Source organism: Sphaerodactylus townsendi, linkage group LG01 (genome assembly GCF_021028975.2).
Source record: "Sphaerodactylus townsendi isolate TG3544 linkage group LG01, MPM_Stown_v2.3, whole genome shotgun sequence".
Classification (NCBI taxonomy): Eukaryota; Metazoa; Chordata; class Lepidosauria; order Squamata; family Sphaerodactylidae; genus Sphaerodactylus; species Sphaerodactylus townsendi.
The window spans coordinates 34,126,579-34,178,304 of NC_059425.1; the positions used below are offsets into that span (position 1 = coordinate 34,126,579).

The 51,726-nt window shown below is 45.7% G+C and overlaps 1 protein-coding gene across 1 annotated transcript; it reads left to right on the top strand.

Annotated features, from left to right (window-relative positions):
- Positions 1-8,120: 8,120 nt before the first annotated feature.
- Positions 8,121-37,562, top strand: BLK (BLK proto-oncogene, Src family tyrosine kinase). Its single transcript, XM_048504719.1, has 12 exons — positions 8,121-8,207; positions 10,393-10,429; positions 15,415-15,508; positions 21,192-21,290; positions 23,222-23,325; positions 24,165-24,314; positions 26,743-26,895; positions 28,253-28,432; positions 29,590-29,666; positions 33,701-33,851; positions 35,557-35,688; positions 37,354-37,562. Exons 1-12 carry the CDS (start codon positions 8,121-8,123, stop codon positions 37,560-37,562), a joined length of 1,473 nt encoding a protein of 490 aa, XP_048360676.1.
- The last annotated feature ends 14,164 nt before the right edge of the window (positions 37,563-51,726 follow it).

A 51,726-nucleotide genomic window follows, 5' to 3' on the forward strand; every position in this document is an offset into this window, starting at 1 on the left:
GCGACCAGAACTGAACACAGTACTCCAAGTGCGGTCGCACCACTGCTTTATATAAGGGCATGATAATCTTTGCAGTTTTATTGTCAATTCCTTTCCTAATTATCCCCAGCATAGAGTTTGCCTTTTTCACAGCTGCCATGCATTGAGTTGACATTCCCATGGAACTATCAACTAAGACGCCCAAATCCCTTTCCTGGTCTGTGACTGATAGCACTGATCCCTGTAGCGTGTATGTGAAGTTTGGATTTTTTTGCCCCTATGTGCATCACTCTTACATTTTGCTACATTGAACTGCATTTGCCATTTCTGGAGCCCACTCACCTAATTTATCAAGGTCCGCTTGGAGCTCTTCGCGAATCCTTTGTGGTTCTCACCACCCTACATAATTTGGTATCATCTGCAAACTTGGCCACCACGCTACCCACCCCTACTTCCAGGTCATTTATGAATAGGTTAAAGAGCACTGGTCCCAAAACGGATCCTTGGGGGACACCACTCCCGACATCTCTCCATTGTGAGAACTTCCCATTTACACCCACTCTTTGTTTCCTGTTTCTCAATCAGTTTTTAATCCATAGGAGGACTTCCCCTCTTATTCCTTCATTGCTGAGTTTTCTCAACAGTCTCTGGTGAGGAACTTTGTCAAAAGCCTTTTGGAAATCCAAGTAGACAATGTCCACCGGTTCACCCCTGTCCACATGCCTGTTTACACCCTCAAAGAACTCTAGTAAGTTTGTAAGACAGGATTTGCCTCTGCAAAAGCCATGCTGACTCTTTCTCAGCAGGTCTTGCTTTTCTACATGTTTTATAATTTTATCTTTAATGATAGATTCTACTAATTTACCAGGAACAATGTCAAACTGACTGGCCTGTAATTTCCTGAGTCCCCCCTAGATCCTTTCTTAAATATTGGTGTGACATTGGCCATCTTCCAGTCTTCAGGGATGGAGCCTGATTTCAGGGATAAGTTGCATATTAAAGTGAGAAGATCCGCAATTTCATGTTTGAGCTCTTTAAGAACTCTTGGGTGAATGCAATCTGGGCCAGGGGATTTGGTAACATTTAGTTTATCAATGGCTGCCAGAACTTCTTCCTCCTCTACCACTATCTTCGCTAGTTCCTCGGATTCGCCTCCTAAGAAGCTTGGTTCAAGTGCAGGAATGTTCCTCACCTCCTCTTGGGTGAAGACAGATGCAAAGAATTCATTCAGCTTCTCTGCAATCTCCCTGCCATCTTTTAGCACACCCTTTGTTCCTTTGTCATCTAACGGGCCTACCGCTTCCCTTGCTGGCTTCCTGCTTTTGATGTACTTGAAGAACTGTTTGTTGCTGGTCTTGATGTTCAAGGCCATGCGTTCCTCATAATCCTTTTTTGCCTCCCTTACAGCTAACTTGCTTCTCTTTTGCCACCATTTGTGTTCCCTCTCATATTCTTCATCAGCCAAACTGGACTTCCATTTTCTAAAAGACATTTTCTTTTTTCTGATAATTTCCTCAACCTCTCTTGTTAACCATGATGGCTTTCTTTTGGACTGGGTGCTGCCTTTTCTAACCTGTGGAACACATTCCAGCTGAGCTTTTATTACTGTGTTTTTAAATAACCTCCAAGCATCCTGGACAGTTTTGACTCTCTTGATTTTCCCTTTCAGCTTCCTGCGCACTATCCCTCTCATCTTTGAGAAATTTCCCTTTCTGAAAGCGAATGTAAGTACATTAGTAGTTGCCACTTGTTCGCATGCTGAGATACTGAATCTGACAGCATTGTGGTCGCTGTTCCCTATCGGCTCAACAACACTGACTTCCTGCACCAGGTCCTGGGTCCCACATAGAATTAGATCTAGGATCACCTCTCCCCTGGTGGTTCCACAACCATCTGCTCTAAGCCACAGTCATTTAGCATATCCAGGAATGCTCTCTCCTTACTATGACCTGAACATGCATTTTTCCAGTTTATATGAGGATAGTTAAAATCACCCATTAACACTACATTTTTGTTTTTGTTGGCCTCTCTAATTTCTTTTTCCATCTCAGAATCCTCTTGTGCACTTTGGTCAGGGGGACGATAATATATTCCTAATTTTAAACTGTCCTTCACACCTGGTATTGATATCCACAGTGATTCTGTAGGGGAACCAGCTCCCCTTGCATTGTCTATTTTATGTGATACTATGCTCTCTTTGATGTAAAGGGCAACTCCACCCCCAATGCGCCCTGTCCTATCCTTCCTATGGAGCCTGTAGCCTGGTATAACAGCATCCCACTGGTTCTCCTCATTCCACCATGTCTCTGTAATGCCCACTATATCAAAGTCCTCCTTCAAAACTCTGTACTCTAGCTCCCATTTTCGGGCTCGAATGCTTCTACTATTAGCATAGAGACACCTGTATACCCTGTCTCTGTCCTTAACCTGGGATTTATGTGCTTTACCCTCAAGTCTTTTGTAGACACTATCCCTTGTCACATGCACATTGCTATGTTCCTCGCTTGTATGTGGTTGATTTAGAAAAACCTCCCTCTCTGTCTGCATCCCCATAGATACTGTATTCCGAACCAAAGTCACCTCAGCTCCTGTCGGCTTTCCCCCAGGGATCAGTTTAAAAGCTGTTCTGCCACCTTTTTAATGTTGAGCGCCAGCAGCCTGGTTCCTCTTTGGTTAAGATGAAGCCCGTCCCGTTTGTACAGGCCTACCTTGTCCCAAAAGGTTCCCCAGTTCCTGACAAATCTGAAACCCTCTGCCTTACACCACCTTCTCATCCACGCATTGAGACCCTGCATCTCTGCTTGCCTAGCTCGCCCTGCGCATGGAATGGGTAGCATTTCTGAGAATGCCACCTTGGAGGTCCTGGACTTCAACCTGTTTCCTAGCAGCCTAAATTTAGCTTCCAGAACCTCCCGGCTACATTTCCCAATGTCGTTGGTGCCAGTGTGGACCACAACTGCTGACTCCACCCCAGCACTGTCTAAAAGCCTATCTAGACGAAGCGTGACATCCGCAACCTTCACACCAGGCAGGCAAGTCACCATGCGGTCATCACGCCTCTCACAAACCCAACTCTCTACATTTCTAATGATCGAATCACCCACTACAAGGAGCCCCCCCACCTCCCCGAGGGGTATCCTCAGTGCGAGAGGATAGCTGATCACCAGTTAAGGAAGGGATCCCATCTAAGGGAGCATCTTCCCCCACCTCAGACTGGCACCCTCCATCCCCAAGGCCTTCATTCTCCATGACATCTGAAGAGATGTCACCTTGGGAGTGGGACCCGGCTGTTGGTCCCTGAAAGCCTCGTCTGTCACCCTCTCTGCCTCTTTCAGCTTCTCCAGGTCTGCCACCTTGGCTTCAAGAGAACGCACACGTTCCTTGAGTGCCAGGAGCTCATTGCAGCGAGGGCACACCCACGACTTCTGTCCTAGTGGCAGATAGTCATACATGTGACACTCAGTGCAAACACTGGAAAGCCCCCATCGCCCTGCTGGCCTTCTGCCTGCATATCTGATTTGTTTAGATATTTAAATATTAAGCTTTTAGTCAGTGCCCCCCTGGAGCTATCTGCACGTACTATCTGTCAAATATGTCCTTATTAATTTAAAAAACAAAAAAATTAAATTAAAATTGCGCGCAACCCCTAGGCGCGCGCCGCTGCTTCCAGAGACTGAACTAAAGCCCCACCTCTCAGGACAAAAGCCCCACCTCTTAGGACAAAGAGGAACAAGAGATGAACTCTGTTAACCCCTGTTAAGCCCCACCTTCCAGATTCAGCAGCCTTAGCTCACAGGAGCCTTACAAGGAGAAAAAGAGATAACCCCTGTTAAAATACACTGTTTTAAAAGCTGTGGCTTTGAGAAAAGCCCTCCAAAATGAACACCAGCAGGTCACTCTGCTCTTCCTGGCCAAGTCTTCTTCCCACTGCTGCTACTCCTCTCTGCTGGTTCCAGAGACTGAACTAAAGCCCCACCTCTCAGGACAAAAGCCCCACCTCTTAGGACAAAGAGGAACAAGAGATGAACTCTGTTAAGCCCCACCTTCCAGATTCAGCAGCCTTAGCTCACAGGAGCCTTACAAGGAGAAAAAGAGATAACCCCTGTTAAAATACACTGTTTTAAAAGCTGTGGCTTTGAGAAAAGCCCTCCAAAATGAACACCAGCAGGTCACTCTGCTCTTCCTGGCCAAGTCTTCTTCCCACTGCTGCTACTCCTCTCTCAGCCACCTTTCTTGAGGAAGATCACAAGCTGAATGTCTCACTCCTCACATTTCTGATTTAATTAAATATTATTAGCAACTATTGTATTAGACTGTAATCTATTCCATCTCCCATTCTTGCACTTGTACCCAGAATATCCTGGGTTCAATCTCTAGTGTCTCCACTTCATGAATCTTCAGCTGGGCTGTGAAAGGCCTTTGTCTAAGCAAGGCTCTACTAGGGTTGCCAACTCTGGCTTTGGAAATTCCTGCAGATTTTGGGGATGGGACCTGAGGAGGGAAGGGACTTCCGTGTGGTACAATACCATAGAGGCAGTGGTGGGATTCAGCCTATTTGCACAGGTTCAATAGAACCGGTAGCTAATTTTTTGTCTAGTTCAGAGAACTGGTTGTGATCCCACCACTGAGTCCTTTTGGAACTGGTTGTTAAATTATTTGAATTCCACCAGTACATAGAGGCCACCTCTATAGAGGTGGGAGGGACCTCAGAGGGTATAATATCATAATCCACCTTTCAAGGGAGCCATTGATGTCATCGGGAGACCAGTTGTATTTTCAGGAGAACTCCAGTCAGCACCTAGAAATTGGCAATACTATTCTGGAAGGTAGAAGTGCTGCCAATCCTTGTAGTCAAAACTCAGTTAGACCAATGACCTGACTTGGCATAAGGCTTCTTCATATGTTTATAGATTGTCTCTTTCTTGTATCAGAGTTTACTGCTGAACAAGATAGCATGGGTTCTTGATACTAAAAATATTGGAGGGAGAAATTCAGGGGTTTCTGATCTGGGTTAGGTTCCCTCAAATTGTGTTATTTGATGTCAAGAAACATTCCCGTACAACATGAAACAAGTTTCAGTCACGTCCTTTTGAGGTGGTGAGCAAAGGACCTTTTATGTTAAAAGAGTGCTTGATTAGGGGAAGTAGTGCTAAAATACCGTCAGATGTTCTATTGTATATGAACACATGTCTACACAAACCAACATGTGTTTCAACCATGTAATTTTGAAAAAAAAGGACTTCCAGTGGCTTTTGTCCTTGTGAACGCCCTCAGGTTGGTGAATCATATTTCTTGTGTAGGTAGACAAATGTAATCTATACAGTATTTCAATGATTGAAAATCACAGTGCTTATGAGAAGGGCAAACCCATTGTAAACTTTTGCTCTATGTGAGAAACTTCCTTTGAAGTGTGAACAAGGCAAAGACACGTATATGCTCTGGATCTCCTTCTTCACACGGGTTCACCTGGCACCAAATTTACATTCTGTTGGGTGCCCTGGGGACACATTTTTATTCTCGTTTTTATTCTCTGAAGTCTTTAATAGGACCTACAATTTGTTTTAATTGGTTTAATGTTTGAAAATGGCTTGGCGCATGCTCTTATGCTGATTTTAGGAGGTGCTTTTTATACTGGTTTTGGCTGCCCTGCCTTGAGCCATGAGCTAAATATATTTATGACCTTATTTTAATTTGATGTATTTACTGCTATTTTTATTGACTTTTATTGTTATTATTTATGCTGTAAGCTGCCTTAGATACAGTTTTATGAAGAACCAGCCCAGAAATGTTTTAAATAAATATATTTAAATGAATATAAGACTGACATCAATTAAAACTGCCATGAAGATGACTAGGCGATCTTGAGCTAGTTGCTCTCTCTCAGCCTAACCTACTTCACAAAGTTGTTGCAAATGATAAAAGTGGGAACAATATAAGCCACGCTGATTTCCTCAGAGGAAGGAACTCAGAGATGTTATCATAAGCATTCAAGTCAACTTCACATGTGCTAATTGCACTTAAATAACTTCTTAGTATCAGGATGGTGCAAGGCTGTGATTTCCTACTTAAATGTATTACTAAGGATTCTGACTAGAACTCCCAAATGTTTATTACAGAAATTTTAGTAATCCCAGGCAGAATTTTTTGAGAGTATGCCAAAAATCTCTCTCTCTCTCTCTCTCTCTCTCTCTCTCTCTCTCTCATATTTCTTTCCACAGGGTTGAAACTTGTGATCATTTGAACAGAAATTTGTTCTATCATATAAGATATAAAATCTGTCAGTATTTTAGAAAGGCATCTCTTCATCAAATGCCCTTTTCAAATAAAAAGTTATTTGCTTGTCTTCAAAGGGACATGAGTGAAACTTAATTTTGAACGTACATATTTCTTGACACCAAAGGACAGGCATAATTTCAGGGGACTTTACCCAGTTCAGAAACACCCAGATTTCCCCCTTAGTGTCCTTGGCGTCTAGAACCAATGTTTATGGGAATTTTCTCTTGGGACAGAACACCCATTCAGTCTTCTGAAAGACCAAAGGAAGCAATGTATCTGGACATGTGCATTTTCTTTGTGAAGGAATCAGTTTCCTTAAAAAAAATCTAGCAACAGTTGTCTCAAAACACCTTCACATAGAGGATATATGGGAAGCAGAGAATAATACAAAGTGCTGACCAAAAATGTTCAGTGTTCCATGTGATGCAAATGGTAAAGGCATGAGTTTTCTGTCCTGAGAGAGTTGCATTGAAGTTAAAACTTCCACTGTGTACACCTTCTCTCATCTTCATCATTAGTAGTACCATAATGGGAATACAAAATTTTACATCCTCCTTTTCTGTGTTCCACGAAGGCCCTTCCGCACATGCAGAATAGTGCCACTTTCACAATTGTTTGCAAGTGGATTTTGCTATTTCCCACAGTAAAATCCAGCTGCAAAGTGCATTGAAAGTGGATTGGAAGTGCATTATTCTGCATGTGCGGAAGGGGCCTCGGTGAGGTACAAGCTGGATGGACCTGGGTTACAGTCAGGCATGCACAAATTCAGCCTGAGATATTCTTTAAAAGATACTTCCTAGCAAGCCCTGGCTCCCAATCACTCCTCAGCACTGTGGTTTAAGTTACCATGAGTCCTCGCCGGGGTCTTAGCTGCAACAGGGATGCATGAGTTTATTCTTCTAATAAACCTAATTTAGGTTGGCAAGACGTAAAACAAATCCACAGACAATGATTAGTGAAAATGTGGTACATCGCGGGCTGCGTTCTGCAACATATGATCTGCGGTGCTGTATATTGGTTGCCTCAATTCCACGGGACTAGCTTTGTTGCCAACTGGCTGGGACAGCTGCGCTTAAATGATTTGGTGTCTGCTAAGCCTGTTGCTGAGGGCTACTGACTGCACAAGCCCGTTGGGGTGCACTTGTGATTAAGGACTTATAAGTCAGCTCACTTCTTCGATCAGGTAGAACTTAAGACTGTGACATTGACAAATCAACAGGGATGTGATATCATAGAGTCCACCCTCTGAAACTTCCATTTTCTTCAGGGGAAATGTTTTCTTTAGTCTGGAGGTCAGTTTTAATTCTGGAAGATCTCTAGGCTACACCTGGAGTTTAGCAACCCTAAGTTGGTGACATATATATGCCAAACTTCCTCCTTTCCCCAAATTTCACCCTCCCCAGGCACTGCACCAAAATTTCCAGGAGTCTTCCAAGCCCAAATTGGCAACCCACCTAGGCAGACATTAGTAAGGTTTTTGTACTGGGGAAGGGGCAGATGTGTTCCAGCAGAGCACCTCGCTATTTTTTTTCCTGTGAAATATTGGAATGTATGTGTACATGGCCCCTGACCTGATGGCCCAGGCTAGCCTGATATCAACAGACCTTGGAAGCTAAACAGGGTCGGCCCTGATAGAAGGGAGACCACCAAGAAATAGCAGGGTTGCTATGCAGAGAAAGGCAAGGGCAAACCACCTGCTCTTGCCTTGAAAACCCTACGGGTTCTCCATAACTCAACTGCAATTTGATGGAACTTTACACACATACATGCATCCTTAGAGGTATCCCCGAATCATTTTAGTTACTGAAATGTCCCATCAATTGAATACTCAATTGCAACCTAATTTGTGCTTATTTCTGCACAGGATGGGATTAAATGGAAGCAAAAGCCAACCTATAAACAGGCCAAAGTCTCAAACAGCACCAAAAAAGAAACATCCACCTCCACCTCCAGTAAGTATTCATTGTCAGAACAGAAGACCAATCACAACCAATCACAAATCAGTAGAGTTGCCCACTCTGGGTTGGGAAATTCTTGGAGATTGGGGGATGGAATCTGAGAGGGAGGGAGCAGAGGGACCTCAGAGGATATGATACCATAGAGTCCACCCTCCAAAACAGCCATTTTTATCCCAAGGAAACTGATCTTTATAATTTGAAGATAAGCTGTAATTCTCAAGATCTCCAGTCCCCATCTGACTCCAGGCAGCCCTACAAGTTACTTCAAAAACCAGCATGGTGTAGTGGTTAAAGGGTCAGACTTGGAGTCAGGTTCAAATCCCTACTCTGCCATGGAAGCTTGCTGGGTGACCTGGGGCAAGTCAAGCATGCTTAGCTTAACCTACCTGACAGGGTTGATGTGAGGACAACATGAAGGTGATGAGAATGATGAGAGCTGTTTTGCGACTCCATTGGGGAGAAAGGTAGGATACAAATAAATAAATAAGAGTAAGGGGTTGTCTAAAATTTGTTTTCTTCTATGTTTATGGCATTTTTATGGGATTGCTTTCTCAAGAAACAGAATGGTTTGGGGACAGAAATAAACTTCTCCCCTTCTGTTTTCGTTTTCTGAAAGAAAAAAAAGCCTGCCTGTAAAATTTTCCAGGCAGGTGTAACAGCAGCTCAGGATAGCATTTTCCAGCAGGAAAATGTCAGGGGAGGAAAGAGTGAAAGTTCCTACCTCCTCACACTGGCTCTCCACCTTGGTAAAACAATCCTGGGGTCTGCTTTTTCAAATAAAAAAAAGTCATTTGAAATAAACACAGAAGAAATCCTCATGTGTAGCTGAGCCAGAACTGAGAGTCTACTCGTGGAGAAGCTTCTTTAAGGAACTTGATACTGTACATAAGTTTTGGGGACAGGCAGGGGTGTAACATGGGTGGGGCAAGGCAGGGCTCCTGCCCTGGGCGCCAGTTGCCTGGGAGAATACTGGCCACCCCCATCACCACTTGCTGCTGCCGCAGCCAAAGACTACTTCAAAGCCTGTCGTTCTCTTCAACTTAGTTCCAGGCAAGTGGCCAGGGAGAGACTGAGGGCCAGAGGACAAGGCCCTCCCTGGCCTTGTCCCCGCCTCCCAGTCTTCTCTTGTGCTGGCCCTTTGCCTGGAATGAAGTCAAACATTATTAAACTTAAAGCAAAGTCTTTGGGCTTCTTATGCAGCAGTGGCCACAGCAGGGGGAGGGGGAGAAATGTGAACCAGTGCCTCCTCCTGCTGCTGCCCACCCCCCTGGGACGAGAAGACTTTGCTTTAAGTTTAATCATATTTAACTTATCTTCATTCTGCACATGCAGAATAATGCACTTTCAAACCGCTTTCAGTGCTCTTTGAAGCTGTGCGGAATAGCAAAATCCACTTGCAAACAGTTGTGAAAGTGGTTTGAAAGCACATTATTTTGCATGTGCGGAAGGGGCCTTAGTTTCAGGAGAGCGGCCAGGAGGAGACTGGGTCAGGGGACAAGACCAGGGAAGGGCCCCCCCCTGCCATTCACCCCCCGGCTCCTCCCAGGCTCCCCCCCTTTTGCAAAACCCTGATCCAGCTTTGCAAGCCCCGCGCTACTTGAGGAGAGTAGCGCGGAGTCCCCTGGCACTCCCCACGCCAGGGGCGGCAACAGCGCAGCCACCCCGACGCTGCCACTGTCACGCCCCCTCAGCGTGCGGCACCCCTGGCGCTCTTGCAAAGGGCGCCTTTTGATGAGCCCGCGCAGAGCGCGGGGTTGTGGGGACGCCAGGGCCCGCACCAGGGATGCGCACGCGCTGAGAGCAGCGTGCGGCATAGGGGGGATCGAAGAGAGTGAGAAAAGTCCCTTGGTTCTCCAGATCAGAGTTCACCTGCTCTGAACCATTACTCCAAGCTGGTCCTTTGTCATTTTCATTTCTCAAATAATAGGGGTCAGTGGGTGGAGTTCATGTTGATGGCTCTTCGGTCCTTCCTCAATTCCAGCTGTTGCCCTGGAGGAAATGAATTGCTGACCATTGATGCGTAACAGCTTCTGAAAAGCATGGGAACTAATTAACTAATTAATTAATTCTCCCAAGGCAGAAAATCTGGCACTGGAATGATATGCAAATAAATTCTGTTTCTATAGTGTGATGAAGTAATGTTTGGCTTCTTCTTGTTTTTAATTTATTCCTTCCAAAGGTCAAGCCACGAATTACAACCAAATCTTCTGGCAACGGTAAGATGAACCTTTTGATTTTTGGAAAGAGTTTTCGTGCTTGACCTTTACTTTTTGTGTGATTCTTTCGAGGCCCTTGGAAACAGAAGAACCACTCCTAACTAGCATCCGAAATGAAATTTTAAAACAACCCCAATATTTCAAAACTCTTAAACTTGTAATTGGATCGTCAGATTTTTCAGAGATGGATTCTTATCAGCTCTTCACAAAATCCAGCCTGTATTCATCTATTTACAAGCAATGGTTTTTAGCCTACCTTTCAGTGAAAATGTTCACAAATATAACTAAAAGCACCAATTTAGAAATGAATTCCCTGGTGCCTGGTGAAATAAAAAATATAACTAAATGCTTCTGAAATGTGGTCAGGAAATGTTTACCTTTTGGAGTAAATTGAAGGTGCCTGAATCAGTATATGTATATTTCCATAACAGGATAACATTACCTCTCTGGAGCCATTTGAGTTTGGGAATGTATCAGGTAGAGGGGAGACCCGCAATTATTTACCTCATTGGAGAAACCTTCATGTATCCCATCAGTGGATATCCCAAAAGTGCAAACAGTGGAAGTTCCAGGTCAGAACAAAATGCTTCAGGGAATAGCCATAGGCTCCTTCTCCCTGCGCACTGTGGTCTATGACCACAGCTCACTTGGACCCTGCACACTTTGGAACTGCATCCATAGTAGGAAATACACAGATATGTTTGAAGATGTGAACCAAGAAAGAACCAAGGAGAAACATAACGTGTAGTTAGTCGCTCAGATTCTTTATCTGACAATAACAGGGACTGAACCTGCAATCTTCTGTATGTAAAACCCTTGATCTAGTTCTTTTTTTAAAAAAATATCTCAGCTTTTCCCACATCCATGAAGAATCAACACAGGTTATTAATTCATGTATCAAACAGAGATAAAACAGTGAATACAAAGATCAACAACAGAGTAAAAAAATCTCAGTATCACAAAGAACCAAATGTTATATCCACAAAAAAAATTTAGCCTGCCTCAAATGGCCTCAAAAACAGTGTCTCCTAAAAACTGGAGGGTAGGTGATCTCCTGACACTGTCTGGGAGACACTCCCACAGGCATGGTGCCGTTCAGGAGAATGGGTTCATCAAACTTAAATGGTCCTGAGTGGTGAGGCAGGTGCCAGGGTTGGAAGGATACAGCAGGTAGCTATCAGCATCTGGCATGAAGACCTGGGACAGCTCCTCTACTCATCAGCGGTACCTCCTGAGCCAGCAGTGATTGGGGAAATCATTGCTGGAGGAATACTGACAAATGAATGAATGGAATCTGTTCAGTCACCATTGTCATCGCTTGTTCCCAAAATTTTATGAATGGGGTCTTCTCAGATAGGGTTCTCATTCATTTGGAAATAATAAACATGCCCACTTCATGCTAAAAAAAATAGAATGGTGCATGTTCTTAGAGTGAGTTCTGGGAATTCCTCATGATAAGCCCTGGCTCATGTTAAACCTAGTTCTCTAAACCATAGGTGTCACTCAGGCCCTCCAGATGTTCCTGGACTACAATTCCCAGCAGCCCCTGCTCACATAGCCAATTGGCCCTGCTGGCATGGGCTGATGGGAATCGTAGTCCATGAACACCTGGAGGGCCTAAATTTGACACCTATGCTCTAAATTATGAATATTGAAACTGAACTGTGTCTCAGTTGAACCCGTTTAAACTCTCTGCTGCCCTGACCTTGGCAGCCAAGCCTAGCCTGATCTTGTCAGATCTTGGAAGTTAAACAGCATTGGCCCTGGTTGGTGATTAGATGGGAGATCACCAAGGAATACCAGGATCACTGGCCAGAAGAAGGCAATAATAATAACAAATTTTATTTATACTCTGTCTTCCACCGGGCCAGTGGGGCTCAGAGTGGCTTACAATAATGAACAATACATTCATAATATAACTTCTCAATTTAAAACCACAATTAAACATTAAAGTACCAATAGAAGCAAACATTCCTACATTGGCACTCAGTCTCAGAAAAAAATCCTCTCAGAAAGATGGTCCAGTCTGGCAGTCATTCAGCAAATGTAAATAGGAGGGAACGTGCCACCAGAAATAAGAGAGTAAATGGTACCACCCCTGTTAGTCTCCTGTCTTTAAAACCCTGTGGGATTGCCATAAATCAGCTGCAACTTGATGAAACTTTACACACACAAGCTCTGTACTGAGTTCCTCGTAGATAAAGGCAGTTTCAAGTTTTTGACTTGTAAAATGAGCTCCCTCTCTTTCCTGGCTCCTCCAATAAATCTAAGAGGAAAAGTAGCTGGAGCCTGTTCTCACAAAACCTGGTATTGTTCCTGAACCACGTGACTTTACACTGAAAAGGAGGAAGCCTGCAAACATTTTTGTTTGAAAAGGTCAGACCAAGTGAGGTTTAACTATCCCTCTCATGGGCATCTATATATAGAAGGCGTCTAGCTTGCCATGCATTCATTAACCTGAAAATACGCTCTCCATGAAAGCTCTTGTCCCCTTCACGGTGGGTTGTGGTTTTTTTGCTGTTGACGCATCTAACGGGATCAGGTTTGCAACTGCCAAGGGATGTCCTGGGGACAAAGGACAGGCACCTGTTGTGATGGCAATCGGAGCTGTGAAGGGGGGCGCCACAAATCCAAGAGGATGACTCTAACTGGGGTGGTTTTATTTTGGTTGGTTGGTTGGTTTTACCTCCTTTTTCAACCAAAACTTGATTTCCAGAGCAACTCACAAGCATCCAAAGACTGACAATTTTTAAAAATATGTTCTCAAAAAGGGTATTCTCATCTTGCTATCTGTTGACGTCATAGAACAGCGATGGCGAACCTTTTCGAGACCGAGTGTCCAAATTGCAACCCAAAACCCATTTATTTATCACAAAGTGCCAACAAGGCAATTTAACCTGAATACTGAGGTTTTAGTTTAGAAAAAACGGTTGGCTCCAAGGCGTGCGTTACTTGGGAGTAAGCTTGGTGGTAGTTGGTGGTTTTGCTTTGAAGCAACCGTGAAACTCTTCCAATGGGTGAATCGCGACCCTGGGAGAGTTTACTCAGAAGCAGGCCCCATTGCCAGCAACCGAGCTTACTCCTAGGTAAAGGATCGCTCTTTAGTTCTTCATATGAAAATCAGTGGGGTTTAACAGCACTTAACAGGGTTACCTACACTGCTTCCCCAAAATTAGGTCTTGGGTTTAATGCTAATAATCGAGCCCAGCGACCCAAGCCAGCCTAGATGTGGCGGGGGGGGGGGGGGCAACTCTGTTTGTGCGTGCCCACAGAGAGGGCTCTGAGTGCCACCTCTGGCACCCATGCCATAGGTTCGCCACCACTGTCATAGAAGCTGGAGGGAAGGGGCTGCTCAGCTAAGGTTGTCAGCCTCCAGGTGGGACCTGGGGAACCCCTGGAACTACAGGCCACCTCTAGACTACAGAGATTAGTTCTCCTGGAGAAAATCGATGCTTTGGAGGAGGAGCTTATCACCTCCCTAGGCAGCCGATTGCACTGCTCAACCATTCGTACTGTAAAACAAAATCCTAATATCCAGCTGGCACCTTTCTTCCTGTAATTTAAACCCATTGTTGGGAGTCCTATCCTCTGCTGCTAAGAGAAACAGCCCCCTGCCCTCCACTAAGCGACAGACCTTCAAATACTTAAAGGGAGCAATCATGTCCTCCCTCAAGCTCTTCCTTGTAATTTTATCCTTGTAATAACCCTGTGAGGTAGGTTAGCCTGATTGGGTATGACCAGCCCAAGGTCACTCAGCAAACGGGGATTTGAGCCTCAAGCTCCTAGATTCTAGTCTGACATTCTAACCACCATGAGTTAAAAAGGTGCAAGATTGCCTGGCTCTACTACGTCACTAGTTTGGTCCTGAATCTGATTTCATTTTGATATTGGATGGCAGGTTTTTGCTGAGATTCCCAATTTTTCTATGATTGGGTTAGTTGCTGATTCCAGAAAAATGGATAGGCTTAAATCAGGGGTGTCCAGCTGTGGCCTAAATCAATACTGGTCCCCTTGGTTTTTTTCCCAGCAAGAGAAAACTGTTGCTCAGCAGTAGAACACATACTTTTGAGTAAAAATTACTTAGTACAATATTAGGGATGCCAGCCTCCAGGGGATCCCCCAGAATTAACAGTTCACCTCCAGATTACGGAGATCAGTTCCCCAGACGCGTAGCAAGGGGGAAAAGCAACCGGTGCACCGGTGCATCCTCCGCCCCAGTCCTGCCCCATCCTGCTCCTGCCACACCCCCGCCATGCCCTTGTCACACCCCCACAGGGGCTCACCCCCAGTGCATTGCGCACCCCACTTCCCCCTTGGAGCCACACCTCTGCATTTCCCCTGGAAAAAATGGATGCTTTTGGGAAGTTATACTGTATGGCATTGGAGCCCACTGAGGTCCCTGTCCTCAAACTCAGTCCTGAAATCTCCAGCCCTACTGCTGCCCCCATCCTCTGCTGGTGCGGGGGTGTGAGGTGTGGGGGTGGGTGGGCTGGCAACCTTATTCAATATATGTGATCTTCACTAAAGATGGCAGGTATTGGGAAAGACCTTTTCTACCGAAGGAATTGGAGGGCTACTGCCAATTAAAGTAGAAAGTGCTGGGTTATGTGAATCAATGGTCTAACTAGGCAGCTTTTTATGATCATTCATGGCTGACTTGGATAAATCAGGTTAGGCCAGTCACATCAGATCTCAACTTCTAAACAGGGTTGACCCTGTCTAGTAATTGGAGGGGAGACCAATTCCAGGGTTGCTATGCAGAGGCAGGCAATGGCAAACCACCTCAGCCTCTCACCTTGAGAATCTTACAAGGTTGCCATATGTCAGGTGCAACTTGACTCTTTACAACTTGACTCACTCCCACACATGGCTTCCTTTCTAGCAGCAAAGAGTCCTGCATCCTATACATTCAAATCACATTATTCTGGCTTTTGACCTGATTCATTTTAGACCCAACCAAGGTTTCCTCTTTTCTTCTGCTACAGACAAGCACCTTGTGATTGCGCTCTATGATTTCACTTCCTCAAGTGACCGGGACTTGGGGTTGACTGTAGGAGAGAAATGTGAAGTCCTTTGCAGGTCAGTAATTGGCAGACTCTTAACTGATTCCGACAGGCTGCTCCTCAGTATGATCCGCACTATAATGCAGAAAAACAAACTCCAAATGTGGAAAAGCTCTTATTTGAACCCTCTTATCTAGCTAACGTTCATATATTTTAAAATGCTGTTACCTTTTATTTCCATCCTTCAAGAAACTCCAGCAGCACAGAAAGCATTAAAAATTCCCTGAGTGAATAAATAAAAATAAGCATTGTTTGAGCCCTGGTTTCTCCAAACAGTAGTCACTGCAGCATACAACCACCCAGTGAATTTCTGGGCAGTGGGAAGATATGACCATGGTGTCTCCCCAATTAAAATCCAGCATTCTGTCCATAATTTATGCAGTGGGCTATGTCACAATGGGCGATTCACTTCCCTGTGGAGAAAGGGCTTGTTTGTCCAGCAATAAAACGCATCTGAACAACTCAAACATGGGCCCCTTTCGCACATGCAGAATAATGCACTTTCAATGCACTTTGCAGCTGGATTTTACTGTGCAGAATAGCAAAATCCACTTGCAAATAATTGTGAAAGTGGATTGAAAGTGCATTATTCTTCATGTGCAGAAGTGGCCATAATGCTGAGGATGACTCCTTAAAGGCTACATTGATTTCAGCAGGGGTGCTGCAGTGAATGGGAAGGGGTGCCAGGCAAGGACGTAGGTAAGGGGGGGGGGTTCTCGGGCTCAACCCACCATTGCATGTCCGAAGCTCTGCCCCCAATTGTGTGTTTTTTGTATTTTTAGTGTTTTTTGGTTTTGGCCTGCAGGAGGCGCATTTTTTAGGCTAGCAACACCAAAATTTCAGGGATTTGTTGGGAGACTCTCCTGATGATACTACCCAGGTTTGGTGCAGTTTGGTTCAGGGGGTCCAAAGTTATGGACTTCCAAAATGGTGACTCATCTCCCATTGTTTCCAATGGGAGCTAATAGAAGATGGGGCTACACTTTTGAGGATCCATAACTTTGGACACCCTGAACCAAGCTTCACCAAAACTGGGAGGTATCATCAGGATAGTCTCTTACTGGTACCACCCAGGTTTTGTGAAGTTTGGTCCAGGGGGTCCAAAACTATGGACTCCCAAAGAGGGTGCCCCCATCCCCCATTGTTTCCAATGGGAGCTAACAGAAGATGGGGCTACACTTTTCAGGGTCCATAACTTTGGACCCCTTGAACCAAACTTCACCAAACGTGGGTGGTGTCATTAGGAGAGTCTCCTAAAGATACCCTGAAAGTTTGGTGCTGCTAGCTTAACAATTGCATCCCTGACAGCAGGCACCCCCCAAATTTCCCCAGATTCTCCTTTTAAATCCACCCCCTTCAGCATGGATTTACAGGGGGAATCTGAGGTCCTCAGTTTAAAAATTGAAAGTGATGCTGTTTCAAGGTGGGGGATAATCCACCTCAAAACAGCATCACTTTCAATTTTGTTTTAACTCGGGACCCCAGATTCTCCCTTTAAGATGGATTTAAAAGGAGAATTTGGGCTCTCTAGTTTAAACCCCATTGAAAGTGATGCTGTTTGGGGGTGGATTCCAGCATCACAGCAGCCGCAACAGGGTGTGTGTGTGCAAAACTCAGATTTTCCACCAGGCTCCATTTTCCCTAGCTATGCCTCTGCCCAGAGGGGAGGGCAGAAGGGGCTGCCGGCTGGGAGCCCAGCTGGTGGGGGGGCAGGGAAGGGTGGAGCAAGGGAGTCTGCTGTCTCTGGCCTCGGAGAGTTGCCTTTATAAGTACTGAAGCCAGGGCCGGGGCTTGGGGAGGCGTGGCCACACCCCCGTGGGTGGGGGTCTGGCCCCGCCCCCTGAACCCCCCCCCCCTAAAAAATCTATACCTACGTCCCTGGTGCCAGGCACTGAAGCTTCAAGGGAGGGTTCTCTTCTTTGGCTTTCCAGGGCCAGGAATGTAGCCTTGGTGAGGGCCAGACTCCAAGGGCATTTTTCTGCTTGTTTCTGGGAGCATGTATCATTCTTTTCACACACACATATGTTCATAATGATATTTACCTCTATGCCCTGAAAAGATTAAACCGCCCATTTCCACACATTAATCTTCTATTAAAGGGGCAGGATATTTTTTTTCTCCAGGCTGTTGGCAACATTAAGCCAAGCTGACCAGGAGAAACACCAGCTGCTGTGTTCACCAGGTGCTACTATGTTACAACCCATCCTGCCAGGCAGCATCACCCCTTAACTTCCGGCTCCTCTCCCTGAATCTCAAGGGTTAAGCTTCAGAAGACCAGGTGACTGCCGTAGCTGTCATGATTGAGCTTATGCAGAGGCCCATAGGGCCCTGTGCAGTTCAATGTCATACCAGTCTCTACACAGCACAATCTCAGTTACGGTCACTGGGCCTCCACAGTTGAGTGCCTCAGTTTGTATGGTGCAAACTATGCCAAACCAGAAGCTCCTTGCTGTGGATGTAGACAAATGGTTTTATCAGCTCCAGTTGCCATACCCACAAAAGGGCTTTGCTCTAGGCCAGGGGTCGGGAACCCGCGGCTCGGGAGCCGCATGCGGCTCTTCGGGGCTTCTCGTGAGGCTCCCTGCTGGCTGCCCCTTCCCGGGCAAGCCTGGGCAGAAATTAAAGGCAACGAGGTAAGGGGGCGAGCGAGCAGAGCGGGGGCGAGGAAGCGAGCGAGCAAGTGGGGGGGGGAGCGAGCGGGCAGGCAGGCAAGTGAGCGGGGGCGGACGGGCAAGCGAGGTAAGCAGGCAAGCGAATGGGGGCGGGGGCGAGCGGGCAAGTGGGCGGGGGGCGAACAAGCGAGGGGGCGAGCAGGCAGGTGGGTGGGTGAGCGGGCAAGTGAGCGAGGCGAGCAAGCGAGCGGGCAAGAGGGCAAGTGAGCGGGGGGGGGGCAAGGCAAGCAGGTAAGCGGGCGGGCAAGTGAGCAGGGGGGCAAGGCAAGCAGGTAAGCGGGCAGGCAAGTGAGCGGGGGGCAAGGCAAGCAGGTAAGTGGGCGGGCAAGTGAGCGGGGGGGAAGGCAAGCAGGTAAGTGGGCGGGCAAGTGAGCGGGCGGGCAAGGCAAGCAGGTGGGCGGGCGGGCAAGTGAGCGGGCGGCAAGGCAGGTAGGCGGGCGGGCAAGTGAGCGGGCGGGCAAGGCAAGCAGGTAAGCAGGCGGCAAGTGAGCCGGGGCAGGGCGCAGGTGCCGGCAGGCAAGTGAGCGGGCAGGCAGGGCAAGCAGGTAAGCGGGCGGGCAAGTGAGCGGGCGGGCAAGGCAAGCAGGTAAGCGGGCGGGCGAGCGGGCGGGCAGGCAGGTAAGTGGGCGGGCAAGTGAGGCCGGGCGGCAGGCAGGTGCCGGGCGGGCAAGTGAGCGGGCGGGCAAGCAGGCCGGGCGGGCAAGTGAGCGGGCGGGCAGGCAAGCAGGTAAGCGGGCGGGAAAGTGAGCGGGCGGGCAAGGCAGGTAAGCGGGCGGACAAGTGAGCGGGCGGGCAAGGCAGGTGGGGCCGGGCGGGCAAGAGCTGGCGGGCAAGGCAGGCGGGCGGCAAGCGAGCTGGCGGGCAAGGCAAGCAGGTAAGCGGGCGGGCAAGTGAGCTGGGCAGGTGGCAAGCAGGTAAGCTGGCGGGCAAGTGAGCGGGCGGGCAAGGCGTTAAGCAGGCAAGCGGGCTGGCAAGTGAGCGGGGGGGCAAGGCAAACAGGTAAGCGGGCGGGCAAGTGGAGCGGGCGGGCAAGGGAAGCAGGTGTCGGGCGGCATGTGAGCGGGCGGGCAGGGCAAGCAGGTAAGCGGGCGGGCAAGTGAGCGGGGCGGGCTTAAGGCAGGCATGGTAAGTGATGTGGGCGGCAAGGCGCAGGTACGGCAGCAGGTAAGTGGGCGGGGTGAGCGGGCGGGCGCGGCAGGTAACCGGTGGGTAAGGCAAGCAAAGGTAAGCTGGGCGGGCAAGTGAGCCGGGCAAGGCAAGCAGGTAAGCGGGCGGGCAAGTGAGCGGGCGGCAAGGCAAGCAGGTAAGCGATACGCCGGCTAAGCGAGCCGGGCGATACGGCAAGGCAAGCAGGTAAGCAGGCGGGCAAGTGAGCCGGGCGGGCAAGGCAGCAGGTGTTGTGGGCGGGCAAGTGAGCGGGCGGGCAAGCGCAAGCAGGTAAGCCGGGCGGGCAAGGGAGCTGGGCGGCAAGGCAAGCAGGTAAGCCGGCGGGCAAGTGAGCGGGCGGGCAGGGCAAGGAGGTAAGCGGGCGGGCAAGGGAGCGGGCGGGCAGGGCAAGCAGGTAAGTGGCCGGCAAGGGATCAGGGGCAAGGCAAGCAGGTGTTTAAAGCCGGCAAGTGATCGGGGGGCAAGGCAAGCAGGTAAGCTTGGCGTGGCAAGTGGAGCCGGACGGGCAGGGGCAAGCAGGTAAGCTGGGCGGCAAGCGAGCCGGGCTGGCAGGGCAAGCAAGTAAGCTACGGCGGGCGCGTGCGCAGGTGTTGGCCGGGCAAGTGGAGCCGGGCGGGCAAGGCGCAGTTAAGCCGGGCTGGCAAGTGAGCCGGGCAAGGCAGGTGGGTATGGGTAAGCTGAGCTGGGCGGGCATAAGGCAAGCAGGTGTTGGCTGGGCAAGTAAGTGAGCGGGCTGGCAGGGCAAGCAGGTAAGCCGGGCGCGCGATCAGGGGCAAGGTAAGCCGGTAAAGGCCGGGCAAGTGATCGGGGCAAGGGCTAAGGCAAGCAGGTGTCGGGCGGGCAAGTGAGCCGGGCTGGGCAGGGGCAAGCAGGTGTTTAGCCGGGCGGGCAAGTGAGCCGGGTGGGCAAGGGCAAGCAGGTGGGCAAGTGATCAGGGGCAAGGCCGCAGGTAAGCGGGCGGGCAAGTGAGCCGGGCGGCGCAAGGGAAGCAGGCATGTGCCGGGCTGGCGCAAGTGAGCTACGGGCAAGCGCTTTCAAGCTATGGTAAGCGGGCATGGCAAGGAGCTGGGGTGGTGGCGTGTTGCGAGCCGGGGAGGGCGGGCGGGGGCAAAGCAAGCTTTCGCTCGGGCGAAAGTAGGGGCCTGGCCGAGCTTAGCAGGGGCGGGCGATCCATGCGCTTCTTAGAATGAGTGGAGTAAAAGGTAAAAAAACCCTGGTCACATATACAGGTAGAAAAGTTATCTTTTATTTTTAAATGTCGAAAATTATTTATGGCTCCAAGTGTCTTTCTTCCAGTGGAAAACGTGGGTCCAAATGGCTCTTTTGAGTGTTAAAGGTTCCCTACCCCTGTGCTCTATGGGCCATAGGTGTCAAACTTGCAGCCCCTCCAATGTCATGGGACTACAGTTCCCATCATCCCCAAGTTAGTATCAGGGTTGGTAGGGGATGATGGGAACCGGTTCATTAACATCTGGAGTGCCACAAGTTTGACACCTGTGCTCTAGGCCAGTGGTGGCAAACCTATGGCACTCCAGATGCCCATGGGACCATACACCCCTATCAGCCCCTGCCAGCATGGCCAATAGGTTCGCCACCACGGCTCTAGGCTGTAGCTGAAAACCTGGGCTTGTGCCCCCTCAGCCAGAGTTAGGCAGTAGTTATAGCTCTCCCTCCCCCTTAAGTGATAACAGCCAGGAGTTGTGCCACATAAGCTGTTGCTGGATCGTAGTTTATAAAGGGCATCCAAATCTCTGCCCTCCATTTGGGCATCTTTCCATGGTGACCAGAATAAACATCATTTAGTTGCTTCTTCTTTTGGTGTGCATTCATTCATTTATTTTTACCCTGCCTTCTTTACAGCGAAGGGGATTGGTGGTTGGCAAAATCACTTACTACTGGAAAGAAAGGCTACATACCCAGGAATTTTGTGGCCCGTGTTGACAGCCTAGAACAAGAAAAGTAAGAGGAGAGCTCTTTATCTTTACATCTTGCAAGCACAGAATCAGTTATTTGAATGTGACCTCTCAGGGAAATCAACCTTCATTTTTAAGCATTTTCTTAGCCTTCCATTGGAGCATCTAGGTCAGGGGTCCCCAAACTACGGCCCGGGGGCCAAATGTGGCCCCCTGAAGGCATTTATCCGGCCCGCCAGGCATGGCGGCGATGGCTCCATTCATGTGCAGTGGGGGCTCGAGGGAGAGGAGGAACGGGCCCCAACAGCTGTTGATTGCAATTACATGACAGCACCCCCCAAATCTCCATGAATTTTCTGGACCCAGAGTTGGGAAACCTTACACGTGGTGCAACTTCCTGCTCCTTCCTCTCGGCTACTCCATGTGTTGCTCCTGTGGCTTTCTGTTCCGGCTCACTTCCCGATTGGCATCAGCCAGGCTGGGTGGGGAATCGCTTCGCTGGCTCAAGTTAGAGGAAGAAACCCAGGAAGATACCTGATCCTGGGTTAGATGGAATGCTTCATTGGGAAAGTTCTGCTTTTTTTTTTTACAGGGGAAGGTATTCCACAGCCTCCCCAACAATATTTGGGAGCTCCAACCAATTCTTGTAATTTTTTGATTACATAATTTTGGTCACTGTTCTAAAAATAGACCATGACAGAAAGGCTGAAAGGTGAAATCAAACATTTTACAATCATTTGTGCATAGGAATTTGTTCATAGTTTTTTTTTTTAGTCTGGCCCTCCAACAGTCTGAGGGACAGTGAACTGGCCCCCTGTTTAAAAAGTTTGGGGACCCCTGATCTAGGTTGTTAAGAAAAAAAGACACCGAGGCCCCTTCCGCACATGCAGAATAATGCACTTTCAATGTACTTTGCAGCTGGATTTTACTGTGCAGAACAGCAAGATCCACTTGCAAACAATTGTGAAAGTGGATTGAAAGAGCATTATTCTGCATGTGCAGAAGGGGCCCAAGAACCAGATCAGGCAGCGTATGGGGCTTCGGTTTTTTATGCAGCTCTCTTGTTTCATGATTATTATACTCATTTCTCCATCCAAACTAGAAATATAATCAAAGCCTTGATGCCTTTCTCTCCATCCATTGCCTCTGACTCTAGTCTTTGCTAAGAAGCTACCGAGATGGCCCTTGTGAAGGCAAAAAGGCAAGACACCTATATTGTAAAATAAAGCAATATTTTTAAAGTTATAACTTCTTTGAGACCAGTGAAGGAACTTGGTAGTTTAGCAGGGCTGGATTAAGACGTGCTGAGACTCTAAACTGTCCCAGGTATAAGAGGCACATAGTGTTACCAAAAATTGTAATTTAGTAATTTTTAGTATTATTACTTAGCTCACAGGTTAATTGTGCCTTAGAAACCAATAGTGGCTAAAAGCATAACTGTTTTTTCAAACATAAGTTTTCATGATTGCTAATAAATACAGGTTGCATCCTGCAATCATAGAGAGCTAAGGATTGCTAAATTGCATGAAGAGAGGGGTTATTTTGATTGCTTATGCAGTTTGTTGTGTAAGAAGTAGCAAGGATGAGAAGGTGGTCTCTGGAGACTCATAAATACACATACACCCAGACCCCAGAGGCGTAGCAAGGGGGGAAAGCGCCTGGTGCACCGGTGCATCCTCCACCCTGGAATGCCCCAGAATGCCCCGTCCCACCCCGGAACGCCCTTGCCACACCCCCACAGGGGCATGCACCCGGTGTGTTGTGCACCACACCGCCCTCTTGGAGCTACACCTCTGCCTGACCCTTGTGAATTTTTATGAGCTTCCAATAATGAAGTATGCTCTGACTGGGATCCATTAATATTTATTTATTTATTTATTCATTTATTTATTCATTCATTCATTCATTCATTCTTTCTTTCTTTCTTTCTTTCTTTCTTTCTTTCTTTCTTTCTTTCTTTCTTTCTTTCTTTCTTAGATGGTTTTTTAAAGGCCTCAGCAGAAAAGAATCCGAACGCCTCCTTATGGCACCAGGCAATGAAATGGGTTCATTCTTGGTACGGGAAAGTGAAACAAACCCAGGTAAGAAGCTCGAATGGTTTTTGCAGGTGATGCAGGGTTTTCCTCCCCCCCCCCCCCCCCCCGAGATGAGCTATAATCAGAGAAAGCAAATTACTTCCAAACCTAGCACTTGCCCCTGGCAGATGAATTGATAAAGCATGAAAGCACTCCTAAGCTGTGTTTTAAATTGTTGGCTTTATGTATTTTATGTACTTGGCTTTATGTATTTTATTTATATTGTAAACTGCCTTGAGCTCTGTAGGGGTGAAAGGTGGCTGATTTTGTAAATAAATAATACAATTGTTTTGGCAAACTGTTGACAACTCTATATTTCAAGTTCTGCCTTTGTCCCCAGTGGGGACTCAAAGTAGCTTCCATCGCTCTGCTCTTCACCATGTTATCCTTATATCAACCCTGTTTAGGATTGCGCTGTGGATCCCCCAGGTTTTTTAATGGTTCAAAGCACTTGTGGGGAGCAAAGCCAAACTGGAGTGGAATTGCCACTCTGAAGCTGTAGTTTAATCATGCCCTGTACATTTTTTTAAATTGTACAAATTCTAGATCATATCCCTTTCTCTAAACACAAACTTGATTTCCATTAAATTGCATATAATCAGCAAAATACACATTTGGGGGCTTTGTCTAACGGATACAACTTGCCAAATGAAGCTCTCCTTGGTGGAAAATTTCTCATTTGAAAAACACACACACACAATCAGTGCTATGTCAACCTGTGGTCATGCCCTATCCATTTCCTGTTGTGAGAATATTCTAGGATGTAATGTTGTCACTGAAGAAATACTGAAAGAGCCAGTCTTAATGCCAACAAATATTGTCAATTTCTCCTTTCCCTATTGCAGATGCCTTTTCCCTTTCTGTCAGGGACAACAGCTCATTTCAAGGGGATGTTGTCAAACATTACAAAATCAGCAAGATGAATAATGGAGGATATTACATCTGCCCCAGGATCACCTTCCCTTCCATTCAGGCACTTGTCAAGCATTACACAAGTAAGTTACCCTTCAAACAGTTACCCTCAGGGGTTGCAAGACTTAATAAAGCTCAAGAACTGAGATTTACCAGGTTGTTGTTGTTGTTTGTTTGTTTGTTTGTTTGTTTAACTTTTATACTGCCCGCCCCCGGAAGGCTCTGGGCGGTGTACAACATTTCAATATAACATAAATAAGCAAAAGGAGCCCTCTCAATAAATTAAATACAATATAAGATAAAATAAGGGCTCTAAGCATCAAATTAAAACCATTTAGAATACAGCATACAAAATGAAGTAAAATATAAATGTAAAAATAGCAGGAATGCATTCTGCTATGTCGTTCAACTCAAGTTGTGCAAAGCTCAAGATTGTAAGCCATCTTGAATCAAGAGGAGAGGCAGGATACCAATGTTTTAATAAATAAATAAAACAATAAATCACAGAATCAAAGAACCACAGAATTGGAAGTGGGTGTACAGGCCATCTAGTCCAACCCCCTGCTCGATGCAGGGTCAGCCTAGAGAGCATACCTGACAAGCGAGGGTCCAGCCACTGCTTGAAGACTGATGGTGAGAGAGAGTTACCACCTCCCTAGGCAGCCAATTTACTGAAAAACCTAAAAAACTGAAAAATAGGTTACCTAATATCCCACTAGTACCTTCCCACCCATAATTTAAACCCATTACTGAATTTAAACCCATTACTGAAGTCCTATCTTCTGCTGCCAACAGGAACAGCTCCTTGCCCTCCTCTAAGGGACACCTTTTCAAATACTGAAAGAGAGCAATCATGTCCCCCTTCAACCTCCCCTTCTCCAGATTATGAAACCAAAGTATGGCTGAGAAGGTCATCACAGTTCTGTAAATCTGTTGTGACTACCATTTTTCTGGCACAGAAGCCACAGCAACCATCTTATTTCTCATTTGACTCTATCTCTCTCTTACTCTTTCCCCCCCCTTTCCCCATCCTTACAGGATGTCCTTCATATTATAGGAGCTGGGTGGTTTGAGATAATCAAAACACCCTGTGATACAGCCCGGATCAGATCTTGTGAACAGGTCTTATTCAGGCTGCACAGCTGAGATTGCTGGACCGAAGCAAACTTTTCTGCAACGCAAATCAATTTTCCTGCTTATCATGCATGAAATGGAGGTTTAAGCTCTGTCACACATTGAAAGCAACATCTAAATTTGACAGCTCAGATTCTGCAAAACTGCCTCCATGTTGTGCAATATGTGAGTCAGTATAATTTACAACACTCAACCTGGACAACCCCAGGCAAGCCTGATCTTATCAGATCTCAGAAGCTAAGCAGGGTTGGCTCTGGCAAGTACTTGGATGGAAGATCTCCGAGGAATACCAATGTAGTGACATGGAGGCTGACAACACCAAGCCACCCCTGACCATCCCTTGCATTGAAAACTCTATGGGATTTCTAGTCATGCATACAAAAAAGAGTTCCCCAAGCTTGGCACCACTAGATAGAAATGGGGATGGAAAATAAAGAAGAAAGAAGGAGCAGCAGTGGCGTAGTGGTTAAGAGCAGGTGCATTCTAATCTGGAGGAACCGGGTCTGATTCCCCGCTCTGCCGCTTCAGCTGTGGAGGCTTGTCTGGGGAATTCAGATTAGCCTGTGCACTCCCACACATGCCAGCTGGGTGGCCTTGGGCTAGTCACAGTTCTTCTGAGCTCTCTCAGCCCCACCTGCCTCACAGGATGTTTGTTGTGAGGGGGGAAGGGCAAGGAGATCGTAAGCCCCTTTGAGTCTCCTACAGGAGAGAAAGGGGGGATATAAATCCAAACTCTTCTTCTTCTTCAAAGGGCAGAGGAAAATGAAAAATTAAATACAACACATTATACCTTAAGCACAAGAGGCCTCATCGGTTGACATTTTCATTTTCTGAAGCTTGTTTTCTTCAAATACTAGTAACCTGTGATATCATCCAACAGGTTAACAACTGTTGTGCCTCTGTTTATCTTCCATAAGCCTTTCTCCCAACACTGAAGCTTGTTGTAATGTCATTTATTGATTTGTTTATTCACCACCCTCCCCTAAAAAACCAATTGTTGGATTTATTCACCACCCTTCCCTAAAAGACCAATTTAGTCTGGATCCAACCCATCATCGTCTGCTCATAACTAATGTCTGCAAAGGAGTCTTTGCTCAGTAGTAGAGGGTTTGCTGTTCAGCCATAAATAGACGCTATCAATGGACTGCTAGAGCTTGAGAAGTATGGAAACAGCAGTGAACAGAACACAGCATTGGTGGAGGGCTTGGCGTGGAGAGGTTATCAGCACATCAACCTTGACTACTTACTTCTTTTTCAAAGGGATCCTCTGGCAAAAGAGGTTGCTGACCAGAGTCCTGAAAAATACACCAGCATCTTGCAACACCCTCTGAAAACTGGCTTAACTTGTTCTTCCCTCACACTTTGTGTTCTTTGCAGCTAATGAAGATGGCATGTGCCAGAGGCTAAGAGCTCCATGTGTATCTCTAGCTCCGCAAAGACCCTGGGGCACGGATGAATGGGAGATCCCTCGGGAATCTCTGAAACTTATCAAGAAGCTGGGTTCAGGCCAGTTCGGGGAGGTGTGGATGGGTAAGTGTAGGGTAGTATTGTCTGTGCTGGGAAAGGTGGAGGCAGTGTGAGCTTTATGAGCTTTTGTCCATCTAATTTTCAAATGCAATTCAAAATGTTGGCTTTTACCTCTGAAGCCAGGGTGTCGGGTGACTCAAAGAATGTGTGGACTTCTTTTATGTTTTGATCATCAACTGAGGCCCTGTTCTGAGTGCCACCAGAAAGGCCGGAGCACTTTCCCTATAAGGGAAAGCCAAAAGTATAGAGTTTTTCAGTTTAGAAAAAAAGAAAGGTAAGGGGAGGAACATGACATATGTTCTTAAAATGAAGCATCGTTTGGAAATAGCTAACATGCAGAACATTGATTCAGTTGAAATGTGATGTTGGAGGAGATACCAAGGACTGCTGGAAAGACAAATAAGTGGGTTCTAGATTAAATCATGGCTGAATTCTCCCTGGAAGCTAAAATGACTGAACTGAGACTATAGTACTTTGGTACATTAAGAAAAGGACATTAAGTACATGGTACATTGAGAATTACTGGGAAAGATGGGGAAAGTCGAAGGAAGGGAGGAAAACCCAACATGAGCTGGATTGACTCTATGAAGGAAGCCATGGCCATCAGTCTGCAAGACATTTCAATGAAAATAGTCATGATCCTAGCCCTAAGGCTAATGAGCAGAGAAGTCTGTAGACCTCAAGGCAGGCGGTTTTTGGCCTCAGGCCTTGCTTCAATTTTTTTTTTCAGGACTGCATTTCTTAGGCACCCTCTAAATCTCAGGAATGGCTAGGGAAAGGGAGGGGAAAGGGGAGCCAATTGCTGTTGAGAAAGCACATAGAAGACCCTGCACGATGAGGGAGGTTGTCCATTTCATCAAAGCTGGGCTGTGGTGAGGCTGCTTGTGAAGGGAATGGATCCCTCACCCCAAAGAAAGCACATTAATCTTACAGCGATTGAGCACTGAAGTAGAGTTAGGATGTTAGTGAGTAAATTGTGTTACAGAAGTTCACTGTGGGGGGGGGGGGGTTGCAGCTGGCTTTGTTCTATTGGAATTTCTCCCTGTGTGATTATAATGGGTTAGAGTTGCCCCCACTGGGGACGACGATTTAGCAGCCATAAATTGAGGCCTTGGCTTGGTTGCCATTGGCACAATTACATCACTTCTGAAAGTGACATCAGTACACCAATGGCAACCAGCCCAAGGCCTCTTTTATGACCAGTAAGTGCCCATCCCTCCCCTGCCAGTTGCCAGAGGTTACCTGGCAATCCTATAATGGACCCTCGTTTCATAGTTATTTAGATCTAATTTCATAGTTATTTAGATCAAGCATGGCGAGTATTCACTAGTTAAATCATCAAAAAAATCTTCCCCTGCAGGATATTACAAGAACAATGTGAAAGTAGCCGTCAAGACTCTGAAAGAAGGCAGCATGCCCCCAGATGCTTTCTTGGCCGAGGCCAACTTAATGAAAAAGCTTCAGCACAGCAAGCTGGTTCGACTGTATGCTGTTGTCACTCAACATCCCATTTTCATTGTAACAGAATACATGGCCAATGGTAAGAATTACATTTAAATGCAGCTGTATGTAGATTTGTATTGCTCTGCCACAGAATACAGAAACTGATGTTTAACAGATTGCAGTCTCTTTAGAACTTCTTTGGTGTATTTCCCCAGCATGCACTAAGAATATTTGAAAGCGTTGCTTTTTCTTGTAGTAAAAGGCTTTGTGAAACAGCAGGGTGAATTTACGTAACACCATTTCACAGGGAAATGTCACTGTGTGGTGCAAAATCCCAGAAGAGTTTCCATGCTTACTCACTGTTGCCTGCCTTAACAAAATACAGAATCCCAAGGAAATACGAGTTCCCCCTGTCTTTGGGATGTTTCTTTAAGTGATGTCATAAACTATGACAGACAGATCCTACACAGATCTCTAAGAAACATTTATGTGAGATCTGTGTCATTTTATCATAGATGGAAACATGCATCTTACTCTTGAGTTGCAGGGCTGTGGGAGCTGGGCTTCTTCCTGAGGCTGAAACTGAAGCTGAGTTCTCACAGAATTAAACTGAAGTCCAGTGGCACCTGAAAAGCTAATAGCATGTATTTTAGTATGAGTTTTCATGAGAAACCCTGCAGCTCAAAGTGGTAAGATGCAGTACTGCAGCCAAAGCTCTAGAAGTCCTAGAGCAGTGGTGGCGAACCTTTGGCACTCCAGATGTTATGGACTACAATGCCCATCAGCCCCTGACAACATGGCCAATTGGCCATGCTGGCAGGGGCTGATGGGAATTGTAGTCCATAACATCTGGAGTGCCAAAGGTTCGCCACCACGGTCCTAGAGAATCATTATGAAGGTCATTTCCCAGCTATTTTTCTCCTGCTCCTCTATTTCTTGAAGACAGGGGTTGTGAAGGTCTATTTGACACAGGCAGACAAACTGCAGACCTGTGCTGGATGGAATCCTGTCACAATCTCTGCTGGTTGTGGTGGTATTTGAGAATCTCTCAACAAAATAGAGTGTGATGGCATAGTATCTCAAAGTGCAATCCCAAATGCAGCTGCACCCTTCGAAATACATTGATTTCAATATACTTCTAAGGATGTAGCTTTGTTTAAGGCTGCACTGGTGATCCTCATGGCTGTCTCTGTCCTTACAGCCACTTGCACGGCCATCTCCTTCAGACCACATTATGTTTTTCTTCCCTTGCAGGGTGCCTGCTGGATTTCTTGAAGACCCAAGAAGGAAATAATCTACCTGTTACAAAACTTATAGATCTGTCAGCCCAGGTGAGTAAACTGACCCAACACAAGCTGTGCCAGAGTGAGGTCTGGATCATTTCTTGTACCTGGATGCTGGGATTGTGCATTTTGACAGGGCAAAGCAAGCCCTAGGCTGCCCAAATGATTTTCAGACTGAACCCAAATAGGCCAGATGTGGCCTGGCCTCCAGACAACAGGGTTACCCACCCCTGGAAACTGCAGGGGTGGACCTAGCTTCCAGCATTCTTTCCAGCTGCAGTTGGGAACTGATTTTTTCCCCCAACCTGTAGCCCTCCTTCTGTCCTCCCCCAATAAGGGACTCCTTATGAATCCCTTTCCCACTAATCCAAGGGGATCTGCCCTCTTCAGCCCCAGTCTTCACAGAGTAAATCCTCCTCCCCAGGCACAGGTCTACCTACTAGGATGGGGGAAGCAACCAAGTCCTCTAGAGCCCAAGTCTATCTACTTGGACAGGGAAGTGGCCCCTGCTTTTCCCTAAGGAAGCACCCTAAGGAAACAGGAACTTAGACTGCATGAGGAAATGCAAACTGAAAAGAGAGTACAACCACAGGCATGGTGGCACTGCCTGGGAAATGCAGCTAGTGAGGCAGAGGCACAGTTTTTTTTCTTTAGCCAGATTCTTCCCTCTTTTTGACCTCCAAAATTCTTTTTGACCTCCAAAAACTCCATTTTTTGACCTGTGACACCTTACATTTCTGAACTGTGACTGTGGGATATAAACTTTGAGACAAAGTTTGTGAATTTCAAAACCAAATGCCGACATTCCAAATTAATTTGGGGGCAAGGTTTGAGGGTGAATTTTGAATGAATGGTAAAATATTTAGGTAAGCCCTCCTGTTTTGGTGATTATGCTCATAATTACAGCTTTGAATCTTTTCAAGTAGTTCTTCATACAACACAAAATGTTTGTATGTGGTGATGGCAATAGGCAGGCAGTTGGCAGAACAGAGGTCTATCAATGGCTATTAGCTACAATGCCTAAACTATTCAGAGATAGATGTTGAGGAAGAAAACAGCAGGGGAAGACAGTGGCCTTCATATTGTGCTCATAGATGGCCTAGAACAGGGGTAGGGAACCTGCGGCTCAAGAGCCGCATGCTCTTTCTGCTCCTCTGCACTGCGTTCCCATCGCAGCCCGCAGCCACCGGTTTCATTCCTTGCCTCGGCCTCTGCAGGCAGCAGGGCGGGCGCGACCAATTGCCTCATGCGGCCGCTTGGCAGCGCCGCGGGCTTCCCCTCTCACTTTGTTTGAGCAGGGAGGGTGCTTTCCCGGCGGCCGGCAAGGCCGAGCCGCTGGCCCCATCCTTGTCCACCCTGCAGGCAGCAGGGCGGGTGCATCAATGCACTTCTCAAAATGAGTGGAGTAAAAGGTAAAAAAGCCCAATATATACAGTGTTATCTTTATTTTAAATGTCAAAAATTATTTGCGGCTCCAAGTGTTTTCTTTTCTTGTGGGAAAAAATCGGGTCCTAAAATGGCTCTTTGAGATGTTAAAGGTTCCTACCCCTGGTTTAGAAACAGTGCAGTGGCGAATCCTTATCACTCCAGATGTTATGGATTGTTGCAGCTTCATCAGCCCCTGCCAGTTGACCATGCTGGCAGGGGCTGATGGGAATTGTAGTCCATAACATCTGGAGTGCCAAAGGTTCGCCACCACGGGCCTAGAAGCATCAGGTTGTCCACAGTAGGAAACAGAGTGGTGGACTAAATGGACCTTTGGTTTGAATCTGCAAGACTTTTTATGTACTTGCATGGGAGGAACACACAGACGTAGGAGTGCTGTTGTTTTTGTGGCCTGTTTAAGGGATTCCAAGATGATGCCCATGAGAACAGACTACTGGATTAGATAGACCATTGGTTTATTATTGTAGACCAATTTTCATTTCCTGGTTTGCTGGCTTTCCATTGCCTTTCCATTGCCAGCGTGGTGTAGCGGTTAAGAGCAGACAGATTCTAATCCAGGGAGCCGGGTTTGATTCCCCGCTTCTCTATCTTGGTGAGGGAAGATCTCTCTGGTGAACCGGATAGATTTCCCCATTCCCTACATTCCTGCTGGGTGACCTTGGGCCGGTCACGTTCTCTCAGCCCCACCTAACCTCACAAGGTGATTGTTGTGGGGAGAGGAAGGGAATGAGTTTATATGTCACTTTGAGTCTCCTAACCAGGAAAGAAAGGTGGAGTATAGATCCAAGCTCTTCCTCTTTAAAAAAAAAATGGCGCAGCAGTGGTGTAGGAGGTTAAGAGCTCGTGTATCTAATCTGGAGGAACCGGGTTTGATTCCCAGCTCTGCCGCCTGAGCTGTGGAGGCTTATCTGGGGAATTCAGATTAGCCTGTACACTCCCACACATGCCAGCTGGGTGACCTTGGGCTAGTCACAGCTTTTCGGAGCTCTCTCAGCCCCACCTACCTCACAGGGTGTTTGTTGTGAGGGGGGAAGGGCAAGGAGATTGTAAGCCCCTTTGAGTCTCCTGCAGGAGAGAAAGGGGGGATATAAATCCAAACTCTTATTATTACTATTATTTAGTTTGGTAAAATGGCTGCAGTTTCAGTGAACCACAGACCTGGTCATCTTGACTGTATCATGTGCATAATCAGCAAAACAACAACACCCATCAAGACACAAAAATTCAGCTCAAATCTAAAATTAGAAAGTTATCAGAGCACAATTTTTGTGGCCAAGCCCAGCCATCACTTCCTCTCCGGTGCTTGCTTGAGTTCAGAGGAAACCCACCATCTGCCACTATCACTAGCATCAGGACAGGAAGTGACGCCAGTTTCTCCATTTTCCATTTAGGTAAATGCCATTCAATGTGAAAGCATGTCAACCTGAGCGTGCAGTACACTTGTATAAAGTATATCTTAATATCCTATTTGAAACCACATGAAGGCAAAGAAGTGTCCAAAACCAGAACCTCTGTGTGAAAAATTCTTATGTCTCATTAGTCTGAAAAAAAATGGATGGTTAGCCATTTTTTAAAACATCAATTACGCAAAGCTTTCTTCTATAGCAGCTAAAGCCTGGACTGCTTCGGAGGCATTTATCCATACTGTGTGGCATTTTCGCAGACATGAATGTTTTGATCTTGTGTGCAGAGTGTCCTGGTTATAGGAGGGTTATAGAAGTTACCTCACTACTGTTCAAATATTATTTGTACTCAAGATTTTGTTCTTCAAGAAAGAGAAATTAGGTCCTGGAAAGAAATTGCAGAGTACTCTTCTGATCTGCCTTCAAGGGAGGGAGGGGTTCACATCAAAGCAGACAGAGCATAAAGATGGGGGATGGGTCATAGCTCAGTGGTAATGCTCTGGGTTCGTATGTATGTAGACAGTCCCTGGCAAGTCCAGTGAAAGGATCTCAAATAGAAGGCATTAGGAAACATCTTTCTCTGCCTGAGATTCTTGGGAGTCAGTCAGAATAGAGGCCCAGTTTGGTTTAGCGGTGAGAGGGCTGGATTAGGACTGGGAAAGCCCAGGTTCTAATCTCCTCCCTGACTTGATGCTCCCTGGGTGATCTTGAACGAGTTTCTCCCTCTCTCTCTCTCAGTCAAACATATTTTACAAGGTTGTTGTGAAGATAAAATGAAGGAAGGAACACTGTGCGCCACCCAGAACTCCTGGAAAGAAGGATGTCCCCATCCACGTATAATCCACTGAATGGCGCGGATGGGGCCAGAGATAAGAATCTCTTTGGAAATGCTAACTTTTAGGTTTTGAGATTTTATATCCAGACTCATTTCAAATTTCATTTTTCAGGAACGAAATGTGTAATTTATTATTTTTTTAAAGCTGTTCTGTGAGGGGGGTGGTGGGGGGTGGGGGTTTCCATTCAAAAGTTTTTCCAGCTTGGAGGAACAGAACTAGTTGTGAATTTCTGAAAAATGTCTTTGAGGGCTGATTTGTGGTAGTTTGGGGAAAGCATAAAGGAATCTTGAGGACTAATTGTTATCTTTGGGGATTGCCATATTACATTCTGTTGCCCATATGAAATTAATGATAATTCCATACAGCTACATTTTGTGGCTCTTCTTTATCTTTGCAGGTTGCTGAAGGGATGGCGTACATCGAGAGAATGAACTTCATCCACAGAGACCTCAGAGCAGCCAATATTCTTGTTTCTGAGACGCTCTGCTGCAAAGTTGCGGATTTTGGCCTCGCTAGGCTCATAGAGAATGAATATCTTGCCAGAGAAGGTCAGTTCAAGGGTGGTAGCCTTTTAATGAAGACAGCAGAATTGTTATGAGTCCCCTCACATGTGGCAACAGCAAGCACAGTTTATAACCTAGGGGTGTGCACCATTTTTTCAGATTTGGGGTTTTTGGACTCGAAATTTTCCGTAAAGCCAAACACTAATACCAGTAAATGAGTTTTTTCAGGGTTTTGTTTTTTTTGAAAATTCAAACATTTGCAATTCCATTAAAATCAATGGGATTTTTTGAGGCTCTGGTGGGCTTGGTGAAGTTTGGTTCAGGGGGTCCAATTTTATGAGCCCCCAATGTGGTGCCCCCCATCTTCCATTGGAGTTTTCAAATATTTTCAGTGGAAGTTGAAAGCATCACCTTTGGGCTTCACAAGAATTTTTGGCCTGCCTCTCCCTCCCCCTCCCACATCAGAAGAAGATAAGGGTTTCCAACCAAAAGATAGAAGGGGTAAAAGAAGTCCCTCCCCAAACCATTTTAAGGACACAACACAAAAACCAAAAACAACCACATGCAAGGCAATTGAAGGTCCTATGGGTCTTGTGAATTCTGTAGCCTCCCCCCAGCCCACCTATAGGCCAAAGAAAAAATGTGCACACTTCACCAAAAAAATCAAATTATTTTAAAATATACCAATTATTTCAAACTGTTTGACATCATCTTCTCCATGTATCAGGCAAGCAGCAAGAATCCAACAAGACAGCCAGTAATCCATGAGGTATAGCTCAGACAAAAAAAACAGAAACTCAAAGGGAGGAGCAGCAGCTGAAGCCAGACTTTGCACTGAACTCTCAACCCTCTGTCTGGAATGGTGTCTGCTAGAACCAGGCCTCCTACTTATGCTCTTTAGTCATGCACAAAAAATGTGAAATAGATCCACGTAAAAAACATCTGTGATTGGTCAAAGAGCAGTGTTGTCCCTAACCTGAAATCCTATTGGCCCCTCTAACTTTTCATGATTTCCCAAGTCGCAAGCTTTGCTGTTATCTGTGAAACATAAGCTGATTCTCTACTGAAATTCTCTCATATGATCCAGTAACCAAAGTAAATTTGCAGTATGATCTCTTCCTCTTCCTTATCTGAATCCAACTTGAACATTTCTCATTCTCTGTATGGTAACAGTCTTTGCTATAAAAATTTGAGCATCACTTTACTAACATGAAAAATTAATAAAATGGTTTAATAGTTGCTGCAATCTTTGACATCTCCTTTTTTGGGAATTGGAATGTAAATTCACCATTTCTAGCCTGTGTTTTTCAGATTTGTTGGCATATTGCTACAATAGCTAGCCCAAAGCAGAGCCTTTGCGGTTGTGGAACTGTTGTAGGAACTTTTGGCACCAAATGCTTAAAACGTTCCTATTCTCTCTGATTCCCTCATTCTTTCTAAATTATTTTTATGGCTAATTTTGGTTGCTTTCTGCTGTTTTCTGCTTGCTATAATTTTAATGTTTTTAGATTCTTTCTGTTTTATCATTTTGGGCACTGATTTAGGCTATAAAATGTGACTTCAATTCTATACATAAACAGATGGATGAATGGATGCTGTCACAAATGTTTTAACAAATGCTCCCTGACCTTCCCCTTCCCCAACAAAGATAGTGAGGGAAAAGTCTGGAAAGAGACTTGATGTTCAAAGTCTGAATCTTGCCCAAAGTATCATGATAGCTTCTGATCACAAATTTACTTCTTCCTGACAGGTGCCAAATTCCCTATCAAATGGACAGCACCAGAAGCAATCAACTATGGGGTTTTCACAATCAAGTCTGATGTCTGGTCCTTTGGAATTCTATTAACTGAAATTATCACATATGGACGGTGTCCCTACCCGGGTATGGGAGACATATAATATCACTTCCTAGCAATGCATTTATTAATTTATTCTTACTGGATTCCTAGCTAATCCACATGCTCAGGATGGACAATTTATTTTTTATTTGTTTCAAAAAATTAACTGATCCTCTTAAGAGTAGTTTCAGCAGCTGGTTGGCCCATTAAGCATAGAACGCTTACCTTAAGGTCTTCAGGGGCTCTTCCATGAGCAGTGGGCTTGCAGAGAGGTCTCCTTACATTTTTCTGTTTACATGGGAGGAGCCATCATCTGCCTACACCAAAACTAGCTTCCTGATCTCAATGGGCCTCTGCAATTTTTCATGGTTTTCTTAACTCTGCCTATCCACTCCTCTTAAAGGCACAGATCTAATCATACCAGTGATTGCACATAAAGTGCTTTATCAAAGTCCTTCAAAATGCATTTATATCGATATAACTATGATAGCAAGTTTATTGATATTGTAGCCCCTTTCCCAATGTAACTCCCTTCCCCCTCCCCCCCCCAAAAAAAAGAAGCAAGGTCATTCCCAGGACTACATTCTGTTGAAGAAGGGGGACATGAGAGCTGAGATCTCTCCTGAGATTACTACTAATTTCCAGGCGACAGATATCAGTTCACCAGGATAAAATGGTCACTTTGGCAGAGGGACCCTATCACATTATACCCCACTGAAGTCCCATTGCTTCCACAACCCCACCTTTCTCAAGTTCCACTCCCCCCACCCCAATCTCCACGTATTTACCAAACCAGAGCTGGCAACCCTTTCTGAGTACGCCTGTTCCACTGAGGATCCACTCTGTCAGGATATTCTGCCCAATGATAGCTGAAAGCTCTTTTCATTTAATTTCAGTCCATTGGTTCTTGTCTGACTTTATGTGGCAACAGAAAACAACTGTGCTCCAGTTCTTCCATGGTAGTTAATAACACTTCCTGGCCACCCCAGATCTTCTTCACCACCACCTTAAGGGTGCAGCTTAATAGGTGAACCTGCTCCTCTCTGGTTAGGGTTTGGGCCCTCTGCCCCACCTTTGTCTCAGGCCTAATTAGTCATCATTGCCCCAAACTGCTGCTCCAAATGACAACCATATACTGTTGGTGTGCCTGCCCATACTTGCCCTGTGAGATGTATGGACCCCAACTTCTTCAGGCAGGGAAACCACTCACTGACCTGTCATATTTTTCCCGCCTTTTTTCTTGAGGGACTGAGCTGCTTCAGATAATGGTAGTGTAAAGTAATATAGAAGCACTTTTTCTCAGCCCTATAACTGACCCACATAATGTTGCCACATAAAGTCAGCCCGTTATTGTAACCTTTCTAAGCAAACCCCTTAATAAGGCACACAAAATAATAATAATGAGGCAGATTTTAAACTTTTAAACTTAAACAGAATAAAGGATTTGTTAATAGAGAGGAGATGGGAAAGGAGATAAGTAACTTAGAGGGAATGAATGGATAAGGCAGAAGAAATGTGTGTGTGTGTGTGTCCATCCCCTTAGGCATCACACTCAGTTATTTGTTTCTGAGTGTTTACATATTTAGTTCATTGTTTCTGAGTGTTTACATATTTAGTTCATTGAGGTAAGGTGGGTTACTAAAAAAAATAAAAGCCATGCTTAAAAGGATATTTTAAAGGCATTTTATTTTATTCCCTCTCTTTTGCAGCCATGACCAATCCTGAAGTCATCCAGTGCTTAACACTTGGTTACAGGATGGCCCGTCCATCAAACTGCCCACCTGAACTTTATGCAATCATGTTGAAATGCTGGCAGAACAATCCCGAAGAAAGGCCTACATTTGAATACCTCCAGTCCACCCTTGAGGACTTTTATACAACCACAGAAAAAGCATACCAGGCTGAGCCTGCATTTTAGCTGCTATTTATGACATATTTACGGAGGACAAAAGAATTGCACTGCTGAATGCTGACGAGACAGATGTTCAGACTTTCTTCTGAGTGGCATGTTAGCAACTCAGTTTGGTTTCTCTGCCTTCGACATAGTCTTTGTGGTCCTCACCCCAGTGGCCTTGTCGGGGCCAACTATGGGGCAGATGTCACCTTATTTTCACCAAATGTTTCAGTTTGGAGCTTTAAAACATTTTTTGTCCTGCTCTGATATTTTCTCTGCAAACCTCCACCAGGTTTGTAGAACAATCTCCCCCATCTAAACATGTCTCAATGTGCAGATTTTTTCATCAGCATACTGGAGCCATGGTTCAAAATTAGCTATAAAATTAGCTGCTCGGGAGCAGCAGCAGCAGAAGGCCATTGCTTTCACATCTTGCATGTAAACTCCCAAAGGTATCTGGTGGGCCACTGCGAGTAGCAGAGTGCTGGACTAGATGGACTCTGGTCTGATCCAGCAGGCTCTTTCTTATGTTCTTATGTTCTTAACAAGTGGAGATCCACAAAACCCACAGGGGGGAATCCCATCTTCCATTCCCCCCACACACACTCATCTTCCTGACTGCAGCTGTAAGCCACCACTGCCATGGACTGGTCTGCCAGCAGTCACTGGGCAGCATTGAAGCAGCTCCTGGACCCCACTGTTGCCACAGCCTATATGGTGGCGGAGGTCAGAGGGAGTCACTCTGGTCCCAGCCGGGCCAGCAGCAGATGGAGGAAGGCTTAAATGTTAGGTGCGTTCTCTGTACAGGCACAGAGAATGCTTTTGTAATTTTCTGATTTTTCTGCAAACTTGGGGAGTGCCCCAAGTTTGAAGAAACATCTATTTGGCATAAGTGTGCCCCATCTGTGGATTTAAGTATGAGCCAATAGGGGGAACAGTTAGATATTAGATATATAGATTTTTTTTTCTATTGTCACCGGCAAGTATAGTGAACTGAGCTTTTTCTTGGGTCCTGGTGCAGGGTGCTGTACATGGGGATGCAAAAGCAAATGTCACAGCAGCCACGATGACATTTCCAATTCTACTGCCAGAACTCACTATGGTGCACCCACCTCAACAGCTAGGGAAGGGAAGTGGTTGTGGCTAAGGATACCTGCTCATGTAGGGGACGGTACAGCTCAAACAGGGGATGGTACAGCTCAAACATGGAACACTGAGTTGAGACAAACATCTCAAGATCTCCTTCCCATATTCACTCCTGTGTCACTGCCATGTGGTATAGCTGTCATGTGGTATAGTTGACCCTTTCCTCCTACATCAGAGCATCCACAAGGGCACCTCTGCAGATCTTCCACAGAAAGCACACCTCATGGTTCAAAGGTGCTTGTTAGACCTCACCACCGCCTTAGTAGACTTAGTGCAAACTCTACAACTCCCAACCCATTCCTGAAGCTGTGCTTTTCAGGGGATGATTGGTGGTAGTTGGCAAGCTAGATTTTGGGGAGGCCTTAACTGGTATTGCTGATTGCATTGCTACATTTCTGAGCTACTCCAGACTTTCTCAGAACACAGAATGTAACCCTAGTGTAGGCAGTTAGGTGATGAATGTAAAATCTTGGCTTCAAATCCCTGCTGGGCCATCACTTGAGCCAGCCAGATGTTTTTTAATCTGAACTACCCATCAGGGTTGTTGTGAAGATGAAATGGGGGGGGGGAACAGCCTTGCATACTACTCTGAGCTGCATGGAACAAGAGTTGGAGTACCAAGATAATAAAAAACATGTATTAAAAGTACATTCTCCAATATTTTTGTAAGGAGATACTATATTATAGGTATTTATTTTGCGGGGCTAGAAGAAGACATGCTACAGATCAAACCCACTATTTTCAATGTTTGGGAAAACAAACACTTCAAGAAAGGAAGAAAGGAAGCAGTGCCCAGAACCTAGGACTCAGAAGAGGCTGAATTAATGTCTGATAGTGCAGGGCATAATGGGGAGGAAGAGAAGCTGGCAACCTTGTAGCACACATCAGTAGGGTAATGGCACAGCTCTCTCTTGCATTCTCAGACATGTATGTGAATCCAGAGCCTCAAGAATGCTCAACCCACGCATAAAGTAATATGAGAACGGAAGGATGTTCAATGCAGCGCTCATGTGGAAGACATGGTAGAAGTGCCTAGTGTGACTGGCCAATTTCAAACAAGAACATAAATGTGACACTGTTGTGTGCTGCTCTGTGTAGAGTGTGCTACTTTGCTCAGCAGAAGGGAGTTCTAGATGACAGTCCCATGTCTAGTGGAGTATGGAGGACATGGCTTCCTTCTCTGGTCTCTTTCATCCCCTGTCATATATTTCAGAGAAGAAGTGCAGCAAAACCAATTATCAGGGCCTTAGACAGGCTGACAGAGGCATTGGCTGCACTTAATGGTAATCCTCTGAAGATGCCTCTGATTGTGACTATTAGATCCTCTGAAGATGCCAGCCACAGATGCAGGTGAAAGGTCAGGAGAAAACGCTACTGGAACATGACCGAACAGCCCTGAAAACCCACAACACTCCAGTGATTCCAGCCGTGAAAGCCTTCAACAATACAATGTCAGGTCTTCTTGCCAGGAAACCTCCCCAGATGGAGGTGGCAGAAACAACAAGGAAGCGAGGGGCAAAATGGTGGGTTGGCTTGGCAGATATCAGCAGGACATAGGGACACTTCCTCTAGTGAAACAAAAAAGTGCTGGAAAACCACACTGCAGAGCAACAGTCTTGGGATAAATGCTGCATGTGTAAACGGCTTCTGTCTCAGTCTTGTCAATTTGGGCTGATAGCAGCTGTCAGAGGCCTACAGTAGAAGTCTTTCCCTGCCCTTATACTCAAGATTCAGGCTTTGAACTTCTGCACACAAAATGGATGCTCTGTCAATGAGCTTGTTTTCATTCTATGTTGTAGCACTCAAAATAACCAAGCCTATTCCCTTAACTTGTATTTTCCCTGATTACACCGAGTCTCCACCAACTATTCCTCTTCATGGTTTTATCAAGTAAGTACACAAACCAAAGGTAGCAAGACTGATTCTGAGTTTTCTTTTGCAGGAATTTTTGAGGATCTGGGCCAGGGTGCCCTTGAAACATCAAGCTGCTGGCCACCGAGGCCATACACTGCCCCTAAAATGAATGTGATCCAAGAGTTCCTTTTACATATACCCAGCAGAGGTCTCTCTTTCCTTATAGATATTGTACAAGCCTCTTTTCACATGGCTGCTTTGGAAGTTAGATTCGAGTCCACTAGTAGCATCGAGATTAACAAGGTCCTGTGCTAGACTCAAATAAAAGTGCTTTACCACCCTTAGAAACTGCTTTGGAAGACACTTCAAGTATGAATGAATACTGAAAAGACTTCTTATGCACTAAAAGTTTTTTCTTGCTCCTGCTGGAGACGCCTGGATCAAGCTTGGGACCCTGCACAGAAGAAGAGATTCTGCCACTAAGCCACTGGCCAGCCAAGGTCACCATTTTGTTTCCAGAAAGTCGCAGTAGAATGTGAAGGAAAGAACTTTCCCTGTTCCCAACATAAGCTCTTCAGGGAAGGACTTGCTCTGAGCATGGAGTTTCAATTTAGAAATCCTAAACTGTGATAGACCTGTTTGAGAGGGTAACTGTGTTCATCTGCAGAACAGCTAGGTTTGAGTCCAGTAACATCTTCAAGACAAACCAGATTTTCAGGCTATAACCTCATATTATATCACCTCTCACCCCAAAGTCTTTTGCAACAGTTGAGGCTTTTCAATTTTAACTTGTTGCAAATTTTATTATTATTATTTATTAGATTTATAGGCCGCCTCACCCCCAAAGGGCTCGAGGCAGCTCACAGTACAGCTGTTCCAATAACAGCACATAAAATACATAACTAAAACTTAACCCCGTTAAAACAAATTTCCAACAGCAGCTGTTACTTAAAATTTAAATAACAAAGTTAAGAGCAAGCAAAATTTAAAGACAGAAATTTCTTTCCTATCCTATTATGCTTTGGGTTATTTTCATGAACAGCCAATGAGAGAGTGACTTTAAAGAAATGGGCGGTCCAGTCTGGATGGGGGGGGGGCAACTGGGCTGTGGATGTAGTGGTAGGCTGCGCCAAAGCGTTTGTCCCTCCGCTGCTGGAAGGGGCAACCCCGTTAGCAGAGAGGGCAAAGGCACTGGCAGCCAAGTCTGCGGTGGCGAAATCAGGAAGTGGCTGCTGCTGAAGAGGACTGCTGGTATCTCACTGAATGCCACTGCATGGAGCAGGCCTTTCCCAGGGATGCCGTGGTTGGTGATTTGTGTTTCAAGTCTGGGGATGCCATGGCCAGAGATTCAGATCTAAGGCCTCTGCTTGACTGATATGGACCTCCTACATTATATGACTTATGATGTCAGATAGCATCCTTACACTCAGCAGTGTCACAGGGAGCTGCTTGTGTTCTTCACAGAAGCTGTGAAATGTCCAAAAGAACAGTGCCTCCTCTGCAACTGTGGGGGACACTCTCACCCTGCCTGTGTACCTCCTTTTCACTGTAGATGTATGGCACAAGGCCTAACTATGCATCTCCCTGGGAACCAGGAGTTAAACAAGACCGTACAGTGTCATCAGCCACAGCGTTTCCACATGACCAGCTAGTGACCAGACAGAGACTCCCAATAAAGCCTTGTCATGCATTTTAATTAAAAAATATTGAGGGGGAGGGGTAAATTGGCAATATAAAGGGTCTAAGAGTCGTAGAGGAAAGGAAGGAAGCACTCAACATTTTTAAAAGGTCTTTCCCCCCAAAAAAGAAAAAACAAGAAAAACAAAGGAACAAAACCTCAAAATCCAGTGATTAAATAAAGGGGGGGAAGGATACACATAAAGTACAGACAAAAATATGAGTGGCAGCAGACCTACACAGAAGTTTCTATAAATGATTTCTAAACATAGAAACATAAATAATTATTGTCTCTATGCCATTGGTTCAAATATTGATAGACCTCTAAGTTCCTCAATTCATTGACTGGAGGTGGGCATTTATCTTTCCAATGTTGTAATATGAGTCTTTAGGGTCCATTTTTGTTGACCATCAATTAGCCCCCAAGTGATGGGAAGATTGTTTAAAAGTACATAAACATCCTCAGAAATCAATGAACATTCTAATACAAAATCGGGATGAGTAATAACTTCTTCCTGGAAAAACCAAATGACTGGAAATACCTACAGCATATGTTTAAGGGGCACGTCCTGTGAATTACGGTGCCAAGTTAGACTAACCATTCGCTAAAGTATGTGGTACCCAGTACATCCTAAACATAATTTTTTACTGCATGAGTCATAATTCAATATCCATAGAAACAGCAAGTATACACTGCAAGACCATATTAATTGCTTTAGCAAAATAGGGAGATAGCTCCTAATTCCAGTCTTTCCTGAGACTCTGTATATCATAATTATTAATCAATGTCAAATATTTATTGACAAATACTATAGGTTTCATTTTCTGCTTTAGTTCACTTGGTGTTTCCAGGAGCAAAGGAGACTCTGGGTTACTTACTACTGCAGGGAAAGAAGGAAGCACTTGGCATAACCAACCATAGTTGTTGTGGGTTTTACAGGCTGTGTGGCCGTGGTCTGGTAGAACTTGTTCCTAATGTTTCGCCTGCATCTGTGGCTGGCATCTTCAGAGGTGTATCACAGAGGGAAGTCTGTTACACACTGTGTCCAGTGAGACACAGTGATAACCAGCCATATTCTTCCCAACAAAACTAGATCTCCATCAGTGAGTCCCCTTAGGCATTTGCAGATTTAACTGCTCCTTGACACACAAAAGTTGACAAGTGTGGCTCTGAGGTTTCCTTTAGCAGAACCTGGGATATCCATGGGCAGGGGGTGTAAAGCAGGCAACGTGGAACTTCATGTCAGTCTCCCACTTTCCTTTTTTTTAAAAAGATGCAAAATTGTAAGACTTCCATGTTTCCACAAGGTGTCTCTCTCCCCTTATATATATTGCACATGGCATGATAAATAAGTAAAAACCAAAATACACAACTGCTTTAGAAGGTATTTCAATAACGATTTTATGCAGGAAGAAAAGACTTAGGCCCCTTCTGCACATGCAGAATAATCCACTTTCACAATTGTTTACAAGTGGATTTTGTATTCTGCACAGCTTCAAAGTGCATAGAAATTGGACTGAGAGTGCATTATTCTGCATGTACAGAAGGGGCCTAAGAGTACTCCAAGCTGCCCCTAACTTCTGGTTTTCAGCAGAATACTGGCTTAAAACATGTAGAGTCCCTTAGCTTTGGTAGACTTATCCTCCATTTATTTGTCACTCTGGCCCCCACCCTTGTAAAATTACCTCATTTTATCCTCACAAAAATCAACTGAGGACGGTTGTGCTAATTGTGTGACTGGCCCAAGTTCACCCAGCAAGCTTCCATGGCAGAAGTGGGGATTCAAACCTGGGTCCACCAGATCCTAATTTGGCACTCTAACCACCTTAACGCCAACATCCTTACACTCAACAGTCTGGCACTCTGATCAGTACACCATGCTGCCTTGTTAATCCTGGCTTCCTCTGTCAGTTATTCCACTCACAAGGTTTGCAGTTCCTGGCTTAGTCTGCTTTCTAGGACATGGTGGGACGCTTGAGGTGTTTTTTCCCCCCATTCCCTGCACAGCACCTTTAAGGTGTTCCCTCTCCCTTCTAGTTCCCTTCCCTCTCCACCAGTTTCTCAGCTGATGTTTCCTAGCTGTCATCTCCAGCATTCTCCTATCTCCCCACCAATGAGAACCAGGCCCTTCACTCTGTCAAGGGGAAAGAGGCTGTGGCACAGCGCTAGAAATCTGTAAGCAGAAGGTCCAAATTTCAGTCCCTGGTTCTCCAGTTCAGAAGAAGAGCAGCATACAACAAGAAAGATCTCCATCGGAGTCTTTGGAGAGACGCTATAAGTAAGAGTCGACAACACTGACCTTGAGAGACCAATGGTTTGACTCAGTATAACACATCTTCATGAGTTCCCAGTTCAATACACCGTGACATTCTTTCAGTGTGAAGACTGGCTTGCTTTGCATTGCCAGCCTATATCATGAGGTAAATGTCTCCTTTCCCCAGCCCACCTTGTCTGGTAGGTGCAAATATCTGATTTTCATTCTTTTTAAAAGAAACCCAGCTAGGTACTGAATTACAGCTTTCTGAGATGTCAGAATTTATCTTAACTGTGTGGACATATACTCTCTGATTCCTATTTTAAATTGTAATTTATCCAGCCCAAGCACCTTGCTTTGAAAATTGCAGAAGTGGTGCTGGGTTAAGGAAGCTTTTAAGCCATTCTCCTCTTGCCATTTTATCAATTTAAATCCTTCCCCCCCCCTTCCCCCGAAGTGGCAAAATATGTTGACTTTACAAATGTCAGTGTTTTTAATCTGATGTGGGGGTAGAACTGCTTTCCACAATCTTGAGGGGGAGAGGGAGATAGCAGTAGGGGAAAAAAGTACCTTGAACTGTGTGTGTGTGTGTGCACACGCATGTGCAGATAACTAGATCAAGATAGCTGAAGGTGAGATTTGAACCTGGAACCTCCCTCTCGCACTACACCATCTCTCACCCCCAAAGTTGTCAGTCTGTCTTTCAGTCCCTGCACCATCTGATGCTTTGCATTCGTGCCTCGTACCCTCCAGGTTACACACTAGGTGGTCCCTGGCCCCACCACAGGGCTGACTTCTCTTCTGATAAAGCCAGGGTCAGAGAGGTCACCTCCAGGTCAGTTCCTGGGCATGTATCAAGCAGCTTGGACATGATGCACTTCAGGGGCAGCCGCTTCCAAGCCTAGTTACCCTCTGATCTTCCATAATCCAGCAGCAGCTTGTATAAACTGCCCTTGCCTTGATGTGGCTTCTTCAGCCAGTAATTTATGATCTCCTCCAACCCCCTCCACTGTCTACAGCATCCCAGGAAAGATGAGAGTCCTAAAAGTAATCTTGGAGGATGGATGGAAACACAGGTAATCATCCCAGCCTGGCTCATCAGTGCTCAAATTCAATTTGTGGTGAGATTTTCATTCCCATCTTCCCTTCTTGAATGGTTTATACAACTATTCAAATAAGGGAGGCAATATTTTGGGGTTTAATTGCAGTGTCTAACTGTGGAGTTGGGGGGGTTATTTCTTTTTTTTGCCAGGAAGTCACAGCTGACTTACGGCAACTCCACTGAATTTTCAAGGTAAGAACATTTGGAGATGGTTTGCAATTGGCTACCTCCACATCACAACACTGGGATTCCTTGGAGGGGCTGCCATCCAAATACTAGCCAAAGCGGCCCAGCTTAGCTTCTGAAATCTGATGAGATCAGGCTCACTTGGATTAATTAGATCAGACCTGGGCATTATATGGCCCGTGGGTTGGCATATCGGGTCTACTGGATGACCCTGACTGGTCTCCCTGTTGCTGGGGAGTTAGTATGCGTCTTTGAAAGCCCCACATGAAGGCTGGCTGTCTTGGCTGCCGGCTCTCTTGGTGGCTTTCTGCGCCTCGCCCTCAGCCCAGTTGGGGAGTTTAGGCGCCTTTGACTCTCCGCATCGCCGGTTGCCTTGGCTGCCGGCTTCTGTGGGGCTTTCAAAAGCGCCTCGCCCCCCTGCCTTTTGGCCCGGCCCTCCACAATATTTTCTGTTTCTTATGCGGCCCCATGGAAAAAATAATTGCCCACCCCTGAATTAGATGCTGGTGAACCTGCAAACACAATGGAGGGGGGGGGGGGTATTGTTTGTCCAGACTTGGAGCAACCCAACTGTCTGTCTGGCATCTCAGGGATTTGCCATGGACTTGGCTGTTGGCTGTGCAATGAAGCAATGCCCAGCATAAGCCATACCTGTTGCCTTTTCCTCATCCCGCATCCCAGCAGGGCTGCCAGTACCTCAGTTGCTTGGGCAGAGCTCTGGCCTTAGGTGTCAGACAAAATGCCCTGGGAGCATGCCTGTCCCTCTGTTATGATCCTGACATTATCAATTTTTAAAGAAAGGGTTGCATACAAATACGTAAAATACATATCAAAAAGTTAAAATACATGCAAAACAGAAAACACTGGTTAGGAAGGAGGGGTCATTGAGAGAATACCGAACAAAACAAAAATGTCTTCACCAGCTGGCAGAAGACAGCAACAGAAGGGGTTCTTGAGGAGTTACAGAGCTTTGGTGCCACGACCAAAAAGTCTCCTGGCTTGCCATCCATCTAATCTCAGCAGGTGGGGGCACCCAAAGCAGGGTCTCCAGTGATAACCGTAATGGTCAAGCAGATTCATAAGGGATTAGTCCGACCTTTAGGTCTGCTGGTCCCAAACCGTATATGGCTTTGAAGGTCAACATCACCACCTTGAATTGTGCCCAGAAATAAACAGGAAGCCAGCGTAGGTGAGTCAAGACAGTAGTGATATGTCCCTACAACCCACTCCAGCCAACATCTTAGCTGCAGCATTCTGTACCAGTTCAAGGTTTTCGAGGGTAGCCCCGTGTAGTTTGCACTGCAGTAATCTAATCTAGATGTAACCATGGCATGATGCACCACAGTGGTCAGATGTTTTCTGTTCAGGAAAGGCCATAACTAGCTAGCCAGTTGAACCTGGTAAAAGGCACTCTTGACCATAGCTAATCTACCTGCTTATCTAGGAGTAGGTCTGAGTTCAAGAGCTCCTCCAGACTACAGATCTGTTCCTTCAAGGGGAGTGTAATCCCATTCAGAACAGATGACACCTAAAGTCCAGGATCAGACCTTCCACCCACACGTAGCACTTCCCTCTTGTCAGGATCAAACTTCAGTTTATTAGCATGCATCTATTCCAAAACTGCCTCCAGGCACTGGTTTAGGGTTTCTACAACCTCCCTGAGATCATCTGAAAGCGTAAGATAAATGGCATCATCTGTATATAGGTGACAACCCAGCCTAAAGACCTCACACAGTGGTTTTATGTAAATATGAAAAGGCATAGGGGACAAGATGGAACCTTATAGGCGTACTGCCTATAGGGACACGAGGTAACCCATGTCCCCGGGCGCATGCCTTTCGGTCATATGAGGGGGCGCCAGGCACAAGCCCACGCCCGGCCTCTCCCATGGTGTGGTGACCTGGCCAGTGCCCGTCAGCGCCCCCTGTGCTGGGGCGCCGCCCGCTGGCACCCAAGCCTGGGTCCAGCCATGCAGCCAGGAAGCCTTGCACGCAGGCGCGATCTCCCAGCCTTGCGCGACGCCACAATCACCCAGCAGAGGTGAGGCCTCGCATGCCACAGGAGAGGCCAGGCACACGGCGGGGGACATTGTTGCAATGGTTTTGACACATGTACTTGTCACAAATCAAGTGTTTCCACCTCCTCTCCAGCAAGCAATACGCCTTTTTACTTGGCAAAGATTTGCCAGAAATATGTATGATGCCACATGCACTCACAATCTTTATTTTTTTAAGAAAAAAAACAGACTCTTAAAAAAACTCATTCCAGTGAGGGGAGGCATCACAAATTTCAACCAACTGGCCCAGTGCAGCAACAAAAACCACAGGCTCATTCCGCACATGCAGAATAATGCACTTTCAAACTGCTTTCAGTGCTCTTTGAAGCTGTGCAGAATAGCAAAATCCACTTGCAAACAGTTGTGAAAGTGGTTTGAAAACACATTATTTTGCGTGTGCGGAACGGGCCACAGACTTTTGTCCCACATTGCATGACTGGTTTTCCTGAATTCACTCTTTAGGTGAAGGCTGTGATCAAAACATCCTCCCGCCCCAGCTCAAAGTTCCTATGTTTGGACGTACCCCATAGGAGCAACTTTTTCACAAGGCGGCCAAACTTTGCCTTGCTTTTTGGCTGGGCAGGTTTGTTATTTACAGCCTGGAAAGGTCCAGTCAAATAACAAAGCCTTCTTTTCCAGTACTGAGGCAAGGTGAAGGCCATGAGACTTGGCCATCTGTGGCATGCCAGTGCTCAAGAGCCTTCCCTCCCTCCTCCCTTCAACCTCCCTCCTCTTGTTCTTGGAAAAACTCCCGTGTGTCTTTGAGAGAAAACAAGCTGACCGCATCCAAATCATGAAAGAAAGAGGTTCTCCAGAGCTCAAGGTAACGGTGAGGAGCAGCTGTGCTCAGTTCCCATGTACGCCCTCCTCTTCTGGCAGGAATGTCCTGTCCCCAGGAGGACAGGAATGTTGAGGCAAGGGGGAGAGAGGGATATAACCTGCGTCAGTCAGCACCAGTTGAGGGGCCTTGACTCCTGCAAGGGAGTGAAAAGGACAGGCAGGGGGCTGTGTGCATTCAGGGAAACACATGTTACAAACACCCACGTTTAAACCAGGACTTGTTTCTTTGGACAAGAAACACACATACACACACACCCTAGCGCTTTATGGGAGCCAAACATCTGCTCCAGACTAAATCCAACTCACAAATTTCTATAACAAATAGATAAATAAATGCACACAATTCATTACGGAGCCATGTAGGGGTGATCCCTGGAAGAGGTGTTTTGAAAGGAAAAAATCCACCAATAGCTCTTCCCCTAGCATTTATGTGGAAACCTTCACGTTTAGGGGGCAGCATAATTCTGAATGCCAGATGCTGGGGATGGACCAGAGGAGAAAGCTATCACATTTATGTGACCTTTGTGAGTTTACCAGATGCATCTGGGTGATCGCTATTCAAAACAGTGTAGTACACTGGGCAGAATTTTGAACAGAGCCAGCAACGCCATACTTGCAATTCTCATATCCAAAACTGCGAAGTGTCTTTCACTCTCCAAAGCTCTTTCTAATAATTTGGACCTGAGAGACCCATGTGATGTAAGTTCGCTGGTGACCTTGAGCTAGCAGTCTCCCTCGGCCTATCCTAATTTTCAGGGGGTTTGCAAGAATAAAATTAAGTGGAGAGAGAATAAGGTTGTAAGACATTTGAGGTCCCAGTTGGGGAAAAAAATCAGAGTATAAATAAAAGCAATACAATATAAGAAAAAGTATAGCATAAGGTCATTTTGATAGACATTTACGATTCCCAGGTTTATTCAGGGAAAGACCATGCCTGGGAAGGGGAATGGGTATGCTTTACCAAGACTCAGCTATTTAAGGGAAGGGCCCGGCCCATCCACCGCCATGATATGGTATAGTCATTTCAGGAAGGGAAAATAAAACCTTTATAAAATGTACTTTCTTAACTTGTGAGATTTTATGCATATGATAAGAAGGGGGTGGGGATGTTACAAATTTGTACTGGGCCCAAAATCTGCTATATTGTGTCTCAGATAATGATGTTAGTACGGTCAGTTGAGGTTCAGCAGCCAAGAAAATTGTATGCTTCCACATTAGAATATAGTTCCAAACAAATATGAGAATTATCATTCATTTTTAAAGGTTTACTGTACTGTACTATCATTCATTTTTACATGTTGTCTTTGTCAAAACCACTAATTTTTTTTTGCATTATTGAACATGGCACTTTGATACATGAGCATTTATATTTCATTGAACGACTACCACCAATACTTGCCTTTTGCTAACTGGTAGGCACTAGGACCCAGCTGGAGCATTCTACAACAAAGAAGGTCCGGCATGTTGAGTTCTGTGGTGGAAAAATATACAATCCTGCTAACATCTTTTTCTTAGACTGAGTATAGTCTGTTTCAGATTTGGGCATCTTCTGCTTAGGACTGCCAACCTCCAAGTGGGGGCTGGGGACCTCCTGAATTACAACTGATCTCCAGACTACACAGATCGCTAGTTTATTTATAATTGATCTGTTCAGAACATTTATTCCACCTCTTCTGGAGAAAATGGCTGTGCTGGGAGGTGGACCATGTTGTATTTAGTGGGTTTAGGGAAGGGAGGGGCCTGACCTCCCTGAACGCCACCCTCCCAACCTCCAGACTCAAGTTGCCAGGTATTTCAGAACCTGGAGTTGACAACCCAATTTTTCTGCATATGAAAGTAACTGCTTCTCTGTGTCGCAATACATACATTTGATCAAGAAACTGACATGTTAAAGAGAAACTTGTGTCATTATACGCAAACCATTAGTTTTCTGAAACCCCTTGAGATAAAAAATGGGACCTTAAACTGCAATAAATCATGCGGCATGGGTTTCACATGGTTAATTTTGTGTCCAACTGGAATTACAGCTAATGTGTGAGCTTTTATGCATGCAGTGCTTACCTCATGGCTGTATGCTTTGCAGTGGGGTTTTTCCCATGATTTTTTGTTTGAACAGGATTCTCCACTGTGAAGTGTCCGCAGCCAAGCATGTCCAATATTTGCCTCCTCCTTCCTTATTCTGTCTGATTGGGAGGAACTGCTTTTGTGTAGCCAGAGAAAGCCAGGAGGAGCAAGGAAACCTGAAGGAATCAAAGCACACATTGATTCCCCTGGTTTTCCCTTTCTTTTTCCTGAAAAGTCACACTGTTCCTGGAAACCACAGGGAGAGTCTGACCTAAGACCACGGTGAGTTCTGAAGAGGAGAAAACATGTGCGTAACCAAGGATCAAGTTCAAAGGGAATGTCTCCTGAACATGAAAGAGACCAAATGTGCATAATGGCCTTGTGTGTTGATAACTCATGTCTGAACCGATCAAAGATACTGTCAAGTTAAACTTCACATTCACATTTATTAATACTGTGACCTTTAGGCTTGGAGAGTAATAGTTGTTTTTTCACAGAGTTTGAAGCAGTCTGAAAGAGGTAGCTTTAAAGGCATGATGTAGCAGTTAGAGTGTCAGACTAATATCTGGGAGACCCTAGTTCAAATCTGCACCCTGCCATGGATGCTTGCTTGGTGACCTTTGGCTAGTAGTCATTCTCTCTAAGCCTAATCTACATCACAGGGTTGTAGTTGTAGGATAAACTATTGGAGGGAAGAACAGTGTTGTAAACTGCTTTGAATCCTCAATGGGAAGAAAATTGTTGTATAAATAAATACCGTACAGATGTTTCTGGCAAATAAGTATTGCAAACTCATGTAATGTATAGGTTGACTGAATAGTGTGAAGACAAAAATTTTCTTTTGTTTATTACAATGTTGATGGTTAACTATCCCCCACCCCACCCCCTTCCCATCTGACTCAAACTAGCACCTTGGGGTTGCACATCTGGGTGTATTTGTTATTATTGTTTCAGTGAGACTAAGTAATTATATTTTGGTAATGTACAAATAATACATTTTATTTGGTA

Excerpts from the sequence above, each read along its gene's own strand:
- BLK (XM_048504719.1), top strand. The coding sequence starts at position 8,121 with ATGGGATTAAATGGAAGCAAAAGCCAACCTATAAACAGGCCAAAGTCT. Across the intron at positions 8,208-10,392 it reads AACATCCACCTCCACCTCCA|GTCAAGCCACGAATTACAAC; the intron begins GTAAGTATTCAT and ends TTCCTTCCAAAG. Across the intron at positions 24,315-26,742 it reads ACTTGTCAAGCATTACACAA|CTAATGAAGATGGCATGTGC; the intron begins GTAAGTTACCCT and ends TGTTCTTTGCAG.